Source organism: Falco peregrinus, chromosome 7, assembly GCF_023634155.1.
Source record: "Falco peregrinus isolate bFalPer1 chromosome 7, bFalPer1.pri, whole genome shotgun sequence".
Classification (NCBI taxonomy): domain Eukaryota; kingdom Metazoa; phylum Chordata; class Aves; order Falconiformes; family Falconidae; genus Falco; species Falco peregrinus.
In genome coordinates this window covers 8,131,695-8,203,783 of record NC_073727.1, presented here as the reverse complement: position 1 = coordinate 8,203,783, position 72,089 = coordinate 8,131,695, and positions in this window count along the sequence as shown.

The following is a 72,089-nucleotide window of genomic DNA, read 5'->3' as shown; positions in this document are numbered from 1 at the left end:
GGCAAGCCGTCCTCATTTATAAAAACTATGACCACATGAAACAGCCCTTGGAGCAAGACCTTCCGAGTGACAAATTTACCCATCACTGAATGAGGGAAATATGTGTCAGATTTCTAAATATGTGCCAGTTGGCTTCTTTGTTTCTCATATGTAGCCTGTTAGTCTGTAGGAGATTATCACAGTGTAGTTTTTTCCTGCTTTATATTTAGAGACTGGTGTGTCTGTTAATGCATCCATACATGGAGAAGTTAGTGAGAAGGGAAAGAGAGAAAATAAATGAGGGTGCGAGGGAGATCAGGAGAGCAGTTAGGTCCCTGAGGCAAACTGGAATGTGAGAGAAGAGTTAGGAAACTTCTACGTCTCTGACAAGAGGAAAAAAGAAAAGAAACGTGGAGGAAAGGAAAGGCAGTCAAACTGAGGAGACATAAAAAGCCCCGGATAACGTTGTGGATATGCTTTGCAAAGGGAGCTGTGAGGCTGGGGAAGGTGGGTCTGCCCAAGGCAGTGGAGGAGCAGGAGGTGCTGTGTCCAGGCTGGGATTGCTGTGCAGCCCGGGGCCGGCAGAGATGGAGCGATGGAGCTGTCCGGGAGCCAGACTAGCTGCAGGAATTCATCCTCTGGCACGCTAAAGTGTCAAGGCTGTATATTGATATTTACACGCAGGCAATATTATTATTGAGAAGCATCAGACACAGCACTGAGAGGTGATAAATTCCAGTGAAGTTCAATTCCAACTTTAGAAAATGAAAGTTAAAGATAAAACTCAGGCAGGTCGAAAATGTAGGTTTGGTAATAACCCTTCCTGGACCTTCTGTCCACGTAGTCAAAATACACAGTGATCAAAGTACTAAACCATGTGCAGAGGGTAGACTCAGACCTCTCGTTCTAGAGACACCAGGTCAGGACAGAGCCAGCATAGTCATTTAATTAGGGGAAAATGCTTTTCGCTATGTTTAATGGGAAGATTTCAACGTGGAGGGGTCCGTAGTTCACAAACATAAGCTGAAACCTGTGCTACCCTGGAAGTTGACAAGTAGCACCATCGGAATACACGTGTAAATAAACTGAGGTACAAGAAAGTTAGGAAATATGGTTTTAGACAGCTTTCAGTACAGATGATAAAACTATGGTTACTGTGATGCAATTAATGAAACTTTCACAGGCACATTCTCCCTGTGGTCCTGGGTGCTTCTGATCGCATGAGTAACATGTTTGTTTGCTCAATACATTATATCCAAAAGAGATCATCTTGTGAAGCAAAGCACTGGCTATTCTTTAGTGTTTGCCTGTCATTCTGTTACTTTCTGAACTTGTCTTACATTTTCATGTCTAAAATTAATTCAGTCCACACTCTGGAATTATTCCATTCCAGAATGGAATCATTTGGTTTTGCAACTGGTTATGTGAACCAGTCAAGTATGGCTCAGAAAACATGAATGTTTAAGAAAAGAGGGTTTATCAGAACACTTCAATTTGCCTAAAATACTTGCTTGAAATTTACCAGAAGTAAAGATCTCTGTCCAGAACCTTTTGCATTGAGAAGTCTGTAAAATTTGTTAAACACTTTGACTGGGTGAAAGTGACTGCAGTTCAATAAAGGCAGAGCAGCCAGAACCCAGCAAAACCAGTCCTAATAACTTCGAAGTGCCTTCCTACTTCTGCATATTCATGGGCTTGTTTCTTCTTAGAACAAACTCAACGTGAATCAAAACAAAAGACAAAGCGTTGCTTTTTATCCAGGGAAAAACTAACACATCCCATGTCTAACAGGTCTCTGAGGTAGAATCCATCAGTTTGGGATAGATTGTTGGGTAGTTGGAAAGATAGAATAGTAATAGCTATTTCTGTGTTTGATTCCATTTAGATAACATTTTGTTTTAAATTAATTACTTGATATATAACTTGCCAAATATTTGCTTTATGGACTCATTATGTCAGGACATCAACACAGCAGAAAAAACCCTTAATAATGTTTTCAAGTTTGTAAATAGCAAACATAAACCTTGCTCTCAGATTTCTGCTTCAATCCAGAAAACAGGTGGGAAAACAGTGACTTGGTATTTTGTGATTTTTGGGCTCACTTATGGCTAGTACTGTCCTGATTGCTCCACATCTCACGAAAGCATAAGGGCTGGACCCCTTGACCTCAGCCTCTACTGCACCTCCAGTTACTAAATCTATCATTTCGTAGAGACCAGAGGATGACAGGCCATTTTGATAGCTAACACCAACAAAAAAAAATTATCCTGTTCTCCCCCCTTTCTCTTGCACATCTTCTAATCGTACCTCCTACACATATGAAAATAGAAAAAGTGCTGCAGGAGCTGGTGATGTCCAGACTATGCTCTGCTTGGCTGTCTCTGTGACTGCACAATGACTTGGTAAGCTTGACAAATACTAAAATTTGGGAGTAGAATTCATATTTTGGCATGATTTGCAAACAGTAAATGCCCTGGGGGTATTAAAATCAAAATATTTACCTAAGGACTTCAGTGAGGATGTAGATTGCTAAGTTTAGTTACAGTTTATATTTCTGGTTAAATTAGCTCAAAAATTTAGCCAGAGCTTTTATTAACTTTTTATATTAATGATTTTGCACTTGTCCTCTTGTAGGTGGCAGTGCAAAACAAGGCTCACACATGAGATACTATAATTAATCACTTTGTTACAAGAAAAAAAAAATCCTCATTTACAGTTAAACATGCATCCTTAATACTAATTTTCTTAACTTTTAACTGTCTCTTTTTTACATTGCTAATATTCCTCTGCTAGATAATGTAATGCACACACATAGGACAGACATTCGTATTTGGCTTGTTCCCTTGCAGAATATAGTCATTCCATGCAGTCTATAGGAGAAGACACTGGAGGTACAATCACAAAACAGCAAAACAAAAAAGCAGTTTTGTCATTTTGAATGACATCCACAATGAGCACGTTGTTGAAAATGCAATGAATACTCCCCTGGTTTTGACACAGAAACATTCAGCAAGAAGCATTACACAAATTATTTTTTCAGCATTTAATATATGTAAAATATCATAAATCAAGCACAAGTTACTGCCAGACAAAAGAATGAAAAATACTTTTAAAAAAATGTCATATGTAAATAAAACAGATTGTCAGTGGTTCTTAAAGATGTGTTGAGAATAACAAGAACATTTGTTCCTGTATTGCTCACTGTATCCAATGTCATTTCAATGTGGCTGAGATTTCTTAGCAGGTGATATATATATCTCTTCATGTAATATACTTCAAAGGGACCGTTGGGCTAGACACTTTGCAGAAGTTAGGACAGATCTTTAGTAGTCAAAGTACTGTAAATTCTGAAGAGCTGATAATCTGTTAGACCAAGAAATGTAACAATTGCAGACAGCGTTATTGAAAATTGGCTGAAACTGTTCTTGAAGGAAAATGTGAGTGGCTGATAGGACAGGCAAGCTCAGGGTCAATTTGCTTTTCCAAAATTGTAGCTATAATTAGTGTGTCAGTCACCCTGGACTGCTGTCTGTAGCAAGGATGCGCAGGTGTTAGCCTCCCATTGACAGCAGCGGCACCATATGTTAGTTTAAGCAGTTTAAAATATGCCCTTACGTATACTGGATTTTCATTAAAATATTGACATGGCAAAAATTCTGATGTAAACCCAGAGCTGAACTCAGTCTTATTCGGTACCTAGAGCTGTAGCTTCAACTGAATCATACACACATATATGTATGGGTATTAAATATTAGAATCAGCATCAAGGCTTATAAAAATGCATGAAATATACATCAATAAAACAGGATCTTTAAACTTAGAAAGTCATAGATGGAGTTAATTTGAGGAATTGAAACGGAACTTTAAATTACTAACTACTAATTGTGGTCAGCCCAGTAGCTGTTCGGTATTGGAGACTTTAGGGAACTGGTTGCTCCATCTATGTAAATTCTAAAGTAATGACTGTGCTGGTTATAGGTATTTATTCATACTTTTCTTTGGCAAATAGGCTCATTCCCTTTCTGTCATCCTTCCTGGAAGGTAAGAAAAATTTTTACTCATTTCTGAATGGTATCAAGCAGTACAACCATCAACTCAGCAGAAGCTGAGTAGGAGGACAGAATGTCTAGATCATTTTGACTTCTTTTTTTCCCTGCTTTTCTTGATTTGTAGCCTGATTTTGCAACCTTTAATACATGAGAAATACTGATCTCAAGATAGTATTAATATTAAGACAACTTCAGGTGGTATTCATAGGAGTACTTTATACTGGATTCTTCCTTTAATCTTTCAAATAAAACCTAGAAAAAACACTCGTTTGATGGCAATGTTTTCCTGAAGTTTCTTTCCCTTTTTTTCTCTATAAAGATGTGCTTTGCTAAGGCTGGTACCTTGTTCAGCTATCTCATATCAAGTTATGTCACTAATAGCTACCGCATACATTGTGCCAACAAACAGTTCAGAAAATGAAGTTTTCATTTAAAATGCACATAACTTAGCAATGGTAGCTCAGGAGCAGCAGCAGCACACACAGAAACAGTACTTGAATTAATTAGAATTATAGCCCTTGGGTTTTGTATGTGCTTTTTGAATACTAGGAATGTCGTTACCGTTTCATCCCAAATACCAAAGTTAAATGTGAACTCTTATTGTTTTTTCTTTCAAAAGATGCATATTTTCATATGTTCTTTTTCAGATCTTGCAGTTTATCGGAGACTGATGTTGAGGTAACACTCAGCTGACACTTTACATGCTTTTTTTAGCTGTGTGACAAACTTAGATCAAAAATTTATATTTCCCTATTACCACTGATAGCATCTCATCAGCACATTGAATATTGATCTTTAAGAAAGAAATCCTTAGATTTTAGATAGTATCAAGGTAACCATCATCCATTCCGATTTTTAAAATGACCACACTATATAATAACCAGGGTTCCCTCCCTCTTCCCAGGTTCACAAATGTCTCCAAGAGAACCACATTGACCACCTCTCTCCGTGATTTGTCCAGACTGGATTTTTATTCACATATGGTGACAATAACGGTATGAAGAAGGGAATTCTTCCTTCAAGGCAGAAAGACCTCATTACTCCCATGGGGCTAATTAAACACAATCTGTGAGCATCAGCTTTACCAGGTGTGATGCTGGGGTCCTCTCTGCTATGAAGGGAAGGACTGTCTCACAGAAAGGTGACACTGGCAGCTTTTAAGGACCATGATTTATCTACCTGACAAGGAGCCCTCTAAACATCTGACTGTAAAGATGCATCACCGGGCATAGTTCCAGCATAAAGGAGTACCGTGACTTTAAAATACAGTAATATTATTTGTACTTGCTGTTGGCTGAGTGTCCAGGTCAAACTGCCTGGTCTTTATGAAATAAATGGAATGTATGATTTGGCACAGCAAAGTACAAATAGATTTGAAGTTATTGTTAAAGTTGCATCTTTAAGGCTTAAAACTTTAAAGTTTACCCCAATTTACAAGGCATTTTCTGCTCAAGGCATCACATGGATCTCAATACTACAACCATTTTTGCTTACAGGAGTCATAAAAAGAGGTGCAGAGATTTTAAGATTATCAAAACAGAACTTTCTTCACATTCAGGTATTGTGGTTAGCCAAATACAGCTGGCCTTAAACTAGACATACAATGACAACAGAGCTGAAATGTTGTAAGAATGACAGCAGGGCTTAAATGTTGCAAGCAAGAGCAAAGGTGCAACTATTTTCCTCTGCTATGCCATTTTCATTTGTATAGACACTAAGAAACTTTAAGCACCTCGGATGCTGGAAGGGTGTTCTAGTGCAGGGAGGCTCCAGTATAAAAGGAAAAAAAAAATCTATAGAAATCTTCTGTAGCAAATTTACAATTCACAAACTGCTGGAAGAATTTTAAACAGCTATGTAAAAATAGGTTAGAGGACAATTTGAGCAAGAGAAAGTCTTGACATATCAAATTGTTACTAGGAATCTGCTGGGCAAAGAAATCTTTGCTCTTTCTCTACTTGTCTGCATATTCATTGTATGGCTGTAACTAACAAGTGATATTAATTATATGATGACTGAGATAAATACAACATAAATATGTGAAAAAAGCTTTGCACTGTTAGAAAGATTTTTATTTATTAAAACATTTCATGTTGCATTGATTTTTTAAAAGCAGAACACTTTACATGATGCCTTCTATACTCATAAGGTGAACAGTGGAGGGATAACAAAGCTTTGTAATCCTTTTGAACTACCTTGGGCTAAATTTTAAGTCATCGTTTCTCAGTTCCATAAGACTGTTTTGAAATTATACAAAAGTTTTTTTGTAAATGTAAATGGTGTAAAACCTTTTTTTGAAATTATGTTAAGCACCATCTTTAAATATATTTTTTCTTTGAAAAGAAAGACTCCAAGCAATGATATAGTGAGATATATGTGGACAATGCAAACCCAATATTTTAGGGAAAAGACAACCAAGCTGGATAGTGTTTGGGTGAAATACATTCAGGGTTGCTAAATGGGAAGCAGGTGACTTACTCAAATCACCTTAGCCAACAAGTTGGGGAAAAGGTCAATTATTAAAATTGTTATTTCCCCCTTGTTGGCCACTGACAGCCACAGCTGGGGACAGGATAACATATTAGTGGTCTGAACAAGTATGGCTGTTCTTCTGTTGTATTCTTCTCATCTTTGCCACAGAAACATGATATAAAACTCGTGCAAATGCAGAAAGGTTCTGACGGATCATCAGAGTGGAGACCCTGTCATGCAAGAAGGCACAACTACAGGTTTAACCAAGGTACAGGTACATATATAGAAATGTAGAGGCTTAATGCTTGCTTATAATAGTAAAATTTAACAGGGACAATACTGCTGTTTATAAAAACACGTGTACAGGTGAGGGAAGAAAACTATCTTCTGGATTCCTGGAGGACCAAGCTGGACAAAAGAACCATCTAAATTAAAGAATAACACTGGAACAAATTAGTATGAACTCATCACAAAAAGTGGAATTTTTAATCACCAAAACAAATTCTGGAAAACCTTTCTAATAGGCCAGAAGCAAAAATCTTATGGATTTTTGAGCAGGAGCTTTCTAAATTGCACTGTATGACAAGATATCTGTGATAGAAAGGTCTGAACGTAGTGATAGAAAGGTCTGAACGTAGTAGCTCAGAGAAAACTCTAATGTTGTATGCTATTATGAAGATTATATAAAATAATAATATTCCAGGACAGTCATTGTACCAACAATGGCAGCACTTCCATACAATATCCTGAAGGAATGACCAAGAGGTTTGCTTCAAAAGTGTAGCCTCGAACTCAAATGTCAATGTAGACATGCCTTCAGAGCATTGAAGTCCAAGAATCTGAAAAAAACCCCAAACACCTAAGAAGCTGGCAGAGTTAAATGGAAGGTCAGTAGGTGCTGCTTAGCTTGCTGGCCACACAAAGTCCCTTCTCCGTACATACCTGGCTTCTCTTTCCCATAGGGGGTGAGGAGGCTAAGGGACCCGCAGGCTGCGGGGCAATGTGTTGGGTCTGCCTGAGATGGAGTTAATTTTCCCCACAGCAGCCCTCCCAGTGCTGGGCTTTGTACTGGCAGCTGGAAAGGTGCTGGTAACACCCTGGTGTTCTGGCAGCATCACGGCTCTCTCCAGCCTTAACCCCCCCCACCAGTGGGCTGGGGGTGGGCAACGTCTTGGGAGGGGATGTAGCCAGGACAGCTGACCCAAACTGACCAAAGGGATGTTCCATACCACATGACATCTGCTCAGGTATAAAAGCTAAGAGAAAGGAGGAGGAAGAGGGACATTAGTCTTTCATGACATCCATCTTCCAGAGCAACTGCTATGTGTACTGAATCCCTGCTTCCTGGGAAGTGGTTGGATATCGCCTGCTGATGGGAAGTAGAGAATCACATCATTTGTTTTGTTTTGCTTCTGTGCGTGTGACCTTTGCTTTTGCTTCATTAAACCATCTTTATCTTGACCCACAAGGTTTTTTTTCATCTTATTTTCTCTGCCCCCCCATCCTGTTGAGGAGGGGAGTGATAGAGAGGCTCGGTGGACACGTGGTGCCCAGCCAAGGACAGACCACCCTAATGCACACTGGCAGCAAACACCATACCATCTGCACTTAAGAAGAGAGTTCTGTCACAATGTAGAGACACCAACCTGAATCTCAAATGAAGTATGTTTACAGCTGACCACCCTAATTGCATCAGCTTTGCTCAGGACTTTGGTGCCTTTAGTTCCTGTAAAGGGATCATCACCAGCAGCTCTGAGGTCTCAGTCTGATTTTCTCCTGCATGGCACCTGCTGGTCTCTGGGCAGGAAGGCAGCATCTGACCCCTGAGCTCAGATGGCAGCTCACAGGGCACTAGTGCCTAGGAGTTGGGTGCTCTTGTTCTGTTGGGGATGTGAAGTCCAAAGTCGACAGGGCTGTCTGCTGTGCCCATGTTAGATCCTCTTTCCTACAGTCTATGTGCCAAGTCTCACTGTTTTCTTGGTAAATTTTCTAACAAGCTTTCTAATTAAACAAAATTGAGGTTAGAAAACATTATATACAACTCTAAGGATATCTTCTTCCTGTGATAGCTCTGCCATAGCTGTAGCTGTTATCATGAATAACAAATCCTCCCTGGGATTTCTTACTTAGAAGAAGGGAATACGCCTCTACATTTGCTGTTTTTCTGTTTAAATGTCATATTTAGTGTTGCAGAGTTCTGGTAAAAAACTTTTTTGAACACTGATGCTGTAGACTTTTTTTTCAGAGAGGTGGTTCAGAATATGCAGGCAAAAGGTCATTAAGAAGCTCAGGGAACATTCCTTTTCTCAGTGGCCTGGCTTTGCCTGCAGTAGCTTTATCTCTTAGCACCCTATAGAGAAATGTTTTCTTACAGCCAGAGTTTTTACTCTTCCCAAGTGAACTTCAGTTTATGTAGCTCCCACAAGCAGTGCCCCAGCTGCAGCCAACTGACTCACCGACTTCTGCTTTCTGGCAATTTGGTCAATCCTTTCACTGACCTCCCAGACAAATATCAGCCAGTGTTTCTTCTACTTGTACTGGATTGGTTGCCTTCTCTCTTTTACTTAAAGAGTCTTTCTGGTTTGATGTAATAGATTGCCACCCTTTTTGATCAGTTTTCCTACTTTTCTTTGTGAGTGGAGTAGTTTTACTTAACTTGTCATTGCTGTTGGTAGCCCATTTTCTGCCATTACCAATGGGTCTGTGAAAAACCAAGTTTTTCATTTCCACTGTAAAACCAAAACAGCTGTTAAAAAAACCCACAAACCAACAATAAAAAAAAAAAAAAAACCAAAGAAAAACAATCTAGTCAAAAGATATTTTACTAATTTCTTCTTTTCGAAGGAAGACCACGAAATATGGCACTTAATATGAAGTGTTCTATTTAATCTGAAAAGGAATATTCTTAAAAGCACCAAAGATCAGAGCAAAATAAATGGTGTTGATTTGCCAGCCTTCTGGAGGACGTGGAAGTTATGGCTCCCCTTGATCTAGTAGTTTAAGCAGCCACGTTATTTCTTGTAAACTCAGGTACCAAAATGATCTGTCGTGAGTTAAATATCTTAAAAGATTGTTCTAAAACAACCCCTATGGTCCTTTTTGTTGGAACTGCTCCACATTGAATAGACCACAGGGTTTGCCCAAGTTTTGGCTGGGATGGAGTTAATTTTCTTCCTAGTAGCTGGTACAGGGCTGTGGGTTTGGATTTAGTATGAGAATAACGTTGATAACACAGCGATGATTTGGCTGTTGCCAAGCCGTGCTGACCCTACCTCAAGGACTCTCCAGTTTCCCAGGCTCTGCCAGTGAGCAGGTGCACAAGGAGCTGGGAGGGAGCAGGGCCAGGACAGCTGACCCCAACTAGCCAAAGGGCTATGCCATACCATAGAGCGTCATGCCCAGTATATAAACTGGAGGCGGCTGGCTGGGAGGGGCCCTTTGCTGCTCGGGGGCTGGCTGGGCATCGGTCAGTGGGTGGTGAGCAACTGTATTGTGCATCACTTGTCTCCCTTGGGGTTTATTTCTCTCTGTCTTTTTGTTGTCTCCTTTTTCATCATCATCATCATCATCATCATCATCATCATCATCACCATCATCATCATCATCATCATCATCATCATCATCATCATCATCATCATCATTATTATTATTATTATTATTATTATTATTATTATTATTATTATTATTTTATCTCAGCCCATAGGTTTTACCTTTTTTTCCTGATTATCCTCTCCGTCCCACCGGTGGGAGGGAAGGGTGAGTGAGTGGCTGCATGGTACTTCCCAGCTGGGGTTAAACCATGACAGATGCATAGAGTGTAATTCACTATAGTGAATACAATTTTGTCTGGTGCTTCAGCAAATATTTTTAGGTTATGGTTGTATAATTATATATAAATATAAGCATATACATGTCCATGTACATGCATGTACATATATATGCAGACAATATACCTATATATGCATATTAGAATATCTAAAAATAAAACCCGTTACATGTATAAACACATAAAGGCACACTTTTGTAGACACATGTACTTATCATTTTTTTATATATTGCATGATCAATAGCGTTTCATGATTGTTTATGTGAGGGCAGATCAGGAAGGTTGATAGCACCCCTCTCTGCAGGGCAGAATCGCTGCAGGCATGGGGATGCTGGTCAGAATCCTTCCCAAGGTGGGAAGGGCAGGAGCTGACATCTGCACTCACACTGGGTGCTCTGATAAAGTAATATTTCTAAAAGTGCAGAGTTATTCTTGTGTTTTGTGAAGTCAGTAAAAATATTTTTGTATAAAGCCCTGGATTAATTTAATGAGACACTGTCAATATTCAGCCCCATACTGCTGCACTGGAGCATCCTCACTTCCTTATGGAAGGATGAAGAAGAGCTGCCATGTTATTTGTGTTCTTTTTAATTTCATTTTATTCATATTATTTTGGGGCGCATTGGTGCTGCATATGTCCCTGCCCACTATACTCGAGCTACCATTGTTTCACCCTATTGAAATTATTAAGGATCTTTTCTGATGGATAAATCACAGGACCAATGTTTTCTTTTTTGTACTGTTAAACATTGTCCTGGCAAATCCTTCTGACTTGTTTTCAGAGATTTCAAACTCTCCTCTATCTTTAAAACTTTAAGAGTTCTTTGGCAACTCCTCATTTTATACTCTTCTAGGAATAAAATTATTTCCTGAAACATACAGCAAAGTGCCTATTTTTTAATGTGCTTGAATCAGAATGATCCCTTTAACTATGAGGTATTACAAATGCACACTAACACTAGAAAATGAGTCATTAGTTTGGTCATCATTATACTATTCTTTCAAACCTTTTTTTTTTTTTTTTTCTTCTATCTTGGATACAGAATCTTTAGACTTCTGTGTATAGACATGATTGGTGCCTCTCACATAGTGAGAACTAACAGAATAGGATTAGTGGTTTGTAGTCACTGAACCAGTGTAATTCAGTGTAGTTTATCAGTGTGGTTACATGGAATATTAAATTCATTGAGTAGACTGAGAAATCTGAAATGCAGTTTGCAGTAACATCTAGAAATGTCACCTAACTCATAATACACATGTAAGTACGTATTCCTCTAACCTCAGTGACAAACAGCTCTGCAAACAATCTGTACTTTTTAACAGTACCAAGTGATGGTTTGCTGACTAAACAAGTTGGTTTAAAAAACAAGCCTGACTGCAGTGTTATCTTTTTGGAGAAGGAATTGTAGTTCATCATATTAGTAATGCAAACACCACGAAAACAGAATATGCTCTGAATGAAATGACTACAGCGATGCAGGATTCAGTCGTGCCTTTGAGGCAGTGGAGTACAGCAGGAGTGCTGCAAGGTTACCAGAGGCACAATGCCTGATAAATTTTCCAGCAAATCAGACTGGAACTGTATGCTCTGAGGATGATGCTCTGTGATTTGAAAGATCTGGGTTCAGTTTCTGGCTCTGCTACAGATTTCCTCTAGGCAAACCACTCACATCTTGCTGTGCCTCAGTTCTCCATCTGTAAAAGGGAGATAATGATTCCCTGCCTTGCAAAGGGTTTGGGAAGATCAGTTCATTAATGTTTGAAAGGTGTGGTGCTGGAGAGCATATTGCTGCCGAGCCGGTTGGGAATACAGCCTCAGCAATACCCCCTGATGCTTGTGGAGCACATGTTCGTCTGGGGAAATACACTTTGTTTTCTCTTCCCCAGGTTGGTGAGAGTGGCTGTGGTCTTCCCACTTCAGGCAGGGCATGGGCTGGGGAGAACTTGCAGCGAAGGGAATTGCCTGAACATCCATTTGAAGACTGAAGATGTGACCTCTTTCTGGTTTTCTTAATCTTGTCTCCATCCAGCTTATGCTCTAACGTTGCTGTTGAGGCTTTTTGATATACAAAATTGGCTGACATGGTGAGAGATTTATCTGCTTCCCCCCCTGCTATCTATCCATAGCTGAATGAAGCAACTGTTGCTTCCTCAATAAGCAAATATAAAACGGGAACTATTCCCTTCCCCCCTTGCAGTGTGATTGCTCAGACAATGTTTAAATGACTGCATCTTTAAAACCCGTAAAACTGTGGAGAACTACAAGATTAACAGGATTACCAAGGTATCCAGGCCTGACAACTCTCATATACCTATATTCTGAAATAGATGACCGAAGAAAATATTATATTTGTTATCTGTTATGTTCCAGAGCTGAATTTCCAAATATTCCCTCTAAGTATTAGTCCTCTGCCCTCAAAAGCAGCTGAAAGGATGTGGTGGATTCTCTCAATAAAATCCATGCAGAGGTGGTGAGGGGTCATTAGGCCATGGACACTTGCAGTGCTTTACCCCTGAGATATTACACTAAGTAGTAGTCAAAAGATCCTCTGTGAATGGTATTTGTTGGAAAAACGGCCCGTGGTCGGATGAACTGCCTGCAGTAACATCGAGCTATTTTAGACAAAGACAAAATTTAACCTCACAGTCCCTCTGATAAAATGATATTGGCTGACTCGAACACTTTGATCTGAAAACATTGTGAGAAGGCGATGCTGAAGTGGAGAGGCTCAGCGACATTCAAATTCATGTGGTGGTCTGCTTCCTCGGTAAACTTAGCTGCGGAAGAATCCATACCTTCTTACAGAGAATGGTCCTGTTCCACATGGTGATCATCCTGCATATAAAGTCTTTCAGTGCAGATTTTCTCCAAGCTTCTAACTTAAACCATGTAAAGAATGTCAGGTAAGTGAAGTGATAGAAGTGAACACATCTTGACTAAGGTGTTAATTAGTTTGAAGAAAAAATTGCTAGTAGCATGCCGAAAGCATGTGGGTGGTTTCAATGATAGCTGGCAGCTTCTCTGGGGATATTCCTCATTTTGCCTTTTAAAAAATGGCCTGAAATATCCGTTTTTGGAAGGGTATGTGTTTGTGAGTACTGCATCTGCAGTTAACAGGGAAATTAGTTTAAGTGTAGTAGGTAGAAAAATCATGGTTATAGTACTTGAATTCCTTGCTTTCTGAAAAAGAAATATCTTCATAATTGGTGCTATTAGAGAAACGGGCCCATGAGATTGGGAATCTCCTATTTATTTCATTAGTCATATAGCAGAGGAATAAAATCTTGCAACACATCAGTTTCCAGACCTTGAAAATGCAGCAGTTCTGCATATGATTCTTGCGCCCCATCCATTAATAAAATATCAGACTGCCTTCTGCTCATATTAAATGACAAGATTAACATCTATCAGCTTCAATTCTTTCTCTTCCCCCTGCCCTGAACTTAAAAGTTTCTCTGAAATGGTTTAATTGAGATCAATGGAAATAGTTGCAGAATGAGGTGCAATTCAATGTGATGTGAGCGTTGGGGTTGATATAATCAGGGATAAGAGGGGTAAAATGAGGAGAACAAGTGACTTGTTTGCCCATCTGTGTACTAGAGAACAAAAAAGCTGGATTCTGTATTCCCATCACTTCTCTCTACTGCAGCCACTAATTGAACTGTGTAAATGCAAACACAATGAAAGAGTTGGATCCGATGGCAAAAATACAGTATGGGATCCTTACCCTGCAGCCTGACTTCTGTTCAGCGCCATTAGGGTGCCTGGGAGACAGGCAAGATCTCTACATTTTTTATGTACTTAGAAAAAAAGAATGAAGACCCTGATGTTATATTGTTTAGGCTTCCAGCATTCCTGGAGTGGAGATCTGTGCTCCATAAAAGCACTGGCTGGGATGGTGTTCGATCACATGCTTGATCTTTTGTGCTGTGGATGTGTTTTCTGTGTTTAGAATTGTTTCTGGTTAGTCTTTTCTAAGGAAAGGAAAATGGATCAGCTGTTACTAAGGTTTTACACTAATTGTGTTAGAGAATAAGAGGAAATGCTGTTGTTTAGATATAAAAATAGTGTATTTGGCATATATATATAATTTTTTTTTTGCAAGTGTATGGCTCCACAGAAAATGTCAATTACTTATTCACAGATGAAAAGAGTGGATCAAAACATATCGATTACTTATTTGCAGATGAAAAGAGTGGATCAAAACAGACACGGAATGTCCTGCAGCATGGCAAGGAATCTGGAGTAAGGCGCTACGAAAGGCAAGCAGGGTGGCATTTCAGCCTCGGTAATTGCCCATCAAATTATTTCTTTCAAACTGCACCTGATATCTCTCAGGGTATTTAATGTTAGCGAGCCAAGGCAAATTACGTACTTTTCCTCCCCGTAGCCACTGAAGTTCAAGATGAAGCACTGCCCTGGTGTCGGAAAGGTAACTGAACACTGCTTTCAGGTGGGTGTTGGGCACAGGCAGCTGCCCAGCGAGGGGCAGGAGGAGCCACCCACAGCCCCGGCTGCCACCCAGGGCTGTCCCCAGAAAAAAGTGCGGGGCCTGGCCAGCACCTGGGGAACCTTGGCCACCTGAGGAAGCCTGCAGTACATCTTATAAAAAGGTTGGTCTCTTGATGTCTAACAAACCCACTCTTAATTTATATTTAATATTGAGTTACATAGATATAAAGGCACGGGAAACCATTTTATATGTAGATCTTCATCCTCCTTCTTGAAAAGGGACTATGTTATTTCCCTGGTGGAGTTCTCCCATGCCATGTGCATAGAAATCCTGTATGCCTAGGATTTTGGTAGACAGCTAGGAGAAGCAAGCGTGAAGACTGATAGAATTCATTCTCGTCTTTCTAATAACTTTCTCAAATTCTCCTCAGCAATCATATACTTTTCAAATTGCAATTGTCAAATTGTTGTCAAATATTATCATTCAAATGCTAAAGCATTGTGCCAACAGCTTTATTTCCCCATCTTTTCTCTTTGGCTAAACTATGCATTATGCCCTGAAATGCTACCTCAGTCTTCGTGCCCCTTTTTCTATTCTTCCTCAACTTTAAATTAATTAAAAACATATCGATAGAGAGGATATTATTAAAATAACAGGGTTTCACATACATTGTATAGTCTCCCGGTTATCTCTCATCTGGTATCTTTACTGAGGCTTTATCATCTAGAATGTAAAGAAATCAGTGTCAGCTGGCTTCTACAACTGCTGAGCACCACCCTCAGAGTAATCATCTTTGATTCTCATTAAATTCTATTGCACTTAGGTAGTTTAACTGATACAATACTTGCACTTTTCTCGCAGTCCCTTGTTTAAATAGTGTCTCATACATTTTAATACAGTTACCTAGACTATTTTGAAACAAAATCTGAAGTGTAACACTTAAAGCATTTCAATGCTACAGAGACACTTACCTACAGACCTGAGAAATAACAGAATAAAATAAAAAATATGAGTTTATCTGCCTCTTCTAAGCCCTGATGATCAGTTGCTTGCATTTAGACAAATGAAACTCCTATTGAACTTGGATGTACATGATTGTTGGGTGAACGTGTCATAAATGATAGAAGGCATAAAAAGCTAGGGAGGCAAGGGGGCCTACGGGATGATTCCTGCTCACTATTCCAACAGTTAAAAATGTTGTCTCTAACAGTCATTTGTAATAACAGCCCACTTGAGGGGGGTCTGTAAAATTAATATCTTGGTGTGTACTTGTCTAAATGTGAGCTGTTGTGTTTTACTGATGATCTGTGAAGAATTGTATCATTGAGTACAGCTATCAGCATTATTGCCTAGAAGCCTGCTTGAAGTTTGAAACTCACCTTTTCTAAGTTTTTTTTTTTTTTTTAATTCAGTATAATGTCTTAATCCATCTACTGGAAATTTGAATAAATGAGCTTCTTAAACACCTATTTTGAGCCCTCCATTCATTATTTACATGTTCCTTATTGAACAAGTTAGAAGCACAGTATTTTTTCCAGTTCCATTTTTTAAATTAATGAGTTTACAGTTCAAGACTTTTCTTTAAAGTTACTCATGCAAATGTGGTGGTTCCAACTTCTTTTCACCATTACAAAATCATTTTCTAAAATAGAATGCATTAGAAACCATCATTCCATTCCACTGGAGCATTTCCCAGAGTGTGAATTTCATTTCACCCACCTAAAACAGTGAAAAGGACTTTTCTGAGTAAGTTTTGACAGTTTGGGAATTTATCCACATTACATTATAACTGTCCTTTGGCTCTGTGAATAACATCCCAGCACATTTACCTTTAGTTATAAAATCTACCTGGCAGGAAGAAGTAGCATCAATCCTGGAGGAGAGGAACTATTTCAAAAAGGGGGTGCAGTTGGTAGGGGAGGGGGATCCTCCTGAAGGTCATTCACAAGCAGAGGCCCCAGGGTGACACACTCTTGGTGTGGGTGGGCTGCTGATGTGGCACTGAGCTCAACGGACTCTTTTCACAGAAACCCATATTAGCTGATGTGGAAGGGGAGGTGGGGGGGAAACCCCTACTGCAAGCAGGTAGGTGGGAAGCTAGTTGGTCTTTCAGTGACAATACGCCCCAGATGTGAGAGAAGTTACTAGGGGAGCAAAGACACACTGAGACATTTGTTCCCAGTGAGACACTAACACTTTTGTAGTCCAATGTCGTCGTGTCTTTGTGGGGGCAGGGGACCCCTACGGTGCAAGGGCTGTTGCCCTCTGGGGTGGGTGCTGCCAGGCAGGGAGGCTATGGGCAGCAGTGCCCTGGGCAAGGAGTTGCTCAGGCTGCTTGGGGAGGGGTGGCATCAAGGTCTAGTGTATCAATCTCCATTTCAGTCAGACTTGCTGGTTTCTGACGTTCCTCTAAGCCCCTGAGGAAAAGGCAACAGGACTCACTGCTGGTTTTGAGGTCCCCACAACAGACTCATGAAGACGCATGATGAAGCTGTTAACAGGCATCTCAAAAGCAGCAGTAACCTTGTAAAGGAGAGGAAGAAGTAGAAATCCCTGGTGGTAAGAGAGAAGCAGCAATATGCACTGACTGAAATGGCTTAGCATGCACAAATGGGCTGAAAACAGCAGCAATAAGACAATAAGCCAGCTGTTCTGATGAATACCTTGTCCCTTAGGCCAAATGATCCCATTTACTACAGAGAACTTGTTTTCTTCATGTGTTTTCTTCATAGAACAGTTTATTTGCAAAAGATCTTTCTGTATGGTTACGATATATCTAATTGCAACCAATGCTCAATCGTTTATTATATGCAGAATAGAAGATATTAAATATAGCCATGCAATTTAATGTTTATATAAATTACCTATCTAATATTCATGTGCATTAAAGTAATTCTTTCCAGAAAGAGCTTGTACTAACCTATGATATCCATGTGGATTTTCTTCTGAATCTTTATTGTTATTGCAAAAAAGTAGGATCAGTAGCTGGGTCAACTGCCAAGGAAAGTCATGGGAAGAGTTTCAGATAACACAAATTTCTATACATTTAATCTGTACCTTGATACTCTAGAAAAGAACAGCATTGGGTCTATATCCTACAAAGTGATGTATTGTTTTCATGTGAACCATCTCTCAAGGCTGTATCTGTAGCTGCCTCTGATATTCCCAAGAGTCATGCAACTTCTAAAATAGGAAGAGCTGACATATTTTAACTCAATGTAAAAAGCAAGAAAACTTAGAGGGAAGTGCAGGCAGTTGGTAAAAAATTAGTAGCATAGGAAAGCTGAATTTCCACCTGAATGAGGTGGCAGTCAAAGGCGACGTTACTTAATGTGATTCAGGGAACACAAGGGCAACCCGTGCCCTCACTGTGAGGAGTTACTGAAATAAACAGGCTTTTGTTTCCATCCACGAAAACTGGCTTCTCTTTTTGCAGACTCAGTGGGTATTCATCTCTCTTTCTGCTTATGACTCATTCTTTATAGATATTTCAAAAGCTTTACTCATCTAGTGAGGAAGACTAGCTAATGTTGAGCAATTTAAGTCACCAGTCACACGTCATGGAAAAAGCTGAAGTACTTGGCTGAAGCTGTTTTTTCAAAGCCATTTATAGATTCCAGTTTTCCAGCCATGAGCCAAGCACTTCTGGAAGAAAGAGTCCAGAATTCAGATCCATATATGCATGAAAAGTTTAGGAATGGCAAAATATGTTGAAAATTTTGGAGATTTATCTGGAATGAAGACAGGAGTAATGGTCCCCTGGCAAATTAAGATGAAAACTTGTAAATCTGAGAGTACGCACTGAACTCTGCTGAATACAAACAATTAAAGGTAGTTTGACGATAGCAGTCATAGGTGCAGTTAGCTGATGCAGTTATAAATTAATTAAAGCTTTCACTGTTACTTTTATTGACTGAAGGAAAAGATCAGCAGAACGTATTGATTCTTCCCAATATTTTTGGATCAGAATTTGGGAAATCAGGATTCTTGCATTGGAGTAATTTTGTTCCAAACATGCTCTCATCCCTGCAAAAGATGAATTACAGCCACTGTGAAGGGACTGAGCTCAGCTCAGGACAAGCTGTAGAACTAGATGTCCTATGATAACACAGTGGCTTGTATTAAGTGACCTAATGGGCCACTGAGTAGGCTCTTAATCTGTTTGTCCATATTTGGTATTTCAAGAAATGGGGATAATAAAAATAATAATACTTTGAGGGCTTAAGCAATAAGACTTCTGTGATGCGTGGGACTTGGTGCTGGCAGAGGTCTTCTCTCACTATCTCTCACTATCTCACTATGCAGTGCACAGTGGGACGTCTGTTTTGTTTTGGACATGAAAGCAGCTAGTAACCACAGCAGTTATCATTAAGTCAAAATGTTCTGTGTCTATTGTACCCTGGAAACACTTTTGCTCAGTCCAAAATGACAGCTTGATAAAGTTATTTTATATTGCTATTGTACTAACTAGTTACTAACCATAGTTGGTGCACCTTACTGATTGATAGGAGTTAGTGACAGAATGCCATACTAGCTCAGTTGTGTGATAGCCACGACAAAACAAATTTTTACAGAACTATCACAACTGAGCCAATTGCCTAGATCACAACCAATAAATTATACCGCTGCTACAAACTGAACGGTATTTAACCATCACACAATGGGTGTTTGAAAGTAAGGTGCTCCAGCTCCTATTGTGATTGCTATTGTTCTGACTGAAGGCAGATTTTTAACTATGCCAATATATGTCAGTCTTTCAGCCTGAACCAAGATCAAAAGTTTTCAAGTAAAAGGCGATGGAGTAATTAGACTCACCTACCTGAAGCTTAAAACAGATAGCTTGCAGTAAGTTCCTTGTACGACTTTTCTCCTAGTGCTCGGTCATACTTTGAGCAGGATTAGTTACATCATGGTAGAGATTTCTGCCGGGTGGGATGAGATGTGTTCTAAAGCAGAGCAAGCTTTTGCTTGGGGGGAGAAAAAAGTGACTATGTTTTTTAGGGTTTGGATTTTTTTGGTTTTGTTGACAGTTGCTTTTTAGACTTATTCTTACGGAAAAGTGACTTAGATATGTGTCTTTAAGTGCTGAGGCAGTGCACAAAAGAACCTTTTGGGGAAGAGCAGCTGGGAACTGCCTGGTGGGAAAGGGCCTGGGGGTGCTGGTCAGGAGCCGGCTGAACAGGAGCCAGCAGTGTGCCCAGGTGGCCAAGGCGGCCAGCAGCATCCTGGCTTGTAGCAGACACGGCGTGGCCAGCAGGACCAGGGCAGTGCCCGTCCCCCTGCGCTGGGCACCGGTGAGGCCGCCCCTGGACCCCTGTGTTCAGCTTTGGGCCCCTCACTGCAGGGGGACGTGGAGGGGCTGGAGCGTGTCCAGAGCCGGGCAGGGGGCTGGGGCAGGGGCTGGGGCACCAGCCTTGTGAGGGGCGGCTGAGGGACCTGGGGGGGTTGGCCTGGAGAGGAGGGGGCTCAGGGGGGGCCCGATCGCTCTCCGCAGCCACCTGACAGGGGCCGTAGGCAGCGGGGGTCGGTCTCTTCTCCCGGATAACGAGCGACAGGACGAGAGGAAACGGCCTCACGTTGCGCCAGGGGAGGTTTAGGTTTGGTATTGGGAAAATTTCTTCGTGGGAAGGGTGGTGAAGCGTTGGGACAGGCGGCCCAGGGAGGTGGTAGAATCACCTCAAAAACTATGCAAAAATGCATAGATATGGTGCTTAGGGGCATGTTTTAGTGGTGGGCTCTGCAGTGCTGGGTGAAAGGTTGGATTTAATGTTCTCAAGGTTTTTTTCCTTAGACCATGATTCTATGATTCTATGGACCTTGAAAAGAAAGCAGAAGAATGCTATCAAGGAAAGGAAATAAGAGATAGTTATGAGCTACATACTAACATAGAAAGGGTTTTTTTACCTCTGTACCAAAACTGAAACAAAAATTTCATGAAAGGAAATATTCTATAGCTGTTATGAAACAGATTATAAAAGATTAACTTGAATCTTCCAGGAAAGTACTGTACCTTCCTTGCAGTAAATGTATCTGAAAAGTGGCTGATCGTTTGAAGCAGGGTTCAGATCTTCCTGATGAAATCTGGGTTGCTTCTCAGATGTGCAGAACAGAAAAGCTGTAGAGTTAGAAAGGGAAAGGTTAACAGTCATTCTGACTTTCCTCAGCCTCCCTTTGATCAGTAAGAATATTAAAACTGTGTGCTTTATGCTCTGTAGCATAGCCAGAATTATCAGAGATCAAGTGCCAAGGTCCACAAGTTCATAGGGGCAGACAGTAGTTTACCATAGCCAAAGATCTAAAAGACCTAAGTAAGATCAATATTATTTTGGGGATGCAGTTAAGAACATGGAATTCTCCTACAAGAATATTTAATAAAATCTATTTTCTCTTCTGAAGAATTATGCATATCAATCTCTCACATATAAGCCAGCCTTTAGTAGATAGGTCCCAAGTACTTGGTCCTACACTGCAGTTAAAACTATCTTTTGTCTGGTGAGATTGTAGCCTCCAAAGCTATAAGGTGTCTGGAGGTTCAGAGACAGATGTTTGTGGTAGGGTGAACATGGACGAATTCGTATTGTATTAAAAATGCAGTTGAGGGAGAGAACTTGGGACAAAAATCTTTAGAAAACACTTGAACAATGGAAAGCCAACAACAAATGGTCCCAGCTGCTAACCAAGAAAAAGACGGCTCTGAAAAATAGAAGCGGGGAAAAAGTATAAAGAAAGCTTGTGGATGATTAAGTAGTTTTTTATAGATTCATAATTAACCTTTGCATAAAATAATTTAATTCTGATAATCAAATATATACCGTGCCTGTACAGAAAGATCTGATGGTCCTGGAATTGAAAAGGAAGATATCACTTTCATATTCAATTTTTCAAAGCACTCTTCAACACCACAGTTTTAGCTGGTTCTCTGAACTCAAATCTAAGTTTGGGAATTCTTTTTTTTTTAGAAAGCTTTCACTTTGTTTCCTTTTGCACAGAGATCTTATAAAGCCTTTGTATGGAGGATTGTCCTGTGAGAAGTTGTCTTATGAAAACATCCATAGTATCAGCCCTCAGACATAAAACCTCCAAAATTAATTTGGTTTTCTGCTGGCCTAAGAATCTTCTAGTTCTTTTCTGTTCTGATTATCAGAGAAAAATGCTGAAACAAAAGTCAAGCTTTCTCACTGAACTACATACAGAATGAGGCAGAAAGTTCTTGTTCACACAGATATGTATGAGAAGGTATATGCCAGTAATGAGGGGGAAAACCACAGGAAACATATCATGCCACGGCATGATGCAGCTCTTCAGAGAGACCTCAGCATTTTGTGCAATCTGATTAAATTTCAAATAGTTTTTTTGTATACAAAATTTATGTTTTAATAAATATATATGCATATCTCTACAAATACACACCCTTCCTTTATTATACTAATGAAGTGTGCTTTTGTAGGTTAAACCCACTCTTATGATCAGTAGAAGCTCTGAGCAGTCTTAAAAACATTTTCGCTGGTGGAAATAGAAATAATTCTTCATACATCTTTTTTACAGGTGGGAAAATGAACTTTAGCACTGCAGTAGCACACACAATGCAGTAGGTTTCATGGTCTTATGATATTTATATACACAACTCATTAACTTTTAAATCAAGCAGGATCGTTTATTTATTAGATATATCCTGTGCAGTAGTGACCATCTCATTAGTGACAAGCACCTGAAAATAACTAGCCACAACTAACATTAACTCCAAGAGTTGCATTGTCAACAGAAATATCACTGCAAGGATGACTTAAATATCAATGCTTGCAGCCATACCTCTGCTAAATAGCATCACTGACAAATTTCTTTCAAGTACTGAATTACTGGACTATGTCTATTTTATAATCTGTTGTTTTAACTCATAAGTATATAGTGGTGTTACAGAAATTTTTATATGCTTCCTAAATAGTAAGCATATGTAAGCTATTTTATACAGTAATTGAGCTGTTCTTTTTCTGCCTTGATTGTTTTTTGATATTATTAAGACATCAGGTGATATATGAAAACTATCTCCGAACGGAAATGTGTTTGAGATTTGCAAAGTCATGTAAGTGATGGATGAGGTGAATGCAGATCCGTTACTTGCCAAATCCTATAATACAAGAATTGAGTAAGCAATACAACTATTACAGAATTTATGACAGCTAACAGAAAACAGTTATGTTGTTTGTTTGTGGGGGTTTTTTTGGTTTGGGTTTTTTTTTAATGGTGAACAGTGAACTTCTGAAATTTGTTGAGCTGGGAAAAAAAAAAAAAAGCTGAATGTTATTACCAGAGATTCAAAAAACATTGTGCAAAATTCATGTTCAGGCAGATAGTTCATAATGGATATTGATGGGAATAGGCAGAAGTGTGCCCTCTGACATCCCTTGTGAATGATTGGAAGACTGTAAGAGCAATGGACCCCTGGTAGCGGCTGGGATGTTAGTTATTTTACATTCTCATAAGGGACCAGAAGACTGAGAAATTATATGATCCAGATGCCAAAAATTACCACTATTGTCTAAATACCTTGAAGATCTCACTCTGTGATTCCATGTGACAGTTCAGCATTTGGGCTGCTCAGCCACAGGGGTGAATGCATATTGCTTTTTCATTTCCTTTAAAAACACTTCTTTTCACAGTGTATTCTCATAGACAGAATAGGCATACCACATTGTTTGGTATACTTTAAGTGGCTGGCTGTACTTCTGATGGAAGAGTAAAGGCTGGGTACCTCTCATAAGCTGCTCTTCACCACGTCAAGTATTGGTGAACACTATCATCCTTGCCCTTACTGAAAGAAGCTGTGAGATCAGGAACAAAGATGTCCTCATGAGCAACCACAATGAAATTGGAGGGTAGGGGTCTTCTGTACATATTAGGCTTCAAAAGCAGTCCCAGCTGAGGGAAAGAAAGATGCAGGACTGTCAGATGTAGGAAGGGTTCAAGAGAAGGACATGAGCACTGGTATAAACCAGCACTTCCAATTCAGTGGTATGTTCAGCCAAAACTGGGTCTTAAGTAGAGCAGTTTATGCAGTATGAATATCGGATGATGAATTATCTACAACTGCTACCTCTGTACATTAAAGAGGTTTAACAAGTCCTGTTAAGGTTTACTGCCGTCCTTTTCTTCCCTTCCAATCCTCTCAAACTTGCATTCAGTAGCTCTCACACAGGCATTTCGGAACAGCTCCCACATAGTAAACAGCGGGATATCCTCAAAGCAGTGCTGAAGGAACCTCAATAGAGGCTGGTCCTGTCCCTGCCCAAAGGCGGATTGCAGAGCCGCTATGTGGACAGGCTTCTCTGCAGGCCTCCCAGCAGTGATGAATGTGATGAAACAATTTTGCAGTTATTGCCACGGTTTCACAGAAGCTCTTGTCGCTTTTAGACACAGACATTTCTCTTTCACCTGAGTCTACAAAGAGGATGCCAAGGAGTTGGTCTTTCTAGCTGTAAATTCACATTTGTATTACTGCTAAAACACTCCATTGGGTTTTTAGGGATGCCAGACTGTGGACATAGCCCAAAACCAGAGACGCTGCTGACCTCTGGAGTGCTGCTCCCCAACCCTGCAGTGCTCCACAGATTTCTCTCTCTTTTGGTCTCTAAAGGTCTGTGGAAGAACTGAATTTGGAGAGTTAAGGAGGTCAGTCCCAGTGGCACGGGAGGGTGTCATGGCTGAGCAAGGGACACAGGTTGAAAAGGTTACGGTGCAAATCACTAAAGACACAGGGAAGAAAACTGAGCATCCAAATGTTGGAAAGTCTGTTCCTTTTCTAGGACACAGTCAGAAGATTATTTGCTTTTAGTGCAAAATCCTCATGCAGAAATTGAAGGGAGATTTTTGTTTGATATGAATAGTGTATCCTGTATCCATCTCCATCGCTGTGAGGCACACCCAGACCAGGCTGGGTGAAGTCATCAAGTTGCAATGGAATAATTTGCTGTTTGCAGGTTTTGAACTGTGTCTGAATAGTCTCTAGAGATTTTTGTCTTTCAGCTATGTCATTAAAGACTTTTTTTCTGATGAAAATTGCTCTTTCTTTAAAGTAGTATTTTGTCCTTCCTTTAAACCATAGCCTTGCATTTTTCATAATGTGATTTCTCACTACAGAGGGAGATTTCATCATTACAGATTAAGATTAAGCAGCAGGAACACAGAAACAGAGAAACAAAGATAGTACCGCTATGCAACTGACTTCAGTGTTACAAATAAAGAAAAAGAAAAATAGCAGAAGAATAAAAATATACAGTTGCCTGAATTAACATTTATTTCACATATTCTATTTACTGTCAACAGGTGACAAAATGGTTAACACATCTCCACTTCTTACTGAAAAAAATATTAAATATTTTTCATTTTTTAGTAGGGAGGTTCAAAAGCTACATAGAATATTTAAATCTGTTCATGACTAATGTTAAAATCAACAAGGAAACTTGCACTGAAAGAAGTTTATTCATAATTATTTCATAGGCTAGTGATACCTAAGTTTCTATTGGACTCTTTTGTAGAGTTGAGTAAAACAGTAGCGCAAGCTTTGCACATAAGCAGAAATATACATGCGCATGTTAAACTCTCCTAAATATACAACTCTGAAAAGAAAACCTTCCTGTTTAATCCACAGAATGCATTCATGCCCAGTCAGGTGAGAATTTATCATGTGCTGCACTGAGGACAAGAACACTGACAAAGTCCTGTCTGGAAGGCTCTTCACATCTCTGCATAACATGGGTTTGAAGTGAGCAGACATAAGAGCTAAGTGAGATCGCAGTCCCACCCAACGCCGTCATGCCTCTCTGTGACAGAAAACCTGGATCCAAGCAGCTCAAACCTACCAGCTCCTCTTTGCCATTTTTAAATGAGAAAGCTTTACATCCGAAGTCATTTAGGTCAAACACCCGTGTAGTCAAATGATTCAGTGAACTTTCACCTTACTGAACTTAGCCATGTGTGTTCAAATTCAAAATAAAGACCCTCTTCCTTTAGTAGCATGTTTCAGTGTTTAATCATTTTTCCTGTTAAAAAATAGGTCTTACTTTTTATTTCAGTCAGTTTAAAACTCCAGACATTAGTTGTTGCTAAACCATCCCCTGCTAGAATGATTTTACCTTCAGTACCACCTTTTTCTTTCCCATGAAAGAAACAGTCTAATTTACTTCTACGCTGTATTTACTGAAGAGCAATTATTTTTTTTTTTTTACACACAGAAAGCTGATTTTATTTATCTGTTTGCTAAAATGTCAATGTCTTCAATGAAATTATCAGAGAACCCCATGTATTACAGCAACATGTGTAGCTTATCCTTGAAATTAAGTCTGTTGGGACAGCTTCTCACCCAGACTTGGGACAGCTCCTAATTTAATTAACACCCATTCACTGGAGAGAGACACTTTCTGGTTATGGAGTCTTGGACAGAATGTTTGGAGAGTGCGTTCTGGTAGAAGAGTTTAAAAAGTCAAAGGAATCATAGAAATGCCATTTATAACATCTGAGAGGCCAATGTATGAGTGACCAGTAACCCCCTCATCTGAGGCCAATGTATGAGTGACCAGTAACCCCCTCATCCCAACGCAGAGGGACTGAGCTGTGTGGTGCTTGGTTGCTGGCTGGGGTTAAACCACGACAGATGGTCAGCTTGTTCCTTCAGCTCTAGAGAATTAGAGAGGTGTGTTCCCTGGCATCAAAATGTCTGGTCACACAACCAGAGCGATAAGGAAGGACTGTGACAGAAAGAAAGAAAGGATGGATTTCTGGTGCCAGCTTCCAGCCCAGGCTCTCTTGCCCAGAGGAGAAAAGCCCAGGCATCTCCTTTGCACAACAAGAACCTGATGATCTCTGTTTCTTGCCGCTGCTTTTAATGCCTCATTATATGTCCATCATCACTCAGCAGAAAAAAATATGTTGTCCAAAGCCAATTATCCAGGAATTTCGATACCATCAGCTTAATGTAATACTGGCATTGGCAAAGGAGCAGAAAAACCCAAAGAAATGACAGATAAATAAATACATGTGGAGAGAGATGTTAAGTAAGTCATGTTGAATAAGTAGAAAAAATGTTTAATGGGAAGCAGAACATTTTGCATTTGTTTAAGAAACACCTGACAATAAAAAAAATGCAGGGGCACAATGAAATTCTGATTTTTTTTTTTTTATTTATTTATTCTGTGAACATTTCATCTTAAAGATCTTGGGAACGTCTTTGAGAGGAACAGAAAAGTTTTCTTCAAAAAACATGGGCTTTTGGTTTGGTAACCCCAGTTTTCTCAAAGATGGTATCCTGCTCTGGCTTGATCACTTATGACACCTTCTTTGTACATCATTTTGAGAAATTGCTAGCCAGCATGTCATGTGAGGACAAGAGATGGTTTTTAATTCATTCAGAGCTGTAGTACTGGGTTTACATGGCAAGGTTTTGGTAGCAAGGGGGGACTGCAGGAGTGGCTCCTGTGAGAAGACCCCGGGAGCTGCCTCCATGTGGGGCTCGGGCAGTTTTGACCAGATCCAAAATGGACCTGCCGTGGGACACCACCGAGCCGGTCAGTGATGCTGGTGGCAACACCTCTGTGCTAAAGTGGTTAAGAAAGGGTAAGAAAGTGCTGCACAGCAGCTGTGAGACAGGAGCAAGAGCATGTGAGAGAAAAGCCCTGCAGACACCAAGGTCAAAGCAGGAGGAGAGGGAAGATGGTGATGATGATGATGATGTGTTCCTGGTGGTGGAATAGGGATTCCCCTGCAGCCGGTGAAGAAGACCATGCTGTCTCAGGTTGTGGCCCTATAACACATGGAGGTTCAAAATTGATTAGGGCTGGGAGGTTTGGGGGCAAGGAGCAATGGATGTGTTTGGTTTTGTTTTGGTTTGGTTTTGTTTTTTGTAATTGTGTTGTTACAGTTCTGTAAATAATTTTGATTTTTCTTAAAGGGAAGAAGAAAAAATATCCCAGAGCCAGAACCGCAAGCAATCACGTGGACAGCTGGGTAACAGAGGTTGGCTATGGCCAGGTGTCACCCTTTTCTAGGGGCAGAACTTCTGTTACTGGTACATCACATTCTTAACCATGATGACACTGAATGTCAGATGTCACAAGGGCCTGTCAATAGAGAGGGTGCAGGAGGTGTTACAGCAGTAGTTTGGAACTAAAGTATTATGCTCTGAAGAAAAAATATATGAGCTTTCAGTTGTTTTCCACTAGTAACGTTTTCTGTGGACTGAAAAAAATATTTTCTGAGTCCTTCTAACAATATAATGTTTTCTGTTGCAGAATTATTACAGGTTTTTAAACCGAATAGCAAGGAAATTTTCCTTGTGATTAACTGAGAATACAAAGGATAAAAAGAAATTGTCTTGGGACTACTTCAAATATTAGCTGTCATGATCACAGTGATGAGAGTTAAGTTCCCATTTCTGAAGGTTATATAAGTGTTGCAAATGTGCTTTCATTTTGCCTTATTATAAGGAAAGGCCAACCTAATTTATCCTTTTGGGACCGAGACATTCAGTCTCTTTCTTTTTGGTTAAGTTATTACAGGCAGCTAAAAGAAAGAGTAAAGAAATAGATTTTGATAGGAGAGAATATCTTTGGGGATTCCTTTCAAATCACATTTGTAGGCTGCTAATACTATGATAATTGCTTTAAATTCATACCTGAAGGCCTGATAAATTCCACCATTTGCCTTGACTGTTATCAGGCAGTAATGATGTGTGATCCAAAGCCCCCTGCAGTCAAAAAAAAAAAAAATGTAGCTTATTACCTCGGAGAATAAGTTGTGGGTTGTAAAACAAATGAGAGAGGTGCAAGTATTTGAGCTGGGTCACTTAGTCTTCATATCGGGCACATGTGGCACATTTGTTTCCATTCTGTTATCAGACCGTAGTATAAACATCCATGAAACAATTGCAAATTTCAGATTATGACTAATCTAATACATGATTAAAACACTGTTTCTGCAAGCATTCCTGTCATTTCTCATTTCCTAAAATACTCACAAGGAGGAAAAAAAAAACCAAAACCCACAAAAAAAAAAAAGAAAAAAGGCAAGGATACTTTTGTCTGGGAGTTTGTTTACAAGTTGCAATTTTAATATCTCTGGAATCCAACTGCAGTGCTCTATTGTTTGCTAACAATGTTTTCTTATCAAGCCAAACTGGCTGAATTATTAGCAAGAGGCATGGTAGGGCCCTGAGGATCAGGAAATTGTATGCCAACTAGTATCATCAATGCCACCTGTGAGGAAAGCTTACTGAAAGATTTAACAAGAAGGAAAAAGAGCACAAAGCCGAGAAAGTAATCTAAGAATAAAAACCATTTTAAAACACCATGGTGAAGCTAAGAATAATCAGCAGATATCTGTGTGCTTAAAATCCAATCAGTTACATAAGATTTTCATATGCATGCCAGGTCAGACGGGGAATAAGTTATTGTAATTATATATAAAAGACATCCAGTATCAGAAAACCTTCTCTTTCATGGACTGCACTGTGTGGTTGTAACCGTGTGGGTGAAATAGCCAGCATAGCTTAGTGAATTTTTGAACTATTATTAATGGACACTGAAATTGTTGGGAAATGCGCCACAAATTTATGGGCCCTGGGGAGTATCATGTCTGGAAAGTCTCACTTCAGCAAGTATTCCACACAGGGTAAAGTGATAAGAGAAATCACAGTGTATTTGTCTTTTTTTCTTTTTTTTTTTTTTCTTTTCCTTTTCTCTCCCCTAAGCCAAGCCACAAAGCAACATTACACAACCAAAAATACCTGGAAAAGAAAAAGAAACCCCAACCAACAACCAGGTTCAGCCAGCTGTATGAAGAACAAAGCCAGGCACATGCAGTCAGTTAGAGATTAAACTGTAGCATTCCCCAGAATTAGGAAGGGAATCACAGATAAATAAAAAAGCTTACAAGTTGACACCTGGATTTATTACTGTAGAGATCAAAACAAGTGAAGAAATTAAGACCATTGACAGTGGTTGCCCACCAGATATCGGGTTATATCTGCAGTGTTGCATAAAGTCTGTGCTTATCACTTGTCTGCAGTAGGAAGGATCCATACTTTAAACAACATCCAGATGTCAGTTTTAAATCTAGAGTGTAATGTCTGCTTTCTCTCACTATTTGACAGATAAAGGAAATAATTTTATATAACAAACGCTCTTATTCTCCTTTACTTGTTATTTTGGATCTATCTCCTTTCAGCAAATTCCTGCCACTTTAATCTTCAAATGATGAACGATAATTGAATGACTGCTAAAAAAATCCCTCCACAACCTGGAAGGAAACCCATACCCGGGAGCCTATCACTCTATAGCATGATTTACTGACACATCCATGTGTCAAGTAAACGAAGACGAAAGAGCAAGCACAAGCATGTATGCTTCATAGTAAGTAGGTCACCTTGTCTATCTCTTGGACTGCTCCAAGTAGCCCTCTCCATCGCAACCTCTTGTCATGTTGGATAGCCTGAAGCAATGTGGTTCCAAGCCAGACCATATGTTTAGTCTTGAGCCCAACATTAAGTCCCTCTGTGACACGGGCACAGCCTGGGAAGCTCTGGATGCTGGCCAGGAGAGGAGCTGAGACCCTGGGCTGCTTGGGGAAGCCCAGTGTGTGTGATGACATCCTATGCCCTTCACCCGAGAGAACGAGGCACAGCTGAGTTAGCAGGTGTTGAGTTGTCCACAAATGGGGGTGGTTTTTCCTGTGGGAAGAGGACAATGGAGTCATTGGGGAGCTCTGCTTAATGGGAATTCACGCTTCCAAAGCTGCTGACAGTACAAGCTACTCCTAGGTATGTTTCACAGTACAACTGAAAAAGGTGTTGGCTCTGCACTTGTTTTTAGAGAACTTCATGATATTCTCAGGAGAGTTAATGCTCAGAGACAAAATATGTTGTCCTTTATTCTGCTTGTATCATTTTGCATTGCTGAAAATTTAAGATCACGTTCATTTCCTACCATGAATAGACATGGTCTAGGAATGTTTAAGTGCTGGCCAAAAAAAATCAGCTAAGGACCAACAATAAGACTATGGCGTATCATTGGTTTTCCCAAGTCCTGTGACATTTTGTGTGTGAATATGCTGGTATTTTACAGATAGATCTGCAAAATCTGTGCAAAACCCCAGGAATATTTGTGAGATTGGCAGTGGCATTTAAAAAAATATACTTTGTGCTCTCAACTTAAAAGCAAAGCCCTCTCTAGAAGGCTTCTAGAAGGAATTCTAAATTCCTTTATGTCACAATGGAGTGAAGAAATTCCATAAGGTTGCATTTTCTTTGCTTTGTTCTTGTTCTCTTGGCTTTTATTAGCATACTTGATTTAACCGCAGTAATTCTCACACTGGAGGCATTGTCAAAGTGTTAATTAACAGTTAGATTTTTTTATACTATTATTATTATTACATGCTTGACATACACTTTTAAACTTACAAATGACATGCCTTGAACAGTACCAAATCTAAATGTGAACAAAGGCAGTTTATCTATTTTGCTGTGTCAGATTTCCACCCAAGTGAAACCGGGGTCAATGGGATTTCTCTTGCAGCTAAAGAGCTGACACGTGCCAGCGCCTGAACTTACAGGCAAAACCACAAAACGTTGTCCTGAATTAACATAAACAGGCACAAAAAAAATACTGTCTTTCTCCCTGAAGTAAGATCTGGTATGTTCCAGTTTTGATGTGGAGTTATTCAGCATTTATACAGTAACACTGGGATCCAGCACAGGCTTACGTGTCACTTCAGTGGGCTTTTTGTCTACCACAGAAAGACAAGCTACCTGTTTCCTTCCAAAAACTGCTTATGCCAAATTGAGTGGACATGGCCAAATGCTTTCTCATACACAGATGATACGTTTCAACAGTAGCATCTTCCCATATGGTGCCCAAAGGAATGAGATTTTGGGGGAGTTTGCCAGAGCAGCATGCTCCCCTGCTGTGATCTCTTCTATTTCAGGATTTCCAGAGGATGCTAAGCCCAAGGAGTAATGTATTATCATTTGTTGATTTCTGTAGGACAGCATCTTTGCATAACTTGCTGTACAGAAGCAATGTTTCTTGGTCAAAATGATCATTCCAAGTTCCTAAAAAGTAAGGTGAATTGGAAAAAAAAAAAATGAATAGAAGAAGAAAAGAGTGAATGAATGAGTCTACAGCGGGATGTGAGTACTCACCAGAGTGCAATTAAGAAAACACCTGCTGTTGCTGAACTTTTACTGTTACTCAACTTAGTAGTCAGGTCAGCTTTGAAGGGAAAAGGATCTCAGGTGTAGAACAGCATGAGAAATAAATTTGCACTGACCTTATCCTAAAAATACCAGGTGCTATTCTTATTTATATAATTTCTTTGCCCTCCTTCCCCTGAAGCAGCACAAGCATGTAGTGGTGTTTGATAGGACAGATATATACATCCACATTAGAAACAATGCTCCACATACATCATGGTGTGTAGTAGCACAATCTTAATGATTTTAACAATGTTAATAATTCTGCTCATTATATTAGTTCTTCCCCTGTGTAGGAGAAAAGGGGTAAGATTTAGCATATTTGTCAACAAATTAGCTGAATTATTAAATACGTGGTACTTCCATCCTGAAGTCGAGCTTCAAGCAACTTTACCTTTTTCCCACTGCAAACATTTCTTATTCTCCATCCTGCATAAAGTTTTCTTTTTGTGCTCCTTTGCCGAGTGAAGCCTTCCGTGGTCCCCTTTTGATTGCACCCAGACACAAAAGCCTAACCAAACAAGACATTTCCATACTCTGACGTGGGTGCCAACTTACACAGGGTGACATTCAGTGTGCCCTGAAGAGATTACATCTCAGCTATCTCAGCCGACACCTTTTGCAGAGCGGCATGCCAGCACGTGGCAGGAAAACCTTCTGTTTGTGGTTCAGAGGTGGAGCTTCAAGGCTCAGGAAAGAGGACATTAAAAGTGGCAGGTCAGGCCCAATGTTTTCTCTTTCTCAGCGCTGCACTAAGTGAAATTCTGATGTCTTTTGCTTCTGAGCCAGAAGTAAGGGACAATTACCTAACTGTCTAGTTATGGAAACTATGTGCAGCCACCATAGTATTCAATGCCTTAAAAACATACTTCCCCCACAGCATCAGTAAAGCCGAACAACTATACGTGCACTTCTTCCCATCACCTTCTATTAGGCATTTGTATGCAATTAATCACTGGACTTTTCTGGGTGTCGTTTAAAGCTGTGGCCTTGACCTCCTCCTGGTTTACCTCCTTCTATAGAGTTGGTGGCAGGAACAACACAGCTGCTGCACTTGGCGTCAGCTCAGAAGTCCACGAAGTTCAAAACCAAACAAATGAAAGATAAATTACTTGTAAATACCAATTCTGTTATTGAAGTCAGGGTATTAAGGGAGACTGGACAACTCATCTCTGAAGAAACTTTGGGGAGCTTTATTTTTGGCAGGTAAGACTCACCAACTGTGCTTACAGAATGTGTCTTAAATCCCAGAACGTATGAGTCATTCCTCCTGTCTGGCTCATGGCAAAAGGCTAGGGAGGAATAGTTTATGAAACACGAAAAACAAAGAGAGAGAAAATAGCATATGGTTAGAGCACTGACTAAAGCAGAAGCACGGAGAGTATTACTCTGGTAGCAGACAGCACTGTTCAGCTGGCCTGAGGTGCTTCGGTGAAGTTATTTTTTCTTTCTTCTGCAGCTTGGGGGAGTGGGGGGAGAAAAGAAAGCTTCTCTTCAGCTTCTTGTATTCACTGATGATTTTCTTCATTTGCTGAAGTACCAATCCACCTCGGCAGTGTGGCAGTAGTGTTGCAGTCTCACAAAAGAAAAGTGGAAGTGTTAAACCCTGTTCCTTTTCCCCTAACTTTAAAGCAGGTTGAATCAGGGTTTTGATTTGGGTTTTGGTGCTTTTTTTTTGTTTTGTTTTAGTGGTGGTTTTGTGGTTTTGTTTTGTTTTGTGGGGTTTTTTTTCCTCCCTATCAGGTATTTCAAGCACAGATGCAAACCTTAAAAACAGGGTTTTAATGTTTTGTTTCCTATACCTATAGTTTCTCTGAAGAGCCTTAATTCCTACACAGAATCAGCAGGATAGACCCTATGGAGCATCCTAGGGTGATGTTAAAGTGCATGCTTTGTGCTAGAGCTTGTGCAGCAGAATAAAGTAAGAGAGTCATTTGACTTATAAGCAGGAGAAACATGTTTTATTGCTTTCTTCTGCATTCTGAAAATAACCTTTTCATTTGTTTTTAATTTGTTCTCTTAATTCTTGAGATGTCTAAGACTGTTCTGATACCTAGCTACAGATTTCTTTTTCCTAGTCAGAAAATATATGTTAAATACTCGGAAATGCACCTGTGATATGGAACTTTCAGTGGCTGAGTTTAACTTGAAAGTTTCCTTTCTCTTTTCTTTTTACCTCTTTTTTTTCCCCTGCCATCAATGCAGTACATCTACATTCTCTGCTTTCTGAGATTTTTGCTCGTACTGAGCCTGAGATATATTCCATTATATTTTTGTTATGAATTATTGATTAATTTCCTAGCCTCCCTCATTGAAAATGCAGAAGGAAAATTCTGAATCTTCTGAAGAAGTGTGGAGGGATCAGTGCGCAGGATTATTCTTACCCCCATGCTACAGATTCTTTTCTGATTAGGAAAGCCGTCACGCATCTGTAGACATACGTGTGACATATGGCTGATGTAGACCTCGCTCAGGTTAAGTCCATTCATTCTGATCCTGACATGGTTGTAGATCTGCAGTGTGGGCTAAAGGTAAATAAGGGAAGTTCATGTATGGAGAGAATAAAGGGAGGAAGGGCAGAGAGGCAGGGTACAAGAGGGCTACAGAGGCGGCTGCTGGTGGCTGCAGAGGGGCCAAACAGTTACTGCAGCCTGTGTCTCAGAAGCATCCCTATGGAAATTGAATTCATGGTTACCATGCAGGGACAAGGATATATTATGAAGGCCCGTTGGAGGAAAGCAGCTGAACAGCGCCTGCTGATCTGTCAGGATGGAAAAAGAGAGAAAGAAAGGGTGGGCTGGAAGCCATACCTCTCCCCAAGGTTTAATGGAGCACAGGTATCCTTGAGAGGTTCCTGAGACTGCGGGCTTCTCCAGGCATTTGGGTGTTAACACAGGAATTTTCAGTCACTGGCTGTGCTGGACGAAAGAGAACTGAATGTCAGAGTATCCCTCAGCATTGCACTCCACAGGGCTCCCATCATCTGACAGCAACGGTGGAGACAGCAGGGACTCCAACAGAGAATCCCTGCTGAATTGCTGGGCAATTCATTACTTCTTTTTGCATAACGTTAACTTCCTTCTCCCTGTGAGCTGGAGTAATACATAGCCTACCCTCCTATAATGCCCGTTTCATTCCTTACATTTATTTGTTGAGCTTGTTCTTTGTCCCACTTTCTCTAAGAAATCAGGACATTTTCAGAGGAAATGTCCAAAGCCCATATTTCTTGTAAATCATTTCAGTGCAAAGGATATCACAGATATTATATAGAAAATTGAATGGATTTGCTTGTTTATTTCCCTTTGACTTTTAAAGCCAAAGCAAGTCACATTGACTAGAATCATTATGGACAAACCTGTATCCAGACAAAGTAAAGCGTATCACCCAGTATCCGACACCCAGTTACTCCAGGAAAGCTTTCCCAGAGCTGCTAAGGCATCCAGAAAACTACGTTCTCTGCCTCTTGTTCTGACTCCTGACTGTACGTAGCTTTCCCATTCCGATCGTATTGCACGTCGTTGGTGTAAGGCACAAGGGGACGTTACCGTCTGCTGTTTTTTGGAGATCTAACCAAAAGGGTCAGCCCAGTTTACAGCGTATACTAAATAAAACAAACCATTGGATCATCTGGCAATTGTCACAAGTGAAAAGCACTGGTTTGGCTTTCAGAATCTGCCCCTGGCTTGAAACAAATACAGTTGTACTCAGTCGTTAATTCACCTTGTGAACTGTAAGGAATGACCTGCGGCTTCCACTAGAAAGTGGACAGACTCTAGAAATGCCTGTACCCTGACGAAAGGCTGCTCTGTCTTGCATCAAGTTCAATGCCTAGTAATTGTAGCAGAGATACTTTTTTTTTAAGCCTGAAAGTCCCATCAATCATAACAAGCCCATCTGGGCTGACTGAGTAGACACTTGCAAGACAGCTTGCCTGAGATCTAACTCTGCTGTCACTGCCCTTGTTAGCATCTGTATCCTTCCCTCTCTGTGTTTTGGTATATTTAACTGCTTTTAGTACTACATGAAAATATGACTATGTCTGCTATATAAAACTTCTTGCTGCTCTGGTAACAGGTTTCTGGCTGCTAAAAAGCACATACCAACAAGAATACCTATCAAAACCAACAAAAAGCTGTTTTAAATCTGGTTCTGGGGAAGAGCTTGTGACATTTGAAGATCAGTATAATTAAATTTAACACAAAAAAGAAACAAATCAACATATGTTTTTATTCATATCTGGTTTAAGTGCTATATTTGGTGGCACATACACCCCTATGTGTAAGCTCAGAAAATGAACAAAGTCTTATGGTGTCCCAAGAACAAAGCTTTTTGTAACAACTGGCTTTGGCTGCAACTGCAGCAGTTGAATTTTCTTCTTATTTTTCACACCCCTGATTCTCCTCCCATCCTACTGCCAGGCAGGGAGAGCGAGTGAGCGGGTGCGTGGTGCTTAGCTGCCAGCTGGGGTTAAACCATGACAGTCCTCTAAAAAATGTATGGATATCATGCTGGGAAAGGGTCTGGGCTGTAACCAGAACCAGTTTGGGTTTGCCTGCTTTACCGCACTTGTCTAAAGCCGCTGCTTTTGCCTGGTTATAACCAGCGGGGGCCTCTGAGCAGGCACCTGTTTGCTGTGAGCAGCTGATTTAATGAGCAGTGACAGATTCACTTAGAGAGCTGGTAGAGTTACTTCTTATGGGGTCCACAGTCTTAACAAATCTCCCAGGTTACAAACACCAAAAAGCAAAGTGTTCGTCTTGTTCATTGTCTCAGGGAAATAGCAAAGAGGAGCAGGCTGGCAAATGGAAGAAGATATTATACCATCCTGTGGTTTCTCTCTTCCATCCGGATGGCTGCTGCTAGCTGTGCTGGGCAGAGGGCAGGGTCTAGGGGGCCGCTCCCAGGTGTGACACCTGCTTTCTGTGTGTGACACAGGGATCAGCCAGGGTAGGGCACAAGGAAAGGCTCCCCTCCAGCCCACACATTGCCTTTTCAGCTTCAGAGCTCAGCCAAGTGGAGAAGAATTCAAATTATGGGCACTTCCCATGTATCCTATCCTCAAAATCTCCTTCTCTTGGAGCTGAAGCTGCACTACCATACCATTTCCATGTGCAAGGGCTCTTTCACTGAGGGCTCGTGGGTGTGGGGTCCCTGCCGTGGGATGCTCTTGCCAGGTGTGGGCACCGCTGGTGCACCCTCCCACCTGGTTGCAAGCATGGCACTGCTGCGTACGGCAGTGTCACAGCTCACACCACTGGCTTGTAGGGGAAATGGCTCCCAGCAACAGGAGTGTTTGGAAACCAGCTGGTAATATTTTTTTTTTTTTTTATGTTTGTCTCTTTAATTAAATTCCTGCAAGGAAGGATGATAGAAATGCAAAGACATCCTAATTCAGACATAAATACCACTTCAGAATCACAGATTCTTGCATAAATAGTGATGACCATCTCTTTGTGAATAGGATGTCAGGTAGTGTAATAATACAGAAGAGAAAAATATGATGATCTTGTTCAAGAGAAGCATAAAGTATTCAGGAGAGATCTAGGAGGAGACCAAGGATTTTTTTAGCTAATGTGAATGTGGCAGTTAAATTAGGAGGCTAGGTAGATGTCAGGAACACTGTGCTTCATTTCCCTTCTCTGATTCCCATTCCTTCACTGCCAAACTTGTCCTGAGTTTTACAGCAGCTGCATTTGTCTGAAATTATTGAATTGAATAGCAATTTATATGTGTTCAGAAAGTATTGAAACACACTGCTAACTACTCAACCCCGTATGTTAGTAACCTGATTTTAGGAAGACAATTGGCTTTAAAAGGAAATGTGGCTTTAAAAGTCTCTGTACCTCAAGTAACCCATTTGTAAAATGGGGACAATGCTGCGTTAGAAAAGTATTATGGAGATTATTCAACTAATATTAAAGGAGTTTAAGACAAATGATAGGCTAAAAAGCGTTAAAGAAGTGGAAAGAGCTGATAATCTAGTTACAGATAATTTAAAAGTTTTTTTCTAAATAAAACTACATTATTGAGTATACTTATTTTGCAAAGAGTAGATTGTTCTAATAAAGATCTGAAAATTTCTCACATTTTGTGCTGTTCAATAAATTTTCTATAGTGTAATGCTCAGGTTATTTTATTGCAGATGTGCATCTATTACTATTTATTGGGCAATGAACATACAACGTAGGCAGCTCTGGCCCAGTGATTTTGGTACTTGCCAATTCAGATCTCAGCACAAATAATTTCAGTGTCAGTTACACAGGATGTATTCTAACGCTACGGTTTGTAACTAGAAGAGAAAGTGAACAGAACCCAACCTCCCCCCGCCCCCAATCTTAGCTGACTGTAGAGTGAGAACAGAAGATGGCCCAAAATTAATTACTGTCATTGCCCCCGAGCCCTTCCCTGGGGTGCTGGATGGAAGGTCTGTACCATTTCCACGTGCCACTCAGCCGTGTGCCGCTCATCGCTTTGACAGCCCTCTACCCTGCTGGGATGGTATTAGTCTTAGGGGATATTTCCTTGTTCCTTTCCGACCCTAGCTGAAATTGGCAATCAGATGTTGAAATAAATAGATCCATCTCAATTATTTTTGCCAGGTGTTACTCTGGGGTTCTCTGAGACAGTGGGTAGTCCATGGGCATGTTTTAATCTAGGTAAACTGCTTGTGGTTTTCTGTTTTAAAGAGGGGTTTCAGTACAAAGTGGCCCTTTCTTTGTGTTTTATTGCAGCTCAGTATTCTGACATCCTTGTTTTCAAAGTGTTTATTTGGAAAAATACTTGACTCGGGAGTTAAAGTCTTACTCTATTTCCCCTGACATTACTTCACAATACGTTGTAAGAACGATGGTGGCAGGCTGAGGACTGCAGTGGGGAAGGACAGGTCTGGCTCCTGAGGCGCACCTGCCTGCATGAGCTGAAAGTCACAGGAAGAAAAGGGAACCAAGCACCAGCCACGGTCCCTCGGGGAGGGCTCCAGCAACCACAGAAAGAGAAATGTTACCCCCCTCCCCCACCTCCTCTGGCCGTGCTTTTGAAAGTAATCACTGGAACAGCAATCTGTGATACATCAAATTTAACTGTACGCTTTCTTACTGGCTGGAGTTCCCCCAAAGTGTTTTGGCAGTGGTATGTTTTGTTTCTGGATCCTGCTTAGGTGTTGGGATTTGGGATGCTCTGTCTAGTTAAGACGGAGATTGTTTTGATGTACCCACAGCAGTTCAGTTTTAGGGTATAGCTCTGACTGGTTATCCGCAGTTGGAAAAGCAGAGCCTTTTCAAAGTAACAAACTTGTATTTGGATGTCTAAATAGATCCCACTTCAAGTGATTCTTTACCTGAAGGAGCAGCAGGAAATCTTGCAGGTATTTCACCCAGCTGCAGCACCCTGTAAAAGCTTGTAGCATCTTTTTCTACCTTTCTGGGTCCTACATCTATGTAAGTGATATAGCTTCTCCCACAGAGCTACATGCAACTGGCTGTCTCCCATTATGTTTCATTATGACTCAGGTCAGAGCTGTCTCTATAAGAAAAAAAAAAGCTGTAAGCATCATCTTCACAGTGATTGTAATGATTGTCTGGCCTCACAAGGGCAATCCTTACTGCAGGCATTTCACAGCAGTCTCAGAGCATAACATAGAGTCTTTATATTCTCTGCCATTCATCTTCAGGTTCTGGTGAGATGATGGGTAATGCCTGCTGCCCTAGAAAAAAATACATTTTTTGACCTTTTCATAGTTTCAATAGAAAGTAAACAAAAGTTTAGGGGTTTTAAGCTGTAAGACTGAAGAAGAAGAAGAAGAGGAAAACGAAGACGAAGCTGAAAGTAAGACTTAGGAGCAGAAATAATGTTAGGAAGATTTCCTTTGAGCAAAAATGCATTTTTTTGGAGCATATCTAGCTACTTACCAGAAAGGAAAATGATCTATAGTGAGCTACAATTTTTTTTTTTTTTTTTTTTTTTTTTTTTTAATGGATGTGGTACTACTAGACTAAAATCTTTCAAAATTTTCTCTCAGTAGGATCATATGTGTGCTTAGAAACTTAGAATTTTACTAGATGTAGAATTCAGTTATCAGTTATGGACAGATACAACATCCTACAAGTAAGTCAAGGAAAAACTAATATTTGGCTCAGTACAGTTAAAGAGAGTATGAAGATATTTGTATACACAGGCATATATGAATACTTACATATATATATATATATATATATGCACAATTAGTCACATTAACAGAACATTTACAAGGGCCTACATAACACATGGTGATATTTAGACAAAAAGAAAATAAGCATCATTAGGCAAACCAGTTTGTAAGTCAAGGTGTGAACAGTGGGACCTTCTACACTCTTACTGAATCCATTAACAACTTGCCTAATATATATCTGATAGACAGCTGAATGGGATATTGTAGAATGAGCAATGAAGCTCTGGAATCCGAAATGGCTCCCAAGGGTGTTCATCTATCTGTTAAGCTCGTTTGGGCATTTTTCCTCTCTTAGCTGTGTACATCATTGGGAAACTATGTTAGAATAAAGCATCAGACAAAGAACTCTTTGACTATCCAGAAAGTAGCTACTTCATTCTTAGAAGTCTGAAGAACACTGGAATAAGAATATACCTGCAGGGAACTAGGTTGAAAATAAGAATTTTTTACTTTATAAGTCTGAGAAAACTTCTAATATTTTCTGAGAAATTAGCAAAAATCCATTTCACCCCAGTCAGTGCTGAAATGTATTGCCCTGGCTCATATAGGTCAGGGAAAGCTGTGAGGAAGAAATCTCACTCAGCCCAGTTTGCCCCATCACTCTAGGAATAACCTGTTTCTGCAAATAGTACTAAGAAGAAATTCAGATAGCTTCAGGAGTCTAAATGAATCTAAAAACAATATGTGTAATGACACTTTGAAGGGGTTATGGCTGCAAACAAGAAATAAATAACATGCATGCAGAAGCTCAAGGAACTTCTGCCCGCACAGAAGCCCAACAGAGACTGCAGAATATTGTCAAAACACTCAGAAAAGTTTATGAATTGTAGAAAAATAAAATGATTTGGCGGAGTCATGTCCAGGATGCAATGAATCAAGAATAAGCAGAATAAACTAGCTGGCTTATGAGATGGACAGACTCATACAAGAACGATGAAGTCATGATGTCTCTCATTCATCTTTGCTGGAGAGCTAAGAGCAAAACTTCATCCTCAGAACTGCACCAGAGCGAGAAAAGCTACTTCTGTGGCATTATCTCTTATTTTAGACAAAAATGTAATCTTTCTTCTCTTGTTCCAAGCTAAATCTTCCTCTCGTGCTGCAGAAGCTCAATGAGGTCATCAAATGAACAAAAATTTGGCCAAAGTAGGCTCATGGTTTTGTGCTCAGCTCTCAGGAGGTGTGCCCTGAGTACTAGTGCTGCTGTGGGGAGTGCAGGATGGGATTCCTGCTTGGCTTGAGTAGGGTGGTGTAAGTGACTGACTCCACTGTGAAAGGACAAGATCACTCTTACCTCCTCATGGTTCTTGGCATTGTTCTTCTCTGTATTTTTTAACCATGCTTTTGGTCACCAAAATGATATGCAGGACAGCGGTATGCTTCCTAAATTTTCTCAGTGTACCAAATTTCGGTGCATTAGTTTGATCAACAATGTTATGTTATTTCAACCATTTCAGTTTATTCAGATGTGCAAAAAAATATTGGTAAATGAGAAGTGCTAATGTGCATGGTTTCTGATCTTGACATCTAACGATTGGTAAAGCAAGATGATAAAAATCAGCCTGGAATGGTTTTGATATCCACACCTATTGTAAAGGCATGAGATAATGTACAGTCTGAACACCAGTGGACCAGTGTTGTACAGTGAAAAAGTCATATGGCTTTTTGTTGCACAGTTTAATGGATTTGCCAGAGAACAACTTTCTCCAGCACTATCATTTATCTATACGCTATACAAAATCAATGTGGGCAGCAATAAATAAACCCTGATTCCAATTACCTTAATGAAGTTACTGGAACTGAGTGGAAGGTCTCAAACAGTGCTCAGCAGCACTTGCATGGAAAACTTGTGCAGCAGCACAGCAAGTGCGATCAGTAATATGTAGCCTGAAAAAGCTTTGACTCCAGACAGCCATTGTCAGACTGTTTTCAAAGGAAAAAAATGCAGGAGAATAAAATAACAGGAGAAATACTAGATGGAGCGTTTAGCGGTACATCATCCATAAAGAAATGTTGACAGTTTAGAGGGACTATCTTCCTAGCTGCAGTGTATCAAAATGTTAGATTTTATATGGACTCATTCTTCCCCTTGTAAAACACGTTAATGAGTGAAGACGTGCAGATCTCCCTCTTTTGGGTGCTTTTTTTGAGGTAACATTTGCTCCGCACAGAGACGGTGCATGGAGACACAGACACGGAGATGCAGGGCATCCTCCCCGCAGCAGCCGTAGCTCTGCTGGTGAGTCGCTGACAGTCCTGCCTCTGCCACCTTACCTCTGCCTGCAGTTTCGCCTTTCTTCTCTCACTTGGTGCCTGTCTACATATTTTCTCACAGCTTCCTCAGAAACATAGTGGTTTTCGCAGCTGTCTGAGCGGAGTTCAAACAGCTATGCCAGGTCAAAGCTTGGCTGTGGATCGGAGCAAGCCGAAGGAAGGTTCGAAGTCTGGCAGGCAGCAGGCAGGCAGCGTGCTCCCATCGTTCACTTGATGTAACGTTCTCACCTTCCACCTCCCAATAAAATGTAAGTCCTTGTTCAGTTAATGCGATTTCCTTGGTGTATTCTGAAACAGCATGCTACCTTACATATCCAGGGTAATATTTATCTAGTGAGGTTTTTCTTAGATCAGCACCTACTGGGACTATCTCTTCATAAAAAAAGTAATACACCACCCCCCACATCCACACCCCATCATTTATTTCATTTTTAGAGAAGCCTCTAAGGCAAAACAGGGTGTACAAGCATACGCCAGAGCTCTATAATTTTCTCTTAATTGGTTTTGAGGGAGTAATAATTTGTTTTCCTCTGGATTTAATTCCAGCATGGGACGTAAGGAGAAGGAAGAACAACATCTTCTATTTATGTTCTTGCCAATTTTAATGCCTCCAAGACTGTCTCATCTCCACTAACCTATAAGGCTTCAGAACTGAATAGGTGAATAGAGTACTGCAGTCACTGCCGACATAAGCCATTAGCAAAATCACTAACGTCTTCCCTTTTTACGTTCTCCCCCTTACAGCACAAAGCTGGATACCATGTAGCTTTGGATGTTTCTAGAGAAATATATAACAAATATATCATCCACCATTACAGATCATGGTGATACTGTATAGCTACCAAAAATATATACATACCATTATGTCACAACTAACAATGCGGATGAAATTATCTCCTAATTATTTTCCATGCAGCTGCAAGGACTTCCATGTTGCATGTGTTTGACAACACTGTGTGGCATTATCTGGTAGAATATGACTAATTATTCATACAGATCAGTCTTAACCAGCCTTTTCGATAAACATTTTACTCCTTGCACACCTGACCTTCCTCGTTCTGTTTTCAGTTCCTGGGCTGTTATTTAACTATTCACCGGTTGCTCATGTCAGATCCTCGGAGGAGGATCTTCTCCAGCATTTCTTCCAGAGTGGGGTTCAACTGCATGAGTGTCATGGAATAAGTCAAGAAGCTAAATATGCCTTCCAATAAAATAAATGTTAAGAAATGCTAAGCTGATTTAAGCACATTAAAAACCCTTGCTTCTGAAACACTGTGGTTCTTCAGAGCTCAACTGTACCAGGGTGTTTAGAAATGTTAAACAAAAGACACTTTTTTTTTTAATTTTATTTTTACAATGATGTGAAAGTCTTAAGGTTCTTCTGCTAAAGAACAATATTATTTTAGAGATTAATAGCCAGCCTGTTCTCCTCTCTGTCCTGGGGGAATTGCATGTGATATGTAGGAAATAACCCCCCCCACACCCCCACCCTGAAAAAAACCCAAACCAAAACAACCACCAAACCCCAAAACACCCTGCTTTTCTTTTTAAAATGTCTAGGGAACGAAATTGGGCATACGGAGAACTACTTTCTAATGTAATGTCAGAAAAACTGCTGCTGCTTCATCCTGGCACTCCTACATATTGGCACCTCTCGCAGTAATTAAGTTAAATCACCTACTGAGAAAAGTATGCAAGCTCATTCTTTACTGTAATGCTAAGTGAAATCTGGCCTGTGCAGGAGTCCTGCCCTTGACATTTACACTAGTTCTGGTTTATTATTTCCATTGGTTTTGGCACTGATATTTATATTTTATGTATACCTTACATTGCTCTATACTGTACTGTGATGCATTGATACAGACTCTTAATAGAGGCATATTAAATATCTCTTTAATGAAATTCATACTTTCAAATGGACATCTGAATGCTATAATCATTAAAAAAAAAAAAAAAGATGTGTTCAACTTAAAAAATACAATTAAACTTTTTTTTTTTTAATATGTAGAAAGCAGTACAATAAATGGAACACTCCATGGTTATTGTACTCACAACCTTTCTGGCTTAGCAAGAATAAGTAAAAGGACATAAATGAGATATCTCAGCATGTGGAAACGGCTTCTCCTATAATGGATGTGTAAATGTATGTAAATATGTCCTTTTATCCCCACAGACATCTGCTGTACACGTGCATTTCTGTTCACCAGTTAGGCATGCTACAGTGTACTCTGAATTGCTTATGTTCTTCATTACCATTGATTTGACGTCTTTTGTGTGCTCCAGTGTCACCGAGGACAGGGTTATCCAATGTTAACTTTACATTGAAAAACACAGTCTGACCTCACTGGGGTCTCATAAGGAATCTTAATACAAGATTCGTTGCCTTGTATGCAGATAGTTCCTGCTAATACTCAGTATAAGGTTACTCGTGTTGCTTTGATGAAAATATCGTGTGTCCTTCCCTGCTTTAGCGATAAACTGTTGTACACTTATACTGAGGTGCTGTGCCCACGTTCCTTATAAATGTTCTTATGTACCTGTCAATGGCATGTACAAAACCACTCTGAGATCTTTCAAAAGCCTCCCCATCTGAGGATATCCACAACCTTTTTATCCTAAATGCTGAAGACGAACAGGGACATTGGTGGGTTTACTAAAACAGATTTAAAATGGTGCTTTGTTTTTATGGAACCAAGCAAAGAGTTTTGTCCAGAAAAGCTGAGAAACAACCAACCTTCTTCCCCCAACAAAACTGATGTTTAACTAAAATGAGCCAATGTACCTCTTTTTCCAAAGTTCTGGTGTTTTCCTTTTCTTTTTAAATTTCTGATACTATGTCCCCCTTGCAAATATGACATAGAATAAAAAATGAAAGACAACTGAGGGAAGAAAACAGAAACAAAAGAGAAAGGTAAAAATTAATCTGAAAGTTTCATGTTTGAAAATTATGGATTTTAACTTATTTTAATGGAAATATCACTTTCAGTCTTATCTGATTTGCTGTCATGAACAATAATCATGAAATCAATATTACCTCTATACTGTACTGTAGTAAACTTGGTCTCAATCTGCAAGCAGATTGAAGCCACTCATGTTTAATCTGATTGAGATTTGAAGCCATTTGGACCAGTTGGCCTTTGAATTATATAGTAGAGGCAAAAAAAAAATAATTAGTATTTCAAATACTACTGCAGGTAATGAATAATTCATGATGAGGATTGAGTGCCTTGAATAAATAAAAAAAATGATTCATTTCAAGAGGCTGAGATTGAATAATAAAGTAAATACTGTTTGAAATAATTTCATAGGTTATATTTTAATGAACATTACTGACAAAATTATCTTCCTTACTCAGAAGCAAAGAGAAAAACCTGTGTATCACTTAAATGTGACTCAAAATGGCCATGGGAATAGCAATGAATTTCATTTTTTAAAATTAAGACATAGAGAACAGAACAAGCTTTGAGACCTAATCTGTTATAATAAATATATTTATTCAATATAGCAACATATATTCACAACCATTTCAAGATATATGTGGACATTTTAGAAAATATTTTATAAAATTTTATATACGTTATGTATGTGATACATATATCAATTGATCAGTAGCACTGTTTCCTGTGCTTTGAAATGCAGAGCTGAAAGAGATAAGGAAAGGTTAGTAGGGATGATGAAGCAGGTTTACAAGTAAACCCAAAAAGCACTTGCTCTGAGAACAATAATCTACTACAATATTGTCAATCTAAAAGAGCTGAAGGGCTTTGTGAAGAGTGTGCTCTGCCTTTTTTTCATTAAATGGAATAATGCAATTACTGAGATTAAAAAGATATGTGATAAAACAAAGGGAAAGTGGGAAGACTTAGAACGAAAAGCTGATTTTAATGTAGCATGAAATCTTTACAGTGTTCCTTGTCAAAGCAAAAAAGCTCCTATAAGCAGAACATGGTAGCAGAGACCAACGGAATCAAGATCCCTTATGGAATGATGCCAAGTTTAGGGAGGCAGAGAACAGTGGAATGTTCAGGGGTTTTTTCTGGTGTCCTTTAAGGAACTCTAAAGCTACAGTAAAAAACAATTCTGCCTCCTTTTTGCTTCCCGACTGTGTTAGAGCAAAAGCCACAAAGTGCTGACACAAGGTCTACGGGCTCCAGATTTTTGGTTCAGCTGATCAGAATAAGTGACAATAGTTTATAATAGTCATATGTGTGTGTATATATATATATATATAGTTTATATAGGGGTTCTCTCATCCCCCTTAAGCACACAATGTTGTGCTTCTGCCTTCCCCATTTATGCCGTCCTTCAATATCAAAACAACAAGGTTTATTGTTTTACAATAGCTTGACTTTTTTGATGCAGGTAGAATCATTCATTTTGCCTTCATTTGTTAAACAGCGTGTAAGTATTTGCTGTGTTACTCTGCAAGCTGCACGCCCTGAATTAGCAAAATATGGACGTCTTAATAGTAAACATGGATAGGAATAGTATTATGAATGTCTTAAGAGTAATCTTAATATTAATGTACTGATCCTAATAGTTACATGGATATTTTTTAGCACCTAAAGCTGTAAGATGTTTGGGACAAGGTTCATACTTTCCTTTCTGCAATTGCCTAATTTGTTGCCTTCATGTGTAGAAACAAATAATGAGTAGGGACATATCAATTAGGGCCAGACAGAAACGTAAGCAGGAGCTCTGTGTCACGGTGCTGTCAGCTCTCTTCAGACAGCCACAAAGTGCTCCTCCACCCCTGTTTTCAAAGCTTTTATGGTAACTAGTATTTTCAGTATAAATCTTACACTGGAAAAACCTGCTGGTTTATGTAGTGCATTTCTTCAAAGGAAATATCTCCAAGTAATAAATTTTAACAATTCTTCAGTAGAAAACAAGCAAATCAATGTCGTAACTGCATGCTCAGGGGAACGGCTATAATAATTTCACCACCTTTTTATGCAATAAAAGATAAAGTATCGGAGCTTATTGTTTGGCAGGAAATATTTATTCACACAAAATTGCACAATCCCAATGCCTTCAGCTGACTATAATTTTTCTTCCCAGTTAATACACTCCAGCAAAGTGGAAGGCCTGAAAAATGCGCACACATTGAAGGGCCCCCTCCCCTTTAAAGTCCCTTATCATGACAAGTGCTTTAATGAAGCTTTGGCTTAAGTGAGGATCGGTCCCTCAGGCCTATGTAAGGGTCATTCCCACCTGTCCTGGCTTTAAACTCAAGTTTTCAAGGGCACAGATGATCATGTCCAAGGCTTATGGAAGCACAGACAGACCTGCAATAATTACATTTATGTTGTAATAGGAAAAAACTGATGAAGGGCATATACAAGATGTATTCTCATTGCTTTTAACATTTTAATTATCAACCAGGCTGTTCATTTGGAAAAATAAACTGTGATGACAAAGCTTAGAGATGTATTTCAATGACTTATCAGTTCAGTCATGAGGCATGTTTTGCTACTTAGCCAACAGTTACTACTCCTGTTAATATACAGTAATCAAAATCTAAATTTTATACTTATTAATTGGAACGCAAAAGTTAAAAATAGATAAAGGATCCCTCTTCTGGTGTAATTGTGCCTACCAAGATGTGCACGTGATTATCCTTGGTAAGTTTATAAAATGTGAACTTCATTAAAACTAACCTGATTAAATTGTGAAATTAATTATACTCAGCAGAAGGCATCAAACTAGGAGTTTATATGCATGTTAATGAGTCATACAACCTGTACTCTTGCTCACCAAATTTAAGACAAGCTACAAATTCTGAACCTTCATATTGCAGTACAGTCTTGGTCTGCTGAACCTCTAAAGGATCTGTCAGAGCCTTTTGAATTGTATTTACTCATCCTGTAAGATAAAATATGAGCTATAAAGCTATAATGAAATTATCCTTAAAATTCAAATAATCAGTCAAATATAGGTAGATTAGGAAAACTGTTTACTTTCATTGTAAAGGTTTAACCTTAATCTTTCAATTCACCTTAAAGAAATAATAAACTTAAAATAATTAATTTCTAGTGCTGGAAGAAGGTCACTGAAACAAGAATGAGCTGGCACAGTCAGTGATTCCGCTCTGGATCTGTTCTTTTTCTTGTGACCAGGAGGACTGTGCTATATACTTACTTCAGTAGTAGATCTTGAAGTAGCAAATTGGTAGACCTTCAATGATCTCCTGTATCAACAGATGTGATGAAAAGCTGCTTTTCCTTATTTAATGGAAAGAATGGAGTATGGAATATGATGAGGATTTTTCCTTTTCAGGAAAAAAGTTATGACTATGTTCTGACGATTTCGTACTATTTGAGGTGTCCTTCCTTTGGGAAGTTTTCTGAAATAGTCTTTGGAGTACTGTAGAAGCACAAAAAAGATAAAGTGAGCCAAGAGGATCTCATTACATGCTCCTTTCTTGTGGCTGCCCGTTTCATTTTGGGACACCTGGCAATTCAGACCTAAGCCAACCCCCTGCAAAGATACTATGGTACTATTTGCCGTGAGAATATTTTCTGTCAGTATGACTAGGAATGACACCTGAATTCCTTAATAAGAAGTAAAGTGGAGGTTGTGTTATGTCCTCATTTCTCTAAGCACAATGGCCTCATTTGCCTCTGACCTTTTATGCTCTTAGAAGGTAATTATTTAGTTTTCACATTCACTGACTTATTGCTCCTGGTACAATTGACACATCTGTGCATATTACTGCTGTTTCTGCATCACACAGCTGCATCATGTATATGTTTTATTCCCGTTCAACAATTCTCTTTACAGCTTAACAATATCTTTCTTGATTTTTTTTTTCTTTTTTTAGCACTTAGATTTCCTATTTTATTCTTCTTGGCTTAAGAGGCTGTCATATTCAAAATTGGGAGGTCATTATCCCACTCATTGATGGAGCCAGAGTTCCCTAGCATCGAACGTCATTTGGGTGTAAGAAAATGTATATGGATATGTAGGGAAGTTATGGAGTCCTCATAACTGGAGGTTTTCAAGAACAGGTTAGAGAAATGCTTGTCTGGAATGATCCAGTAGCACTTGCTCCAGAGGTGTGATGGAAAGCAGTGCAAAGGGCAGACTGCATGATCTCAGATCTCCTCTCACCCTACACTTTGAGCTATATGCTCTCCTGAAGCCAATTATTTTAAAGAGACTCAATAACTTTTTATCTACAGAGTTGTCCAGCACAGCAAATCTCTTGTCTTATTGGGCAATCCTTATATAACCAGGCAAATTCTGTTAGTGTTTAAAATGACACGAGCCTGGACTATTTCCATTACATTCTAAGGATTTACTCAGCATTACACAGCTGCAATGTTAGCTGTTCGGATACATGCACACACATGTGCACGGAGCTGTGTCCTAATGTGAGCACACTATCCTTACAAGAAAGCCTCTAAGAAAACATTAGCCACTTACTTCTGACATATTTTGAATTTCCATGTCCATCTCCAGCAGTGTCAATCTTAGAGTCAGCTAAACTCAGCAGAGCAGAAAAAATGTGTTCTCCCCTTTTCTTTGTGCATTATAATTCAAATGAACCCAGCAGAAAAGAAGGCATTTTATACTGTACACGAAGCCATCCAAGACATCATTAAAGGGGAAAACTACTTTCCTGACAATGTGATTTTTTACCTGGGTGCTTGGTTAATAGTTGTACTTTTCTTCCTTTTTCAGAGATCTGCCAGCTTATCCCAGAAAGAGATTGAGAAATGACAAAAGGAGAGTGAATACATTTTAAATCTGAAACCTGTCATCGGCGCAGTACTTCTCATAAACTGGATTCTTTGAAGCAGGAGATGTATATACAGGGGTATATAATATCTAGCATAAAAGGCTTCTAATTTTCAGTGAGGTCCCTGAGCTGTTGCTTTATAATTATTTAAGAACTGTGTAGCTGTGTCTCCATCTCTGTGTCCTTTGTCTCTAAATCTCTGGGAAATGCTGCTGTTTATCACAGGCAGCAGCCTCTTACTGTCCATGTCGGGGTAGGATGCAGGGCAGGAGGCTCGCTCTGCCTCCTCTCACAGATAATTTATGGCTGCACTTTCTGATTCAGCCCTTCTCTTAACAGAAAAAGAGGCACAAAGGGAAATTCTTCAGCTGTAAAGAATGTATTTGTTTTAGCTGCACGGAAGTTTCTTACCCTTCTCCAGAAAGGTAAAAAGTCCTGTTTAAAGTCACAGGGGAGTATTCACACCATCGAGTTGGGTGCCTGGATGTCGAGCACAGGCTCCTTGTACAATGATCGGAGCATCCAGAGCATAATTCAGTACACTTAAAAAAAAAAAAAAAAAAAAAAAAGAAAAAAAAAAAAAAGAAAAAAAAAAGAAAAAAAAAAGAGTGCTTTGGATTTATGTTTTACTGAGGATTTCAACTGGAAAAATTACACATGCACGCTATCTCTCTCTCTCATTGTCATTTCTCTTCCTACTGCTTTCCTCTGGATGAAGATTTTGGACAATTCTTGATCCTGTTTGTAAAAGCTGCACAAAAAGTGTCCAGTGAGCCTGCTGCAGCAGGGGGGGACTGTGGGCTTTGGCACACAGGGACAGCTGTGGCACAGTTCACAGCATCACAGAAGGGCTGAGGTGGGAAAGCATCTCTGAAGGTTGTCTGGTCCAGCCTCTGCTCAGACCAGGGTCACCCGGAAGAGGATGCTCAGGGCCATGTCCCATCAGGTTCTGAATATCTCCAGGGATGGAGACCATACAGACTCTCTGGGCAGCTTGTGCCCGTGCTAGTTTACAAATGAAATTGTTGCCTATCTTCATGCAACTATTAAATTGACCCACATTAAATAATACAGCTGACATACGTCTCTATTACAATTCCTACCAGCTCCACGTTCAAAAAAGAAAAAATATTAATAATAAAAAAGACACCCCTCCATCCCCCTTAGTTCTTGCAGAAAAGCAGCAATATTACAGTACTGTTGTATACAATGCAACAAAGCAGCAGCCAAAGATAGTCGAGTGACACACTTGGTTTGAGCCAAACAAAAAGGAACAAGTCGTTGCTGGGGATTCACTTGAATAGTGTACTTTAAAGGATAAGCAGATGCTCCAGCACTGGCATAAAAATAATTTTATGTAAAACCTATACAAGCTGCTTCTGTCAGAAAATTAACTCTCTTCAAAGCAATGTTTGCTATATTTCCCACAGGTGAAGTAATGCTTGAAGCTGTTCTTTGGGGCATAATTTTGGTAATCAAATAAGGTGCTTCTTATTCAACTTAATGTTTGAATTCTCATTTCCACTCTTTGTAACCCTTTGGTAGTTTTTGGTAGCCTTTGAAAGGCAATAGACTACATTTAAAGTAAATTTTAAATCAGTTCATGCTGCTTAAATGTTAGAGTAAGGATTCTGTAAGAATGAGAATGAAGATTTAAATGTGCATGGCAAAGTTATTTCTCTGGCAAGAATTTTTAGTGGTACACAGGAAATAAAGGGATACAATTGAGACAGCACATCCATGGCACTGGAGCCTGAATTGCAAGGCAAAGGATCCAAGGTTTTCCTTTGCTGTTCTGTTGGTTGTACGGTAACATTCAGCATGGTCTTTCCGTCTGGAGGCAAGAAGGAGAGAACTCTAAAGTGGAGAAGATGAAAGCAGGATGCACTTGTAAGGCCCTGAGGTCTCTAAGGGACAATAAAATAGAGATTATGTGATGTCATTAACCACTTTTTACTTTTATATATATAATTTTATTGCACTGTGTTTCTGATACAAAGATTTTACAGACAGTGGAAATTTGCAAATTCACCATAGGTTTCATTAAACTGTTTTGTTGTTTTGAGCTATGACCCTGTTAAACTAAGGTGTTTAAGAAAACCCTAGTTCTAACATGTTCTGATTTTTTCTCTTTTCTTCTGATCCATTTGCTGTGGTATCTGCTTTATAACTAATAACTATTAGCACAGCACTGATTGGCTATGTTCTATCAAGGCAACTAGGATGAGATATCTCGGAAATACTGATCATATCCAGTTGTCTACTTTTTCTTGTTATTTTTGTCCATAGCACGTAGGTAGGAGTTCCAAGGATATATTCATATACTCAAGGACTTGCTTATATATTTTTAGATATATAAAATGCTATCCTAAAATTTTAAAAGTTTACTGTCAGTTTTTCGTAGTCCAGGGGCAGATTATTCAAGTCCCACATCAACAATTGCACTTGCAGTGTCAGCCACTGTGATTTCACATGAGCAATGTGAGAGCAGAAAGGTGGTGTCTGCAAAGCACCACAGTTGTACATGTATAGCGATATTATAGATGCATATACACTAAATGTATCTAAATATACATGCTTTCTCTATACATGTGTTTGTATATAAGTATGTGCATATACATACACCATGATGAGAACATTGCTTCCTCAGGGACTGTTCCATTCTCTAGTATAAAAAAAATCTTCTGCAACCTCTCTTTTAGCTAATTACAGAATTTGTGTAGTTGATAGATGATAAAATATATAGAGTATTTCTAGTTTAGAGGATTTTTAGACTTTGCATAGATTAATTTACATATGCTTCATGCTACCTATGTTGTATTGCAATGGAATACTAGAACAGGTATAGGCCAAATGAAATGAAAACAATTAAATTTAGTATTATTAAAAATACGTACACTCTTTGTACAACAAATAATTAGTCAGTGAAACTGCTTGTCAGAAGATACTGTGGATAATTGCCTAATAGGATGAAAACAATTGGGTATGTATAACTAATTGCGATATCATGAATAATTGCATTAGCTAAGCGGAAAATGTATAATGGATATCAATACTTATGATGTGGGATCAAATATAAGCTCACCCATTTAACAAAGTAGGAGGAAACATTCCCCATAGATATGTGATGGAATAATCATCAATTATGTATTTGGAGAGACATAGGTTTTAAGGCCAGGAGGGATCTTTCCGACTATGTTGTTTCACCTTTGAATAAGTGTGTACAGCAGAATCCCATTAAATCATTCCCAACTCAGCCCTTAGTTGTCAGTTATATTTTGGAAAGATGATGAACCTTTTCATTCCTTTGCTTTTAATATTAATTCTTCTAGTTTCAGATTCCAGCTTCTTATGGGGTACTTACCGGAGCCCTTTTCTCATTATAGACTTTATTTGGAGAGAATAAAGAACCTTTTCTACTTCCAGCTCAGGTCATTTCTATGTCTGTGATGTAGACATATTTAACATTATCTTTGTTAAACTGTACAGCTGTAGTGGTTGGACATTTTGGTCCTAAGAAAATATCCAAAGTTAAATACATATATGTGAATTTCTATATAAAGTTCTTTTTGTGCATCAGTAGTTTATGTTTGTGAATCGCTAAATCCTTTACATTTAAGATTCATATTTTAAGCTGTTTTGTGAATCAGTAAAATTTTTAAAATTTGCTTTAAACAATTTTGAGATATTTAGAATCAATACTGACTTTTTCTGATTTTAAAGTGTTAGCTGATTAGCAATAGGGAAAATCATTAAAATGGGGAAAACCTACTCTTTTTTTACATTTAAAAGAAAAACAGAGAAGGCTATTACAACAGTTTTAGCTCTTCACAATATATTTTGACTAAAAATTACATGAAAGTAATTTTCTCCTGTGAACAGTTTCAACTTTTATAAAACCGTATTTTGTGAATTTTTTTTTTTTTAAGAAATAAATCAAGTAAGTATTACAGATTTAAACATTTTTTTATCCCTATACTACATAATCCAGCCACCGGGTCAGTTTTGTAGGTCTTTTCAAGGGATCTTTCAGGTTTTCACCATCTTTTAAGGACTGATACCAGAATTGAACAAATTATTCAAGTGATAGTATTACCAGGTTTTCCTAACACTCGTGTTCCACTTCTCTATTTCCACCTGATGGTCGTCTGTCTATAAAATGCATTTTTCCTCTCTTGGCATTTTTTCTGTTGTGTGAGGATATATTTTTTATTGTTGCAAATATTCAATGGCAGCCCATTATTTTCCACCTGTAAACAGACATCAGACAAATGCTTGTTGATACGGACTGTAGGTTGGACCTATCAGGACATGGCATACCACATCTGTGAAAAGTGTGATATTAACTCGTAGGAAAGGTGTGGCTACTCACTGCCAGTGACTTGGAAATGTCCTTCTAAAAATATGAAAGGTCTAGCCATTCCCTTAGTCTCAATAATACAGTCTTTCAACAGAAGTATATTTGGTTTCCAGCTGTGTAGTCTTTCGGTTAACATTGTAAGATCAAGGCATTTTCAAGAGGATATTTTTTTTTTCCTCCAAAGTCCTTTTGTTTCTCAATGTGTAATGTGAATAGAAGACTCTCATACAAATGACAGGAAGCGTTACAGAATCTTAGAGAGTTTCTTGTCCTTAGAAGTCTTATTGCTGTCTGTAAAGGAAGTCGGATGTATTTTTGCATATCTTAAAGAAAACATACTATTTCCATACCAACAGCATTTGTTCAGCTATAATTAAGATTTTATCAGAATTTAGTAGCTCATAAAGTAACAAAGATCTCATCACTTCTCAACAGATATTTGACAAGTACTATTTCAACTAATGTATTTTAAGAACTATTTCCCAAAAAATTGAAGATAAAAATTTGTCTAATTGCACTCTGTTTCAGCCTCAAGGATTTCAGGGTACAAGTCACAAAGCTGCATATAAAATATAGCTCTTCCTATAGCAGCAATATAGCTCAAAAGTGTGAGAGCTGAGTATTGGACAGTTTTATTCATATTAATGATGTTCAAATCTAGATTTAAAAAACCTCTGAAAATCCACCTAGATAGATGTCTCCCTTGTTCAAAGCAGAACATGGATACAGTCTTTTGAAAATTCAGCTCTAGAGATTCATCACAGTGTGCTTAGGTCCTGATTTGTCCCTCTGCTCCCAGTTAATCTAGGATATGTATTACCCAAAGAAATTATTCGTTCACACTCGCTTTGAACAAGCTCAGGCAATGTGCTCGTGCAGAAACAGGCCGATCCTTTTGAACACAAATTCTTGTTGTGCTGAAGTGTGTGCACATCTCCTGTTGGACCAGACCCCCGAGAGGTGTGATTTGATTTTGGTATCTCTGCTTTATATTTTTTCTCCCTTATTGATCCTTACTAATGTAATATTTTCTTCCATATTCTGCGTATAGTTCTGTTGTGTCCACCTGATTGTATTTTCTATCTGCAAAGAAAATGTAACGTGTCACTGCTTTTGTGTGCCTGAATCTTTGAGCAGAGAGAACTGAGTAATGGGTATGATGGATCTAAACTTGCTTGCCTGAATTTTCCAATTTGTGTTTGCTTTATGATTGAAATTTGAAAAGCTGAACTACACAGAACAAGTTAAAAATCTGTATTTGAAAATATATAGTTTTGTTGTAGAAGTTGCTTGTGTTTTTTGTACACAGACCAGCTTTTTTCTTTTTTGTTTTCTTTGTTGTCAAACCATATAACATTCTTCAAAACTGCAACCTTTGTCTGCAGTTCTTGACTATAAAGATATTTAGGGTGTTTTAGCTTTTTCATTTACTTTGAACTGAAGGTAAGAAGTTTTCCCCCCACTTTCAACTGTCACTGCTTCATACAGTTCTGCTATGAAATATTTAAACATCTTTTCTGAGCACACTGAGATTACTTGGCAGAGCAAAGCACTGTATGACTCAAAATTGGTGTTGAAGTTTACTTAGAGAAGAAATTCCTATTACTATGATCTTCCACTGAACCTGCCTTGAACACCTGTAGTTGCCTTTTGTTTTTCCCCAAATTTCCCTATATGATAAAGAATTGAAATATTTTTAGCAGGCTTGTTCTTTGGAGCATATCTAACATAGTGTTAAAGATGCACGGTGAAAAAGGACAAACAGTTTGCTGCAGCAGAAGAAAAACATGCAAATATAACATGGTAAGTTGCTTAAACTTCCCAAAGGGAGGGATCCAGAGCTGCCTGAAACTTCATCCATAAGCCTCTGTGCTGCTGTAAACGACACTTGTGAGTTATTTCACATATCTTCTATTATATACATAGATTTAAATGGTGGATGATGTCATATTTAGCTTCAGCCTGATTGCTTTGTAAAGCAAATTTTTCTTAGAGCTATCAAGCAAAGGCATGGGGAAACGGCCGAGTAACACCAGGTGGTGGTATTGGGTCTGCATGGCAAGGTGTTGGTAATGGGTGGGATACAGGGGTGGCTTCTGTGAGAAGCCTCTAGAAGCTTCCCTTACGTCCGATTGAGCCAATGCCAGCCGCCTCCAAGACAAACCCACCACTGGCCAAAGCCAAGCCAGCTAATGACAGTGTTGGTACCCCCTTTAAGGAGGAGGACAACAATCCCTGCAACTGCAGCCAAAGAGGGGTGTGAGAATATGTGAGAGCAACAACTCTGCACTCACCAAGGTCAGTGGAGAAGGAGGGGAGAAGGTGCTCTAGGTGCTGGAGCAGAGATTCCTGTGAAGACTAGCTGTGCCCCTCAGCTCATGGAGGTTAACGATGAAGCAGATAGCCACCTGCAGCCCATGGAGGTTAACGATGGAGCAGATAGCCACCTGCAGCCCATGGAGGTTAACGATGGAGCAGATAGCCACCTGCAGCCCATGGAGGTTAACGATGGAGCAGATAGCCACCTGCAGCCCATGGAGGACCCTAAGCCAGAGTGGGTGAATATGCCCAAAGGAAGCTGTGACCCTATGGGATGCCTGTGGTGGAGCAGGCTCTTGGCAGGACCTGTGAACCCATGGGGAAAGAAGTCCATACTGGAGCAGGTTTGCTGGCAGAAGGTGTGACCCCACGGGGAACCCATGCTGGAGCAGTCTGTTCCTGAAGGACTGCACCCCGTGGAGAGGACCCACGCTGGAGCAGTTAGTGCAGCACTGCAGCCCGTGGGATGGATTTAATTTAGAGAACTTTGTGGAGAGCTGTCTCCCAAGTGGAGTCTGTTTTATCTGTAACAGTAATTGGTGAGTGAGTCCCCCGTCCTTATCTCAACCCATGAGCTTTTTGTTTTATTCTCTCTCCCCTGTCGAGCTGAGGAGGGGGGTGTGTGTGATAGAGTGGCTTTTGTGGGTACCTGCTGTCCAGCCAGCATCAACCCACCACAGTGACTTATGCAAGTCAGAGGGAGGGGGGAAATCTGGTCTCTCCCACCTTGAAGAAGTTTGCCTACATGCTCCTTGGTCTTTGACTTACTACGTATGCTCTGGACTTTGGCTTTCAAACTCGGTCCATCTGGTTGAAGTCTGTTATGTCATTAAATAAATTGAATTTGAGTGTCTAAGTTTTCTAAATCCTTGACAATTAGTTACAGGTGGCAGAATTTGTGCCTTCAAGGTAACTTTCTTTTTTACTCTCTTTTTTTTTTCCCTCTTTCTTTTCTTTTGTTCTGTAAGACTCAGTATGAAAAACCTGAAGGCAAGCTTTTTTGGATTTTCCCTCTTGTTACCTTTTTCCACCACAGTTTTGACTTTAAACAGATATTTTTTTTCTTGTTCTTCAACATATTGTTAATTTTCATGTGCTATACATTGTTTTAACAATGCCAGAAACTCTCAAACTGGCTTTTGAGTCATACAAATATGAAAATGCAACACAAGAATGGAGAGAATGAAGGTGATTCTCATTTTTCTATATTGAACACATAGATATTTCCCCCTGCCCCCCCTTCATTTTTTATATTGAACACATAGTTATCTATCAATTATAATAAAAACTGAATCCTCAGGGTTGGGTATCTTGGAATACTTAATTCAGAAAGGAGGAGAGCGATGAAAAGCTATTAAATGCAATGGAATACTCCTTGGTTATTTTTACCTATTTTAAACAGACACGTTCAAGGAGCACCATCACATTTAGAGATGTTCAGCTGCACGCACTCCTGTGGGGAGACAGAGAGTGTTCTCTGTATATACAAAGCTAATGACTTGTTAAAGAAAACGGAGTATCTGTAGTCTTCTTATGCCACACATACTTAGAAGGTCACTGTCATAATTTAACCTTGATTTCTTTAAAGATGAAAGGGCTCAATAGAACCCTTCAGTTACATCCTGTGTTATCTGATGTCCCTTTTTATTAGATTATTCAAATGAAATACTGATCAGTGGGCTAATCTTGGTGTCTGTTTACAGTCCTACATCCTTTGTGTGCCAACGTATCTCACAGGCATTTGTTTCAATTCCTTTTTGATTGGAAGCATCAACATTTGAAAAGAAAGCACTTGCATTTTATGAACACCTGATCTGTAACCCAAATGGGTGATAGATATTTTTTTAAAGATAAATATTTACATTACCTTACATCAAAACAGACCAGATGTTACTAGATGTAATAATTATGAAATAAATAATACATACAGTAAGTCTATATTTGTACTCTGCTAGTCTAAATAGTCTAAAACACTGCATTTGATAGAGAACTTTTTGTTGTTGTTTCAAAGACAAGGTACAAAGATACTTCAGGCTAATGTTAATTTAAAATAACTTGAATTATTGATAATAAATAGTAGATGCTGCATAAAAATAGTTAACATTTAGGCATACAAACTGAATTTATGCAAGTTAGATATATTCTTGTGATTTACCATCTTCCAGGGAGTACATAATTTGATGCCCCGATGCTGTATAAAAATTCATTAAAGATATTCTTTAGCACTTAGGCTATAGCAGAAAAGTTCACAAACTGCTCAGTAGAAACCATTTCCTTTTTCTCCAATCCTAGCCAGATCATTCACAGAAAAGAACTGAAAATCTCTTATCTTTCTCCTACCATGAAAAAAACTATACTATTTGGCAAAACTCAATGAAATTAGCTAACAGAAAAATAGACATGTTGGGTTTCTCTGCATAGATCAAACTACAACCAGAAATGCTCAGTCAGCTCTAGATTGTTAAGCGCCTATGTTGTTGGATTTTTTTAAAATATACTTTTGTTTGAAAGGCACTTTCAAATTATGTTTCTTTGCTTTTGTTTATCATTATATAAGTTATGTATAGTTAAGAGACAAATCCAACTGAGGCAAGTACTCTCTGCTCCAAAGACTGCTCTTCATGTAACTCAAATCCTGACCACTAAAAGAGTACTTAAACTTCAACATTCAGGTTCAAAGTTTTCTTTTTTTTTGGTCCAGATTCTATGAATGAAGGCTGTGCTTGCTTTGGCTGTCTGAACAGCAAGCAGAGGTGAGTGCAGCAGGCCGGTGGTCATCCTCAGATCAGGCTGGCATCACCAATAAATCACCCTCCTTGGGACAAAGTGGTGTCATTCTGTCAATCTGCTTTGCAGAGCTTCACCTGGTGAAATGTGATTTGTACACACATCTACACTAGTGCCCATGCTCAAGGACAAGTTCTTGCTTGCTGGGTTCAGGAAAGTGTTCCTTTTCAGTTCTTCTGCAATAACATTTTGGTTAGTTGACTTAGGCTTTTAAATACCAAATTTAAATTATGGAGGGTATGCTTTTCCTACTATGTTATAGACATACTGCTCCATTTTTACCTAAATAGAAATAATAGATAGTGGATTTGTGAATAAAGGAGGATGCGGGGAAGTCTGAATGGATGTGAAGAATTAAAAGAATTTGAATTTATTCCAAATTCCACCAAAGTTCCTGAATTCAACAGGACTAGCTCATGATCTTGAACATCATAGCAGTAACAATAATTTTATTTATTTATTTATTTTTTAAATTTCATTCCCTTTTTCCTGCATCATTTTCAAGACAATGTTTCTCCTTGAGCTTTGCTTCGGAGCTGGTTGTTCTAAGTTTTCAGAGATCGGTGCTGTTCTTGAGTCCTGTCTGAAGGCATGGTAACAGTGACATGCTTTTTGCACCAATGCAATCCATCACTTTCTGATAAATAAGGATTCTGAAAGTAGCTTAAAAGTTTGTTGTCTCCAGACCATTATTCACTTTAGAAAATCTATGTTCAGTATAAATTATTTCTCATGGGACTATGGCATCAATTCCTGATGCTGATAAATGGTAACTGCTTGATATTGGTAGTTTATTAATTTTAAAAAGATCCTGTCATTTTCTACATTTAAGAGAAAAAATTAGTCTACTGATCAAAGTTCAGCTTGAAATAGATTTTCCAGATGGGATGCAATGCTCAGAGCATGAATAATAATGCTATACACATAGATTACATGTAAATTTTTGAAGAAAATTGCCCATGTGGCACACAAATCCTAATTAGGAACCTTTCAGGGTTTATACATTACAGTGTTTTGTAAGTGTCCACAAAAGTAAGGAGTTTTCAGTTTCCAGTAACTCATCTTGTGATTTCTCATTGCAGATGTAGCTCAGAAGGAACATTCACTTGATTCTTGTCATGATTCCACCATAAGCAGGTGTTGGGGTTCAACAGGAAAACTACTTAATGGTAGGAGGCTAATCCTCTTAGAAAGAAAATCAGTCCTCACACTGCAGTCAGAAGCAGCTCTAATCTGCTGGTTTCTTAGCAGGAACTGTGTAAAAATTTAGAATTATTTTCAGCCTATAGGAGCTCCTTACTTTAAACTTTCCTGGCTCAAAATCACTCCTTGATAGTAGCTGCAAATAGAAAGCCACGTGGTTCGGAAACTTGGCAAGAAGGTTGAGAAATGGGTGAGGAAGTAGCTCTCTGCTGGCAGAGAAACACCTCAATGGCAAAGCTCTGGCTTGGAGAAAGGGAAAAATCTTCAAACAAGAAGTAAATTTCTGAAGAAAAAGATGCCGCCTTTTATACCGTGCTGGTGATGCCTCGTGTGGCCTCTGTGATTTGCCAATGAACATATCACAAGCCAAGACTTCGCTTCATCCACTACCCTCAGCCCTTCCTCCCGCCTGCTGGGGACACCACGCTTCTCTCTTTGGGCAAAGTCATCTCTACTCCCCTTTAGACCAGAAGATCATATCTTTTGTGCTGTTGTGAGCTGCTACCTACACCTTCTCCAACACTGAACGCTACCAAAGAGCCAGGATACCTATTAAATAGATAAGCAGTTTTCATATTACAGTACAGCTGCTGTCCTGAGCCAGCGAAAAAAGAACTGCAACCTATCGAAGAGACAAAGTTTTAAAGATTATTCAGTTCAGATTGCAGATGATTTGGAATAAAATATTGGTCAATACTCGGCTCGGTTACTGTCTCAGCTGGAATATAACCAGAGTAACTGTTACTAAGAGAATAAGGAATTGTTCATTGTGACTTTAAAATATTCTGAAAAGTAGCCTCAAGAGCATCTTCCTCAAACATAGATGTTGTAGCTCAAAGGGTTTTTTTCTCTGTCCAGTGCTGTGAGTCTTTCTGCATGCCATGAATGTGGAACGGGGGCACTGAACCTGAGGCAAAGCAGGGTTTTGATCCCACCTCTCCAAGCAGTACCTTAACCATTGTGGTCTTTGGTGAAAGGGCAGCAGGACCTGTGAGGCTGTGGAAGGAGGTTCATCCTTGGAGCTTCCTCAGGCTGAGCGCCTCGAGTGATGCTGGAGGCTGTGCAACAAGCAGCTGCAATGGCGGGAAGGAGAAATCAGACTGGTAAAACTTGCTCCCCGCCTTGGCTAATACTAGGTTAACAAAGCTCTGGCTTCTGCACCTCCAAAATATGCCCAGATGTTTTCTGTGCACCTAGATCCTGGATCTTCTGAGGCAGCCAGTCAGATATCTGTGTCTGTTGGTGGAGCTGAACCTCATTCTTACCTTAATTTCACTGTTACCAACTGTGCTGCTTTTGATTTTTATCCTTTTTTTTTTTCTGTCTGCTTTGTATCATCTACTTTTCTTTATACATAAGTATTTCTATCTGTCCTTATTCTGACTCCTCAAGGATTACTCCATTGCCAAAATCATTCTTTACAATCACTTTCAAGGAGCGCTGTTTGATCCTTTGTCCCCTGAGCTTCACCCTTTGTCTCTTTGCTGAGCCTTTCTCCACATTTACCTTTCTCCAGCTATGGGATCATTAGCTTTCTCTGTGCCTCCATCTCATAAGCTCAGTAATTATCTTTGTATTTTTTGTGTTCTGCATGTATAGTCAGTGAATCAGTAACTGCTGGATCCTCACATCTCTGAAACATGTGCAAAGGATTGAGTAATTTTCAAAAATTCAGATCAAGAAAAGCTTTCCACCTCCCCTCCCTCTGCCTCTGTGCTCTGAAGACTGTAGGTAGAGGGCAGCAGTAGGAGCCCCAATTTTCCAGACTCTTTTCCCCTGATTACGCCCCCTCTCTAATCATGATAACACAGTGATTTTTTCCTGGTAGCCCATTACCCCAGGTAATTCTGTCACAGGAAAGATTTTTAGTATTATTATTGTTTTTATCTAGGGCAGGGGCATTCATGTTATTAGAAAGGTGTGAGACGCTGGCTGCCTGGGCAAGGCACCCTTTGGCACAAAGATGAGAGGCAGTGTGACATGAGAGTGTGGAGATGAAAGGTTCTGTCACGCTCTTGAAGCTAGCAAACCCTTTGATCACGGACCAGGTTGCAGCAAGGGAAGAGTCAGCATCAGATGCCCTTGCTGGTACATTTTAAGACTGCGGGTGGATAACAAACATCTGCTCTGATGCTCAGATCTGACCTCAGGTCAATTTGATATTCATTGATTCTCCACTGAGACTTCTTTTTCCTCTTTGTCTTTTACAATCCATCTTTCCTGTTGCTTTATCAATTTCTTCACTTTCTTTCCATTTACTTGGTTCAGGATATAATATTTTCAAGTCTTCTGTGTCATTCTGTTTTAACCACTCTTTAACTTGCCTCTTCCTTTCTTACAGCACTGAGATGTGGTAATTGCTGAATTTGTTCCAGCGTCATGTAGTCCAAAAAAGTTTTTAAATAGTAGAGGGATGATACTGATCTCATGTTGCTTAAAACCAATTGAGCTGATAATGTGAAAGGCATTTCTCTGGATTTATTGTTAGTACAATGAGGTCAACCCCTTTGAACAGTATACCTGCAGCATCTCATTTTTGGTTTCAAATGCTCTTAATCAGATGAAATAATGTGATATTGACTGCTAACTCTTACAACATTTTACAAGGGAAGACAAAGCTTGACAATTTATTCTTTGGGGACAACTTATTCTTTTTTGGAGGATCAAGAGTAATTTTAATCCCTAGACATCAGCGATCAAAATACTAACACTTATTTACCTGTCGCTTCAGACATTGTCCAATACGTGGACTTTGCTGTCAAAGGAATAGCAGTAGTAAATATCCCGTTCTACTGCTTTTACCACAAGAGCAGCAATTATAACACTGTTTGAAGACATTGTATGTCAATTCCCTGATCCACCTGGAACTGAACTGATTTGATTGCCTGTATGCTTGACCTGACATAGACATTTCACTCACAAACTTTAATCTCCTGTGGCAAATTTAACTTTGGATTCTTTGCTCAGAAGGTGTTAGTCAGGGGTTCAGGCTTTGAACCTTCTCTTCTGTCATGGGGAATTTTGTTGGGGTTATGGCCAGATTTGTCTTGAAAGTCTTCCACAGTGTCTACATCTATTTCATCTTTTGTTCTGAAACTCAGTCCAATCTTTCCTTAAGTGGAATCAGGGGTCTTCCCCTTTCAGTGATAAGTGAGTATGTCTTTGCTCTATTAGACTTAACTACCTTATTAAAAGTTCTTTAATACTTCACTCTTCCCTGTCTTTGGTAGCTACCTGGATTTCTTCAGCAAGCCATACATTATTTACCAAACTGTAGATTAAAAACAATCTTTATACAAATATCTTAGCGATTAATGTATTTTAACCAAAATACTGCCCAAAAATAATCAGGTATTTGGGGCTGAAAACAGGTTTGAGGTGGCTGATCTCCAAATTCCTAGGCACATTAAGAAAGTGTTTTGCAGAAACTTCTGCAAGACAAGCTAATGAGTTTCAAGAAGCTTTTAATTCAAACAACAGCATTCTATATGCACAACACTTGAATGGGTATGGAACTCTTTCAAAGATCTCTAGTGACTGTGATGCAACACCTGAATTTATTCGCTATAGCTATATATTCGATAGATGTAGTTTTTAAGGAGTTCTTACAATGCAAGTAATTGTGATATTTAATACTTATGAAAATTATGATATTATTACATATTAAAAGCAGTTTGTTAGTGACAATGTACTTCAGGGAAAAAGTTGGGATTATATCAAAATAGTGCTTGTTCTCACAAAAATTCTTTTTGTATCCCACAGGTGGGTGTAAAAAAGAGAAGCCATTCAGCAGTCTTAGGAAGAGAAAGGGAGTGCAACATACTAATTTCTCACTGATTTATCTTTTCTAAAACTGTTTATTTAAACAGAGGTATGAGAATAAAAGGAGAACAATATAAGGCAGATAAAGGTACCATTTTTGTTTGCTTTATTTTTTCACAATAGGGTTTTGCCAGGGAGTTTCTGTCTGATAAGATGCTAAGCCATAACACTTATCTAGTCCCCCAAAGGGCACACTGAATGGATGACAAGATTACCCTGAGGTGCAACAGTTAACACTAGAACATTTTTTTTTAAAAAAAATATCAGTCCTCATGCCCGAATGAGGATTCACCTCTATTAGGATTAGAAGAAAATGTAATGTGGTGGGCATATTTTCATGCACAATTGGTTGTATTTTCCTATCAAGCTTTTAGTACTAACTTCTAGAAATGGGATATTGGAGTGGATAAGCTATGAGTTGGAAAGTCTTGTGACAGTTTTCTTAATGTGTGGCCATACTGTTGCTGCTGTCTGAGTCTGAATTCCCTGTGCTACTTGGAACAGCAACAAACTTATCAGTGACAGGAGACTGTGTGTAAGTGGCTGTGTAAGAGACATCGCCTGCCTCTACCGACCAGAAACAATTCTAGTCTCATTTACAAGCGACTTGTGTTATGGGATATGATTTAGCTGGACAGTGAGAGATGCTCACCGTTCAGCTCACAGGATTTGCTGCACGAGAAGGGGAACGAGTTGATTCCGTTTACTAGGGTGATTAGTTTCTAGAAAACCTATTTCCACTTAAGCCACTGACTATTCATGTTTTATTAAAAGCAAGTGGATGACACAGAGGTTCACCATACCAGAAGGGGAAGCCATGGTGCAAACAGAGCCAAGCCCTATCCACCTACCTGTTATGCCAAAAAATGAGACATTTCTGTGACAGAGGAGATTTCTGCCTCAAACTGAATCTTCTGCAGATGATGTCCTGGAAAGCACGTGCTCCTCCAGCCGGTACATAGGGTAAAGGAGAAATCTGATTAACATGCTTGAATGCCATATACCTAGGCATAAAATATATATTTTCACCTGTATTTGTGAAGATATCAATTTAGGACATTTTATTATTATTATTATTATTATTTTTTTAGAGAACTTGGAAAAGACATTGGAAATCCAGACACTGGGAAATAGACTAATAGCTTTTCCTCCAAAACAATGCCTGTGTATTAAGCGGGTATATAATTATAAACTGAGATTACAGTGTATTTATTACATTATAATGGAAATCCCGCGCTGTTTCAATTTACAAACCGATTTTGGGGGAAAGTAAGCTTTAAGGGTACTCAGGTTTCTCCAGCAGTCTTGGAGCAGCAGGATGCTCATCCTACTGCAATCGGCAGTGCAGCTGCTGACAGTGCCAGCACTGAGATGTTGCGGCTGGACTCAGAATCAATCACTGTGCCTTTCAGGTAACTGGAAACCACACAACTTCTCCATCTATCAGTCTTGCCATTGCTGGAGCATATGTTGGCTGAATGATGTCTGAAGGTTTTCCTCCTGCCTTGAAGACTACAAGTCTTAGATATAATTATATCAGTCCTTAGCACAAAAGAGGGCCTGAGGGGACTGTAGAGATGGCTGGTTGGACCACTGAACAAAGTGTCGTATTTTTAAATAAAGACAATAAAGACAAAGCTCACTCTTAACTGCCATTCTGTTTTGAAAACTGTGTAACTTCCCACTTACAAAGAAGCTGCACTGCAGAGTAAATTTTCCATTCTAAAAATAATGCTGGGAAAAAAAGACAAATTAGAAAATACATATTTTTTATACATCACATACTATTGCAGAAATACCAGAATGGGGGAAAAAAAAATAAAAAAATAACGGTCCACCAGCCCTAAATAAAACCTGACTTGTTAGACATATGGAACAAATCATAAAAAATACTTTTCTTATGCTACTGTAAATGTTTAGAAACAGATGATGTTGTGGAAAAAAAAAGAATAAAAATGACAGAGCATGACAATACTTCTTGGAATAATTTTCTGCTTTAAAAAAAGAATTCTCACCACAGATATTAACATATTATGTTGCCTGATGCTATAATGTTTTCTTCAAGATCTTACTGAAACCAAATTCAGTGTGTATATATATTTTAAAAATTACACTGATAAATAGGCAACCTTGACTGACAATGTAGTTATATCATTCATGAAAGTGGGAGATTTAATTATGTGTTTATATTACAATTAAAGTTTCTTATCTGAGTGGTTGGTAAACTACTGTTACAGAATTTTGAGCTAACTAATTATTAAAGCACTCTATACTGCAAGGTTTACTTTAAAGTCAAGCAAGTGCAAAATTAAATAAGATGTTACAGAGAACACAGCAGGAGCTTTCAGCATTTAGTAAATCATACAGTTTTGAATTTCTTAATCAGAACTGTTTTTGTTACCATCAAGTACAAACCAGGGATTAAAGCCTGACAATAAAAGTCAACAATTAATCAGTTACCAAGAATAAGAACATTAAAAATAATAAATTCCAAGGACAACTATAAGCATGTTGGTGCAACAGGAGACCTGGGATTAGACTTGAGTAACATGAGTTTAGAGGATTTCTTCTAAATGTCTTAAAAATAAGTCAAGACTTAGAAAGATGTATGCAAACCATGAGCTCTTAATTGTTTTTCTAATTTCTTAGCTTCTCTAAATTGCATCAGAGAACACGTACTATTTGTAAAAGTAGTGCTATGGTAACTGTAAGGATCAAAGCATGTAAAGAGAGCAACATTTCTGGAGAAAATGATACCACCTGTAGCAAAGATGAAAGACAGCAAAAAAGACCCAGAAAATACATTGTGGTTCCCAGTTTCTTCATTAAGTTCTCCCATGTCTTTCAAACATCTGAATTCTTCCAATCATTTAATCTAACCTAGTAAAGAGATATATCTTCTCCTTAACAAATCTTGCTCCTCCATTTTTACGTAGTTTGTACAGATTCTTTCTTGTTTCCTTATGCATGTTTTGTTGAATAGAAGAACTCTAAAAAGCAGCCGCAAGCTCAGCATTACTGCTAATTATATGCTTCATTGTACAAAATAGTTGAAAAGTCACGTGAATTTAAAGAGAGACAGATGAACAAGGCTTTTTCAGTAAAATAATACAGGACAAATCAAATCTCCCTGAGACTTTTTTAAGATCATTTTTCAGTTTAACTACAGAAGATAATTTCATGGGTAACATTCAAATGATTTATTTTATCCAGGTGTTTTTAATGTAATATAATTGTATTATGTTTTATTAGATCCCTGGAGACTCATCAGGCTCTTGATTATGTTGTATGCCTGTGCCATGAATCTGTGGGAAAAGAAAGAGAGCGATCTCTGTGTCTCACTGGAGAAACATCTTTTCTTCCTAATCTCTTCCTCATATTTACCAGTCTGAGAAGATCAGGTAGTCACCCCATTCTGACGTCGAAGCCTAACCTTTAGACTGGGAACATTTCATCTGAAAAACAGACATTAGGACATTTAACATTCTGTGAAACCCTCCTCCGAAGGCCACTAAAAGTATGAAGTGCTTTGTGGCCTCCAGAATTATTAAGAGAAATTATTGCAACTGTGTGTGGATTTATCATTTGACTAAAAGTCCAGTCTGACTAAAGCATGATATCTTGGAAAGGAGGTTTCACAACATTTTTTTCCTTCTGTTTGCTCCCAGATTTGCATACTGCCCTTCCAGCCAGCAGCATCTGAAGGATAAGCAATACAGTCTATAACTGCAGCAACAGTTAGGACTGGTCTGTGCTCCTGCTGGTATGTAGGTGTGTTACAAAGGAGGCACAAGGACATCAGAAGATCCCTTGTGGGGACGTGCCACTCAAAACAAGAGCAAACCCCATTTGCAGCATATTGGCAGCAGTTCCTAGCCGGCACTCTTCCTCCCAAGCATGTGCTGTGGAGGACGAGCGTGGAAGTTGTATGCTGAGGGCTCAAGTCCTCTCCTTCTCCCTGGGTGGTTCACTAGAATAGGCCAGGACTCCTAATGTCTCAGTCCACTAATATTTTCTTCATGTTCTAATTAATTCCAAATAAAATTATAGACTGTAGCTTGTATTAATACACATTTTTCTTTCCATAATAGATGTGAACATTCCAAACAATTTTTCTAGACTCCATGTTTCATTAATTTTTCCCTTGGCACATAAATGAGCAGTCAAGCAGTAAATATAATGATCAGTATATAATTACTATCTTTTTCAAATAAAATTCCTAGACACGCAAAAGTAGCAAACCACAGAAATCAGTAAGTTAAAAAAAAATATAAAAGCAATATTTAAATCTTCATTTAATCACTCATTGTAAGTGAAATCACTCTTTATCTCTCGTCATCATTTCTCCTTTCCTTGTATTCTCTCTTCTTCAGTTTTTGTGTATCCTTACTAAGAGTGAGGGAGCAGACTTGCATCTAGTATTCAATATGTGGACAGACACATGGACATTTTCCATTTTGTTCTTTATGACTTTCCTAAGAATTCCTAACATTTGAAATTTTGACAGCTACTAGAAGTACAGAAGCTCTACTTTAAAGTTTTAAATCAGGTTTTACTATAAGACCATTCCATATCTTTATGCCCATAGAAAATGGGACAGGTATATGTCTATGTTGGGAGGTGAACATTTTACATTAAAACTTCCTTTTTTGGCAGCTGAATGTAAATACATAGAAAAAAAATAATCATGATGTCAAAAATAAGAATGATGTCTGCTTTTTCACTAGTCTAAATGAAGAAAAACAAAGATGCTAAGTTTCAGCTTAACCCATTTCATTATTTTTCCTGGAAACAGCTTAATTTTACAATATAGCATACAAAATATTTAAAAACAAGTTAATAAAAAAGAATAAATCAGATAGATATTTAGAACCTGACATCAGTTTTTCACTTGTTTATTGGTTAGTTTGTGGGTTTATGTCATCAACAAAGTTTAGAAAAAAGGAAAATTCTGTTATCTGGCTTCTGATTTATTCTTCAAGTGAAGTATTCAGAAAAAAAATGAGAACATAAAAGTTTCAAACTCAGAAAACTCCAAATAAGAAGAAACTTTCTACTAATAATATGTACATAAAAGAAGAATCAGAAATTAAGGATTTATATTGGAATGAATTTGAAAGAACTTAATTCACCTGAGATATATGAACTTCTCACAGCAGAAGGCCTTTGCCAGCTAAGTTCTCAGGACATGGTGATGGGAAAAGTTAGGACTACTGATTTCTACAACAACTGGCTCCAATAAGAGGAAGGGGCAGAACAATCAGGAGATAGTTTTCCTCCTTCAAAATTAGCACTAAATCAAGAGCAATCCCAGGCTGTCGTGTCCAGGCCTGCATTACCTGAAGCGACCACATCGTACAAAGGTGTTGCCATTAGATACAGGGTGGTATTAAGTGACCGTCCCATTTCAGCCATCCAACCAAATTTAATTTAAAAGGCTGCAGTATGTAGCTTTTGCATTAATGACTTACAAGGTTTCTCTTGGAATTGTACTGTAGTACTCGATGTTCCTCCACAGCTCAGCCTGTGGAAGATAAGGTTTAAGGTCTAACTGCAAACACTGAAACTGTGCTTTTGTCCCATAGGGCGCTCTGATTATTATGGGATTTCTTGCCATTAAGGGGAGCATTGTTTACTTGCAGTGGGTTTCTGTCAACATAGGACCCAATCCTTTCTACAGTGAAAAAGAACTTTAAAATTTTAGCAATGCATGATGAATATCCTATTGACTGTGTCTCCCTCTATCTAATCTATGCCTTTAATGAGAACAAACTGGATGGAAGACTTATGTAAATGAGGAAGAAAGAAAAATTAATCTGTATGAAAAATATGTAAGCTTTATACAACAGCAGGTATTTATTATCTTATTAAAATATGCAGATATATGATCCCTAATCAAAATATGCCTGAAGTCAAGGCTTTCCATTAAAGCAAATCTTTCTATACAGTTTTTGATTGGGAAAGAGAAAAAGTTTGAGACAAATATTTTTTTCTTTTTATCTCTGCAATGTTTATAACTCTGCACAAAACCATTGGCATCCTAATTCCTTTGTGTTTCCCTAGTGAGTATAAAATGACTTCATTTAAACAGCTTATCTTCCTTAGAACTGTTGATAAAATTCTGAAATTCTTTTTCATTTAGCCATCAGCTAAAAGTACTTATCCAGCCTCTGATTTTAAAGGTTGCATGGTCCCTTAAGAATAGCAGCAGTATAGGCACCTGTGTCACACCGAATTTTTAAGACACAAGTTCTTGGCAAACATGTTTTCATTGCTTCTTGATCTCCTGCAAAGCCAGCTAAGCTTCCACGTAGATCGTTCCTTAGGGTAAGATTGAAAACAGAAAAGATGCTTTACTTTAAAGCTGGTGTTTCTGCTGGAGCTCTACAGTAAAGAAACTGTGCATCGAGGGGAAAAAAAAACAGTTGCATGGGGGAAAGAAGTGGTGAATACCTACTACATTAGCCAGTGATAACAATTAGCTGTTCAGAAATTACATGCATATTCAGTGCATACATTTTCCTTATTACTTCTCAGAAGACTTTCTGAATGGAAATAACATGCTCTGCTTTATTGTTGGCCCAACTCCTCACACTGTCAATACTTCAAAAAAGTGTACACAAAACCCCCAGTTTCACTTCTAGCAAAGAAGCTGAGAACTTGGGTCAGAGCATTTCTACTGTCCTGTGCTGAAGCCAACTAAACTAACTTGGAGGGTGGCCGCGTACCCTCAGTAAGCCATGTTCTTTACAGGTGGTTTAATACAGCTTTGGTGTAATGCTCCTCAATAATGAATAATGCATTGCTTCTCATGCCTTGGGGCATGTAACAAAGAAGGAAATCAGTATCATGCAGGATTTTCTTTGTTACTATTATTTGATGAGATGGCTGTCCTTTACAGGGAAAAAACAGCATGCCTTCACTAAAAGACACAAGATACTACTTTCAGAGTGAGTTATAACAAGTATATGCTTAATGGGCAAACATGATTGATTAGATTATTTTCCACAGACTATTTACTAACATGTGAATATTTTATGTTGTAGCTAATTAGACGAATTAAATATTCTTTTTCTTGATGTCCAGTCTGAGAAAATCTACTAAACATATTTGACATTTCAGTAAAGATGAGGTTAACAGGCAATGTGAGTGAGCATTAACAGATTTCAATTTTTATAATAGAAAAGAAAAAATCTAATCAATTTTTTGCATATATTACTGGATGCAAACATGTCACCCAGGTCTTTGCCACTCTGTGGTGGGGACTGATATGTCTTTTATGCCATCGGGAGGGAGTTTGGATGCTTGGACAAATATGACTGGCAGTCAGAAGAGATATGTTTTCCTCTACTACAGAC